The sequence below is a fragment of the Salvelinus fontinalis genome, chromosome 5 (genome assembly GCF_029448725.1).
Source record: "Salvelinus fontinalis isolate EN_2023a chromosome 5, ASM2944872v1, whole genome shotgun sequence".
NCBI lineage: Eukaryota > Metazoa > Chordata > Actinopteri > Salmoniformes > Salmonidae > Salvelinus > Salvelinus fontinalis.
Window position 1 is genome coordinate 54,453,436 of NC_074669.1, and position 71,760 is coordinate 54,525,195.

Genomic DNA, 71,760 nt, shown 5'->3' on the forward strand with positions numbered 1-71,760 from the left:
TAGTCATCGAGTTCTGATGAATATTACTTATAAATGCCTCATGAGCGCAGTTCAACTGTCTTACCCCAACAAAGCCCAAATAGGCTTGTTTAAGTTTGAAAACAAACACTGTATAGCTTTATAGCATAATTCTGATCTCATGGATGGTCGGTTCTTGCCTTCATAGTTCTGTCTATGAAATAGAACTACAGACCCATATGCCAGTTTATAGGTTACATAAAGATAAAATACCAAGATGTCAGCATTTTGACGGTTTCTAATCATAACATGTTGGAAATGATGACAGTCAAACAGAAAACCCATACACAATAATATAAAAAACACTTTCAACTGTTCAGTTTATAGGTATAATAAAACGTTATAGTCCAACCTGAATGTTTGAAGACCTGAATTATTTAACAGTGATCTGGTATTCCTGTCTGCATTCCTCTCAAGGTAAGCTATGCTGGTAGGCACATAGTTGTGGTTCCAATAATTGCTGGCTGGCAGTGTCCCTGTTCTGCCTTTGGCATCTGCCCGAACCTGATTTTACTTCCTCAATCCTCTCAGATCATTACACTTGGGGCCAATGGCGTAGGCAGAAATCCCTTGATGGGCACTCAAATCCTCATAAAATTATCATAAAATCATAGCTTACCCAATACCCTGTAATCGATCACACACAACAAACCATGTAACGTGATTTCGCATTACAGACCAAATAGCCTTTTAGGCCTACGTAAATCCATGACTCTTGCATTTAACATTTGACTCAAATAGGCCCGCACATAATAAATCATAGGCCTACAATTAATAGGCTATGAGACTAGAACATAATGCCCTGATGTAACAGTAATTATCACAATAGGCTTGGCGACATCTAACTGGCTCAGCGACAAGGAGCTAGTTGGCTAGGCTAGGATCAGTGTCCTGGAGATAGTAGGCTAGGCTCAGCGACCAGGAGATAGTAGGCGAGGCTAGGATCGGCGACCAGGAGATATTAAGCTAGGCGTAGCGATCAAGAAATAGTAGGCCAGGCTAGAAGGCCACAAATGTAACTATTTAACACTAAGAGAGCCGAGAGAATCAAATCGATGACTCCTGGTGTATGTGAACTTCCGACTTGAACTGTAGCGTAGAGACTGTTATATTTCGAAACATGAGTCTCAAGCTATTTATATGATTACACTGGTAATAGGACAGTTGTTTTTGCCTATTACTTGCAAGGCACATCAGAGTATAAATGTGTATGACTTGGAGAGGTTCTGGAATTGGCTATTCCAGTTTTCCAGGATTCTAAATAACAGATTTTCAAACTTTCTTCCCTGATCGTAATGGATTTTTGATACAAAGCCCATCTTTGGTAAAAAAAAAAAAAAAGTCATACAAAAAAAATTTGGCTGCAGTTTTCCCTGACATTTCTGTTGAGGTAGGCTTGTGCACATTTTGTAAAGTTATCTAAAAAAACTCAAATGTACTAGTAGCCCCCTCTGCTTTCCTCCAAATGCACATTGTCAATTGAAATCATCTGGAAAGGAGCTGTAGACTGTACATGTTGCATTGGGGACCTAGTCATTACACTGGATTTTATTTGTTTGATTCACTTACACACTTTAGGGATGAAGTGTTCAATGTCATGCTGCATGCGCTGCCCAAAAAAGTGTTCTCGCTCTAAATTCAACACTCTTTCTGTTCCTAGATGGGCCATTTCAGTGTGTAAGTACTTGTAAATCAGTGTTCTGTACTGACTTGGTACCACAACTATTGTCCTTTTTGTTGTTTCTGTTTTCCTTTGTAAAAAAATACCTGTCTTAGGTCAGTTAGGATCACCAGTTTATTTTAAGAATGTGAAATGTCAGAATAATAGTATAGAGAATGATTTATTTCAGCTTGTATTTCTTTCATCACATTCCCAGTGGGTCAGAAGTTTACATACACTCAATTAGTATTTGGTAGCATTGCCTTTAAATTGTTTAACTTGGGTCAAACGTTTCACAATAAGTTGGGTGAATTTTGGCCCATTCCTCCTGACAGAGCTGGTGTAACTGAGTCAGTTTTTAGGCCTCCTTGCTCGCACATGCTTTGTCAGTTCTGCCCACAAATTTTCAATAGGATTGAGGTCAGGGCTTTGTGATGGCCACTCCAATACCTTGACTTTGTTGTCATTAAGCCATTTTGCCACAATGCTTGGGGTCATTATCCATTTGGAAGACCCATTTGCGACCAAGCTCTAAATTCCTTACTGATGTCTTAATGTTGCTTCAATATATCCACAAAATTGTGTGTGTAAACTTCTGACTTCAACTGTACATAAGTATTCAGACCCTTTACTAGGTACGTTGATGAAGTACCTTTGGCAGCGATTACAGCCTCGAGTCTTCTTGGGTTTGAAGCTACAAGCTTGGCACACTTGTATTTGGGGAGTATCTCCCATTCTCAGCAGATCCTCTCAAGCTCTGTCAGGTTGGATGGGCAGCAAGTCGTTTGATTGGGTTCAAGTCTGGGCTCTGGCTGGGCCACTCAAGGACATTCAGAGACTTGTCCCAAAGCCACTCATGCGTTGTCTTGGCTGTGTGCTTAGAGTCTTTTCCCTGTTGGAAGGTGAACCTTCGCCCCAGTCTGAGGTCACGGGGAAGATTTTCATCAAGGATCTCTCTGTACTTTTCTCTGTTCATCTTTCCCTCAATCCTGACTTGTCTCCCAGTCCATTCCGCAGAAAAACATCCCCACAGCATGATGCTGCCACCACCATCACCGAAGGGATGGTGCCAGGTCTCCTCCAGACGTGACGCAAGGCATTCAAATCAAATCAAATCAAATGTTATTTGTCACATACACATGGTTAGCAGATGTTAATGCGAGTGTAGCGAAATGCTTGTGCTTCTAGTACCGACAATGCAGTAATAACCAACAAGTAATCTAACCTAACAATTCCACAACTACTACCTTATACACACAATTGTAAAGGGATAAAGAATATGTACATAAAGATATATGAATGAGTGATGGTACGGAACGGCATAGGCAAGATGCAGTAGATGGTATAGTGTACAGTCTATACATATGAGATGAGTAATGTAGGGTATGCAAACATAAAGTGGCATAGTTTAAAGTGGCTAGTGATACATGTGTTACATAAAGATGGCAAGATGCAGTGGATGATATACAGTACAGTATATACATATACATATGAGATGAGTAATGTAAGGTATGTAAACATTATATTAAGTGGCATTGTTTAAAGTGGCTAGTGATACATTTTTACATAATTTCCATCAATTCCCATTATTAAAGTGGCTGGAGATGAGTCAGTATGTTGGCAGCGGTCACTCAATGTTAGTGGTGGCTGTTTAACAGTCTGATGGTCTTGAGATAGAAGTTGTTTTTCAGTCTCTCGGCCCCTGCTTTGATGCACCTGTACTGACCTCGCCTTCTGGATGATAGCGGGGTGAACAGGCAGTGGCTCGGGTGGTTGTTGTCCTTGATGATCATTATGGCCTTCCTGTGACATCGGGTGGTGTAGGTGTCCTGGAGGGCAGGTAGTTTGCCCCCGGTGATGCGTTGTGCAGACCTCACTACCCTCTGGAGAGCCTTACGGTTGTGGGCTGAGCAGTTGCCGTACCAGGCGGTGATACAGCCCGACAGGATGCTCTCGATTGTGCATCTGTAAAAGTTTGTGAGTGCTTTTGGTGACAAGCCAAATTTCTTCAGCTTCCTGAGGTTGAAGAGGCGCTGCTGCGCCCTCTTCACCACGCTGTCTGTGTGGGTGGACCAATTAAATTTGTCAGTGATGTATACGCCGAGGAACTTAAAACTTACTACCCTCTCCACTACTGTCCTGTCGATGTGGATAGGGGGGTGCTCCCTCTAATGTTTCCTGAAGTCTACTATCATCTCCTTTGTTTTGTTGACATTGAGTGTGAGGTTATTTTCCTGACACCACACTCCGAGGGCCCTCACCTCCTTCCTGTAGGCCGTCTCGTCGTTGTTGGTAATCAAGCCAACCACGGTAGTGTCGTCTGCAAACTTGATGATAGAGTTGGAGGCGTGCATGGCCACGCAGTCGTGGGTGAACAGTCCCTGTGCCCAAGAACACAAAGGCAACTTTCCTAAATGACTACAGACCCTTAGCACTCACGTCCATAGCCATGAAGTGCTTTGAAAGGTTGGTAATGGCTCACATCAAGACCACCATCCCAGAAACCCTAGACCCACTCCAATTGGTATTCTGCCCAAACAGATCCACAGATTATGCAATCTCTATTGCACTCCACACTGCCCTTTCCCACCTGGACAAGAGGAACACTTATGTGAGAATGCTATTCATTGACTACAGCTCAGCGTTCAACACCATAGTACCCTCAAAGCTCATCACTAAGCTAAGGATCCTGGGACTAAACACCTCCTTCTGCAACTGGATCCTGGACTTCCTGACAGTCCCCTCCTTTACTCCACGTTCACCCACGACTGCATGGCCAGGCACAACACCAACACCATTAATATGTTTGCAGACGACACAACATTTGTAGGCCTGATCACCGACAACGACGAGACAGCCTATAGGGAGGAGGTTAGAGACCTGGCCAGGTGGTGCCAGAATAACAGCCTATCCCTCAACGTAACCAAGAATAAGGAGATGATTGTGTACTACAAGAAAAGGAGGACCGAGTACGCCCCCATTCTCATCGACAGGGCTGTAGTGGAGCAGGTTGAGAGCTTCAAGTTCCTTGGTGTCCACATCAACAACAAACTAGAATGGTCCAAGCTCACCAAGACAGTCGTGAAGAGGGCACGACAAAGCCTATTCCCTCTCAGGAAACTAAAAAGATTTGGCATGGGTCCTGAGATCCGCAAAAGGTTCTACAGCTGCAACATTGAGTGCATCCTGACTAGTTGCATCACTGCCTGGTCTGGCAATTGCTTGCCCTCTGACCGCAAGGCACTACAGGGGGTAGTGCGTACGGCCCAGTACATCACTGGGGATAAGCTGCCTGCTATCCAGGACCTCTACACCAGGCGGTGTCAAAAATTGTCAAAGACTCCAGCCAGCCCAGTCATAGACTGTTCTCTCTTCTACCGCATGACAAGCAGTACCGGAGTGCCAAGTCTAGGACAAAAAGGCTTCTCAACAGTTTTTACCCCCAAGCCATAAGACTCCTGAACAGGTAATCAAATGGCTATCCGGACTATTTGCATTGTGTAATCGGGCAGGCACCGTGTTATGCGGTGACGCACACGGTGTCCCCAGTGCGCACTCATAACCCGGTGCGCTACACCGCAGCTCCTCGCATCGGCCGGGCTAGAGTGGGCATCGAGCCAGGAGGGATGATGCCGGCTCAGCGCATCTGGCCTCCAGTGCGTCTCCTCGGCCCGGATTATCCTGCGCCAGCGCCACGCACGGTGTCCCCGGTTTGCCAGCACAGCCCAGTGAGGCCTGTTCCAGCTTCTTGCACTTGCCCGGGCTGCAGGGGTTATCCAGCCAGGACAAGCTGTGCTAGCTCCATGCTCCAGACCTCCGGTGCGACTCCACGTCCCAGTGTATCCGGTGCCTTGGCCAAGGACAAGGCCTCCTGCATGTCTCCCCAGTCTGGTGAGTCCTGTGCCTGTGCTAAGATCTAACCCTCCTGCATGTCTCCCCAGCCTGGTGAGTCCGGTGCCTGCTCCCAGAGCCAGGCCTCCTGTGTGTCTCTCTATTCCAGTGATGATCCATGGCACGAAGCCTCCAGTGATGATTCATGGCACGAAACCTCTACGGCATCGGTGTCCCTATATTGTTGTTCGATATTCGATAATGTGACTAGAAGACGTTGTGTACAACAGCCAACTTTCCGAAACATGGACATGTCTTATATGGGCAGAAAGCTTACATTCTTTTTAATCTAACTGCAGTGTCCAATTTACAGTAGCTATTACAGAAAAAAAGACTATGCTATTGTTTGAGGATAGTGCAAAACAACAAAACACTTGTATCAAGGCAACTTAAGAGCTTGTTCTTAACAGACTTGCCTAGTTAAACAACAAATACCCATAACATGATGCAGCCACCACTATGCTTCAAAATATGGAGAGTGATACTCGATAATGTTTTGCATTGGATTTGCCCTAAACATAACACTTTGTATTCAGAACAAAAAGTGAATTGCTTTGCCACATTTTCTGCAGAATTAATTTAGTGCCTTGTTGTTAACAGGATGCATGTTTTGGAAAACAATTATTGTGTACAGACTTCCTTCTTTTCACTCTGTCAATTAGTTTAGTATTGTGGAGTAACTACAATGTTGTTGATCCACCCAGTTTTTCTCCTATCACAGCCATTAAACACCTTAACTTTTTAATGTAACTATTGGCCTCCCCAAATCCCTGAGCGGTTTCCTTCCTCTCCGACAAATGAGTTAGGAGGGACGCCTGTATCTTTGTAGTGACTGGGTGTATTGATACACCATCCAAAGTGTAATCAATAACTTCACCATCCTCAAAGGAATTTTTACTACGAATAGGTCCCTTTGTGAGGCATTGGAAAACCTCCCTGGTCTTTGTGGTTGAGTCTGAAATTCACTGCTCGACTGAGGGACCTTACAGATGTGTGAATATGTGTGAAGTACAGAGATGAGGTAGTCATTCAAAAATCATGTTAGACACTATTGTTGCTCACAGTGTGAGTCCATGCAACTTATTATGTGACTTGTTATGCATATGTGTACTTTTGAACTAATTTGGCTTTGCCAGAATGAAGGGTTTGAATACTTGACTCAAGACATTTCAGCTTTTAATTTTTTATTAATTTGTAAAAAACTAAAAACATTATGGGGTATTGTGTGTACGCCAGTGACAACAAATCTCAATTTAATCAATTTTCAATTCAGGCTGTAACACAACAAAATGTGGAAAGAGTCAAGGATTCTGATTCGTTTCTGAAGCCAGCGTGACTCCAGAGATTGCTTTGTGCTTTTAAAGGTCAGCTGTTGGTTGTTCAGCGCGTTGTGGGGCTCAAGGAGTGGCCTATGCAGCCACACAGCTTCTGCGGGTAAAATATTTGTCTATTCAAAGAATTCAAGACAGTAGTAGCTTCCTTTGTAGCAAGTGGATGTTATTCTGGTTACTGTGGTTATTGTTACAATGATCAACCAGTAATGTTAGTTATGCAACTTTCCAGAAAATGAAAAAGACCTCTGAAAGGTCTCTCAAAAAATCAAAGTAAGGCTCTGCAAACATGACGTAGCATGTGACCTGAGAATGAAAGAACATTTTATTTGTTTTCTTATCTCGAGTGGTTACACTTGTATTGTCTGCAGTGCCACCTGCGTTGCCAAGAAGCCTAAGAGATCAACATTGATGTTTTGAATCGTTGTAGTCAAATTACATGAGAGAGAGATACATACATATGACACAAATGACCCGTGAACTGATGTCGTTCTAACAATCCCTTTAACTGATGTCGTTCTAACTCTCTCTTCAATTCTCAGTCATGTATTTATGTCACACAGTATGGGATTAGGTTAACAGACATACACAATGCAGCCCAGACCTACATCTTTGTATTTACCAAGCTCCATTTTAAAAGTAATTGTACTTCAAAGGGCCTTGCAGCCAACTCATGTCTTCTAAAAGTCTGTATCTTTTGCTTTGTGTCATTGGGCAGTCACTGTTGAAGCTTAAAATTGATACAATTTGTCACTGATCTACGCACAATAGCCAGTCATGTTAAAGTGGAATTTTGTTTGTAGAAAACATCCTACATTAATGAACATTTAAAGCTGAAATGTTTGGAGTCAACAAGTATTTATTAACCCATTTTTATATGGAAAAACTACATAAGTTCAGGAGTAAAAATGTGCATTATAAATCACATAAATCTAATGGACTGTGATACTAGTGGTTAACATGATTATTTAATGACTACGCCATCTCTGTACCCCGCACATACAATTATCTGTAAGGTCTTTCAATCAAGTAGAGAAGTTCAAGCACAGATTCAATAATTGGTTTTTCAACACCTCGCAAAGAAGGGCACCAATTGGCCTCCCGAGTGGTGCAGTGGTCTAAGGCACTAAATCCACTAGTACCACTAGAGCCCTGGGTTTGATCCCAGACGGTGTCACAGCCGGCCGTGACCTGGAGATCCATTGGGTGATGCACAATTGGCTCAGCATCGTGTGGGTTAGGGGAGGGTTTGGCCGGCTAGGATTTCGTTGTGTCATCGTGCTCTATGGCTGCTAGTGGTGGACCTGGTGCCTTCGAGCTAACTTGTTGGACAGTATTTCCTCTAGCACATTGGTGCAGCTGACTTCCGGGTTAAGCGAGTGGTGTGACAAGAAGCAGTGCGGCCTTGCAGGATTGTGTTTCGAAGGGCTGGATACCCAATCCAAAGCCTAATTAACAACTTCATCATGCTCAAAGGGATATTTTTTATTTTAAGAAGGGCAAGATGTTATGTTAGATGTTATGAAGTTATTAATTAGGCTTTGGATTGGGTATCGATAAACCCAGTCACTACAAAGACACAGGCGTCCTTTCTTACCTAGTTACCATAGATGAAGGAAACTGCTCAGGGATTTTACCATGAGGCCAATGGGGATTTTAACCTCTACGACATGGGTGTTCCTATATTGTTGCTCAATATTCGATAATGTGACTAGAAAACGTTGTGTACAACAGCCAACTTTCCGAAACATGGACATGTCTTATATGGGCAGAAAGCTTACATTCTTTATAATCTAACTGCAGTGTCCAATTTACATTAGCTATTACAGAAAAAAAAAACATACTATTGTTTGAGGATAGTGCAAAACAACAAAACACTTTTATCAAAGCAACTGGTTTGATACATTCACATCTGAAGGTAAATAACGTACTTCCATACAGTAATCTTGCTCTGATTTGTCATCCTGAGGGTCCCAGAGATAAAATGTAGGGTAGTTTTGTTTGAAAAAAATCATGTTTATATTAAAATGTAGGAACTAGGCTGTACAGTTAAACCCCACTGCTGTCTCTGGCTCCACACCCATCCCACCCGGCCATCTAGATGTGTGAAGGTTAGTGTCTTTTCTGTAGTAAAGCTAATAATTCATCATGTATGACATTCCTGGGAGTGTGGCAATTTAAAACCTTTATTACCATAGGACTTTTATATGTTCTCTATAGTTATGTACTTGCAAATGTATAAGTTGACCAATTCGGCACATTTGAGCAATCTCCTGGCAGACTTGATACAAAATATTGTGTAGTGAGGTAATACTTCAATGGATCAGTCTGAAACGTTGCACACAAACACTGCTGCCATCTTGTGGACAACATCTAAATTACACCTATATATTGAGTTTTTGGTTTTGAATAAGAGAGATCTATATCTTTAGTGCTCATGCAGTGTGTGAGCGGTGTGCTTCTCATTTCTTCCTTTGCATTTTACCATCTTGGACAAATGGATCTATCTACACACTTTCCCCTGCTGTCGTTGATATCCCCATATAGTTTTGTACTCCATATGTTGCATTACGTATTGTATAATTTGAATGACCATATTGCAATAACACCTCACACATTTTTTAAACTAACTTGGTATTATTCATATTGATGGTATCACTCAGAATATGAACTGGTATTTTTTAATGTTGAGTGCAAGTCACCATTTTCTGCTGCGTTCATAAATTGGAACACTACTTTCTCAAAGATTTTTTATTTATTAATTGTTTCATTCAAAAAGTGTATTTAATGATAGATAGATGGATAGGTATACTGAACAAACGTATAAATGCAACATATAAAGTGTTCATATGCCACACCTGTTATGGGGGGTGGATTATCTTGGCAAAGGATAAATTCTCACTAACAGAGATTAAAAACATTTGTGCACAACATTTGAGAAAAATAAGCTTTTTTGCTTATGGCACATTTCTGGGATCTTAAAATTTCAGCTCATGAAACATGGGACTAACACTTTACATGTTGTGTTTATATTTTTGTTCAGTATACATATACGATTACTGTTTATCAACATAATCTGGGGTGTAGGTTTGTAAATTGTTACTCACATGGTAACTCATACTGTAAATGTATTATTAATACATTTTTCAACCCAATTACATGACCCAAAATATAATTATATTAAAACAGTAATGAAGAAAATGTACTTCTACGAGTTTTACATATTGGATTGAATATTAACAAGATAAGAAGTTACAATGTTTTTAAAACAGTGCAGTGGTCAGCAATAGTTCCTCAGCCCCTTTGACACACTTCAGTGTTATGCCCAAAATAACTCAAAGTAAATATCAAAAAGGTATTTGGTCTTGGTGAATTTAAATAGAGATATAAAGTAGTTACAATCAGTTAAAAATTAAAAATGCAACTATGATCAAATAACACACCAAAAAAAAGTATACAATAGGATTTGGATGTCACATGATGTAGGAAAGGTTTTCTAATCTTTCAGTTATTTTCCTTATTAATCAAACAGATAAAACATGTGCAAGCTGCTGTGTGCAATATGCAAAATAAATAAGTCATGTCTTTGAGAGCCTATATGGTTCAGTATAAATACAGTTACTTGAAAGAAAAGATACATGCATGTAATATTCATAAGCAGAAAAAAACTACATGAATTCTTAAGGAATGTCACAAATATCATACTTGACATCAAAAAGTACAATTAGGTGTGTTATTGTTTGTGTATGGACTTGTACATGAAATACAACGTATTTTGCCAATTGACACAGGCACAATCCATTGTGCATTCTTCTACTAAAGCAGGTCCTTAATCTATGAGAGCTGGAAAACTATTCATTGGTCAAACCAATGCCACAGGAGCTATGACACAGGCTATTAGTTAGCCAGCAACTGTACCATTAGCAGTGCCAATGTGAGAGGCAGGAAAGCCAGACAGAAGGCAGTGGGTCGGGGAGCACTTCCTGAATTGACTGATGACTCTGAAAAAGTAGGAAAAATAGAGATATGGTTCAGTGAATGATGAAAGTGGATTGTCTTTTCATGTTTCTGTTCAAATGTTGACTTTGCTCTTACAGATGTGTAGTTGTATGGTGACGATTAATACATACCAACATTGACGCTGCCCGGTAGGATGTTCAGGGAGGTGGGACTGATGGTGAAAGTTGCCTGTGCGCTGCATGCGCTTGGAACCGAAGATTTGGTTTTGAACACGAGAGTCATGTTGGTAACTACAGATCCATTCCTAGGAAAGAAAATGGACAACCCACAGAAATCACTATCATAACTGTCATCATCAAAGTGTTTAGGTCAGTCGGTAATGAGAATTCATACTTACTTGAATGAGTTGACAATGGAACGAAGGAAGCTTGGGGTTCTAGCAAAAATCTTGTTCACCTGCATTGAAAGATTAAAATATGTTTACCAAAGCTTAACATAATTTGCATAAAAACTTAAACAGGGCCAGAACTCGGAGTCAAATTACCAAGTGTTACAAGAAGGTGCCCCAGACCCTCCTGCTAATTGGGATGCTTTTGCTTTTTTTGTCTGAGAGGGGGGATTGGTGTAAATCAAGAAGACTTGATGTGTTCTGATATATGAGATGTTGAGGATTATAATGAATAACGCTTTGATGTCATAGAACAAAGCCCAGACAGATTGCTCACGATTGACCTTGCAATTGGATGCCTGTCCATGTCGTCAAGACATCGGGAAATCCCATGATCCCATAGCAACGGATTCAAAGGTCGCATGTTCAATATCAGTTGTAGACACTAGTTTTTTATGTTTTTGTTTCAACTCTATTCCAAACATTAACCGTTAACTTAACCTTTCAGAATGAATGCCTAAACTTACTGTTTTAACCCTATCCAAAACCTTAACCATTAATGGAAAATGCGTCATGCTATACATGAATGCTGACATGCTAAACAACGTCAAATTTCGAAGTTGCTCCAAACCTCAAATTTCAAAGTTAGGAAAACACCGCTCAAAAACTGTCTTTTGGTATTTGTTTCGTTAATCCATTGTTGATATAATCCCAAAAATGTTTGCATGTCAGCAATTACATTTTCAAGATATTTAACCTTCAAAATACAGACACAGCAGGTATGATCCATTTTGCATCATAAGATGCTGTGTTTGCTTCATTTGATGCAAAATGCATCACACTGGCTGTATTTCTGCATTTAAAAGTTGTATATCTTAATGACTTGATTACTGACATGCAAAACTGTAAATGTTTCCCATGTTGTGCACATTGTACTCTCTGTTGCCCATAATAGCTGATAGGCAGGTACAAGGGTTCATTTCCACTAAGAAGACCGTAAAAAAAGTCTGGACATTGTTCTCAATGTGGAGGTCCCAGAGTACGACATCTTCGTACTGAATAATCTTCGGGTTCTATCTAACAATAGGATGCCCACTCATATCCCGTCTCATTGGTGTGGTGTGTATTGATGAAAAGGGATCTGGATACTTACCTCCAAGACCACTTTGCCAGCCAGAGTCTTGAATGCTGAAGAGGACGGGTTGGCAAGATCCAAGGTGAATATTTGATCGAGACTGAACTGGAGAAGCAGGGTTCCTTCACTAGAAGATGGAGGGTCAGTTGATGCGACAGTGGTGGTGGTGGTGGTTACTGCCGGAACAGCGGTGGTGGTGGTTTTGGCCACTGCTGGAGGGGTCGTGGTGACATCTGCCAGAGTGGTGGTGGTCACAGCTGCAGTTGGAGCAGCAGTTGTTGCAGCGGAGGTGGTTGCACTAGTCATTGTAGTAGCACCTGCAAAATTGCAACATTCAATGCAATGTTTACATATTGAAAGAAATCAAATCAAATACAATTTTATTGGTCACATACACATGTTTAGCAGATGTTACTGTGTGTGTAGAGAAATGCTTGTGCTTCTGGTTCCGACAGTGCAGCAATATCTAACAAGTAATATCTAACAATTTCACAACATATTCCGAAAACACACAAATCTAAGTAACGAATGGAATTAAGAATATATAAATATATGGGTGAGCAATGTCAGAGTGGCATAGACTAAGATACAGTAGAATATTATAGAATACCTTTATAAACATATGAGATGATGTGTCAGATCAGCTGTGTTTTGGGATCTCATGAAGGACAGAATAACAACATAACTGTTTCTTTCAACGCATATATTTCCCAGTTGTCAGGGTCGCACCCACATTTTGGGCAACTGATATGATTAAATATGAAACTATTTGTGAGAAGATGTAATGTGATGTTAGCCTTCAAAATTAGAGAATTGTTTTTCATATGACGTCTTAACCAAGTCAGTGGCCACGCCCATGTAAGCAAAGACATTACGACAAAAGGAGGGAACACCCCTTTTTCCTCGAGTGCATGAAACCCACTCGTGACAAAATGTACAATTAGTCAAGAAAACGCAGGGACGGGAGTCCCCACGTTGAAATGGCAACTACCCTATAGAACAAGCAGGCTGATGGTGTTGAACCGGACGTCGCTAATGGTTAGGAAATCTACAAAACTAAAGACTACACATTCACAGTCTGCAGCTGCATATGTGAAATAGTCTAGGAAACTCGACCGAAGACGAGAGGAGAACAGTTCACAATCAAAAAACCGAATGGTACTCTGAAAGATCCATCCTGGAGAACATTTCCCTATCGAGCAACCATTGGTACGTCTGACGTATCCATTATAACATATTTACAACTACGAAAGACTTTGATCTCTGGTGGACACAGCCACTCACTCTCCAGCAGATGGACCGTAGATTTAAACAAAGAGATAACAAGACATACAGAAGTAAATACAGTGGGGAGAAGAAGTATTTGATACACTGACGATTTTGCAGGTTTTCCTACTTACAAAGCATGTAGATTCTGTCTGTAATTTTTATCATAGGTACACTTCAACTGTGAGAGACGGAATCTAAAACCAACCAGTAAGAATTCCGTCTGTCACATACATGTTAGGTTTTCTTTAAGAAGCCCTCCTGTTCTCCACTCATTACCTGTATTAACTGCACCTGTTTGAACTCGTTACCTGTATAAAAGACACCTGTCCACACACTCAATCAAACAGACTCCAACCTCTCCACAATGGCCAAGACTAGAGAGCTGTGTAAGGACATCAGGGATGAAATTGTAGACCTGCACAAGGCTGGGATGGGTTACAGGACAATAGGCAAGCAGCTTGGTGAGAAGACAACAACGTTGGCGCAATTATTAGAAAATGGAAGAAGTTCAAGATGACGGTCAATCACCCTTGGTCTGGGGCTCCATGCAAGATCTCACCTTGTGGGGCATCAATGATCATGAGGAAAGTGAGGGATCAGCCCAGAACTACACGGCAGGACCTGGTCAATGACCTGAAGAGAGCTGTGACCACAGTCTCAAAGAAAACCATTAGTAGCACACTATGCCGTCATGGATTAAAATCCTGCAGCGCACGCAAGGTCCCCGTGCTCAAGCCAGCGCATGTCCATTCTTTGGGGATGCTTTTCTGCAAAGGGGACAGGACGACTGCACCGTATTGAGGGGAAGATGGATGGGGCCATGTATCGCGAGATCTTGGCCAACAACCTTCTTCCCTCAGGAAGAGCATTGAAGATGGGTCGTGGCTGGGTCTTCCAGCATGACAACGATCCGACACACACAACCAGGGCAACTAAGGAGTGTCTCCGTAAGAAGCATCTCAAGGTCCTGGAGTGGCCTAGCCAGTCTCCAGACCTGAACCCAATAGAAAATCTTTGGAGGGAGCTGAAAGTCCGTATTGCCCAGCGACATCCCCGAAACCTGAAGGATCTGGAGAAGGTCTGTATGGAGGAGTGGCCCAAAATCCCTGCTGCAGTGTGTGCAAACCTGGTCAAGAACTACAGGAAACGTATGATCTCTGTAATTGCAAACAAAGGTTTCTGTACCAAATATTAAGTTCTGGTTTTCTGATGTATCAAATACTTATGTCATGCAATAAAATGCAAATTAATTACTTAAAAATCATACAATGTGATTTTCTGGATTTTTGTTTTAGATTCCATCTCTCACAGTTGAAGTGTACCTATGATAACAATTACAGACCTCTACATGCTTTGTAAGTAGGAAAACCTGCAAAATCGGCAGTGTGTCAAATACTTGTTCTCCCCACTGTATATATATTGTAATTCTTTTCAAATGAGTGGCTGGTCTTACGAAAAGTATTATAATTTCAATGAGCGTAGTTATCAACTGTGTGTAGTGGGTCCCATTATGACTTTTCCACTTTTTATCTGTCCCCACCCCTTTCCATTGTCTACCAAGCCATCATATCGGTTTAGTCCACTAGGGACCCTTCATTTCATTGTTTTAGTAACCAATAATCCAGACGTCGGTGGCCGCAACGTGGCTGGTTTTCCTTTTGTTGTCCTTGTGATTGTCTCTAGACCCTGCCACATATGTCTCATGTCTGAGCCGTTGAATTGCGAATCCACTTTGTCTCTATACTGACGTTTTGTCTGTTTGATTGCCTTGTGGAGGGAATGACTACTCTGTTTGTATTCTTCCATATTCCCAGTCACCTTGCCATGTTTAAATGCGGTGGTTCGTGCTTTCTGTTTTCTGCGCATGCTGTCGTCTCTGGTTAGGGTAGGTTTTAATCGTCACAGTGGGTACAACATTCCTATACACTTCCTGATAAACACAGTTACCGTTTCAGTGAATTCGTCCATATTATTCTCGGAAGCTACCCGGAACATATCCCAGTGCACGTGAACAAAACCGTCTTGAAACGTGGATTCCGATTGGTCAGAACCAGCGTTGAATAGTCCTTAGCACGGGTACTAACAGATTGAGTTTCTGCCCATAGGAAGGGAGCAGAAAAATGGAGCTGAGGGGGAGGGCCGTGTATGCATCCCGGAAGTTGGAGTAACAGTGGTCTAGTGTTTTAGGAGCATGAGTACTACAGTCGATATGCTGATAGAATTTAGGCAGCCTTTTTCTCAAATTTGCTTTGTTCAAATCTCCAGCTAAAACAAATGCAGCCTCAGGATATATGGTTTCCAGTTTGCATAAAGTCCAGTGAAGTTCCTTGATGACCGTCGTGCTATCGGCTTGAGGGGGGATTTGATTGTGAGGTATTCTAGGTCGGGTGAACAAAAGGACTTGAGTTCCTATATGTTATCACAATTACATAATTTGGCGTTAATCATGAAACATACATCCCCATCCTTCTTCTTCCCGGAGAGATGTTTATTCCTGTCGGCGCGATGAACTGATAATGCAGATGGCTGGACCGACTCTGACAGTATATCCCGAGAGAGCCATGCTTCCGTAAAACAGAGTATGTTACAATCCCTGACGTCTCTTTGGAAAGAAACCCTTGCCCTGATCTCGTCAACTTTGTTATCCAGGGACTGAACATTAGCAAAAGAACTAGAAGCGAGGCAGCCCTCTCTTCGCTGCCATCTAGTGTGTTGAGTGTGTGAGAATAAGTAAAGTGATGTGTTGGTGAGTTGTCTTACGTGTGACCACAATGGAGGATGAATTGATAGGTAAGGTCAGGCCAGACGTGTTGGAAGTAATGGCAGTTTGTAAAGTTTGTGCTACCAGACTATTGTTAGGCACTGAGCTGATGTTGTTGAATATCAACGTAGACTCCACCACAATTGACCCTGACCTGAAAATAATATGAGAAAAACGTTAAGATCTTTTGCAAGCGTTACTTCAGTAACATCCCACTCCCAAGGCATACTAAATAACAATACTCGAAGAAATGTTATTTTTCTCCATCATCCACACTGTTTCAAAGCCATTCAGATGATAATTATGTACCTACCGGAAACTATTGACCACAGTTCGATTGAATCTGGCTCCAAATTGAGTCTTGAAAAATGTATCTAGCTGTAGAAAATGGACACCGAATAATAAGTTATATTCTATTAACAATTCAACAATGTAAGGCTGGTATCAAGATGCCATATGATGAATTCTGATGAAGATGACCCTGACGATGATCATGATCATGATTATGATTTTGTGAAACTCCTTTCAAACAGCTAACGACACTGTATTAAATTGAATTAAAGTTACCTGTGTAGTCACATGATTTGCCAATGCCAGGAACTCTGGTGAACTGCTGTTGCTCAGAGAGCTATTGAAGGTAGATGTCAGGCTGAACCGCAGTGACAGTTGTGGGCTGGTCAGTGGCGCCTCTGTTGCAGGGGATGCCATTGTAGTTGGCACTTGGATAGTTGGTAATCGGGCAGTTGGAGATAAAGATGTATTTACTACTGCACTTGTTGGAGGAACTGTTGCATTGACTACTGGGGAAGTTGACAATGATGGGGTTGCAGTTGTATTGCTTTGTGTTACATGATCCGATGTTGCATTGACAACCATGGTTGTAGTTGACCTGTTTGAGGGGGCCGAAGTTGCGTTCATGACCGTATATGGTGTTGGAGTTGGAGCTGAGGCTGAAACAACTCCTGCAAGACAGTAAATCATCAGATATCATTATGTGTGTATAACAAAAAGATGTATTGATCTTAAAGAAAAAATGAACATTAAGCATTGCACACAGCTTCGACAACAACTGATCACTGTTAACTATCAGATTTGTGTTGTGACATGACAAGATAGAATAGATTACTTAATGTCCAATCAATAATCATTTCTAGGAATTTGTTTCAGTTGTTATAATATTCTTAGAATGTTAAACAGTTAAGTAATATAGAGACCAGATTAATATAAATAATTGAATATACTCAAACTTAGGACAGTAAAATGCAGACATATAAAGAAGTGCAGCTGTATGAATACTTGGTCTAACACATGAGGTGGAGAGAGTGTAGGGAAATACTAAGTAATTTAGAATGTACAATATTAAGGTGTCGTACTTGTTGCCACGATAGAAGTTGTGTTCACTGGGAGAGAGAAATTAGAGCTGTTGCTTGAGACATTCTCTATCAAGGTTGCAACCACTGCACTAGACTCAGGGACTGAGCTGGCATTGTTAAATATCAGGACAGCGTTTACCTCAATCGAACCTTTCCTGGAAAACAACAAAATGAAAAACAATTAATTTGATATCAGTAAAGCAGAATCATATTTAAATGCTATGACAATTATGAATACTTACACAAAATAGTGAGTTCCCTTTAAAATAATTGATGAATACAATTATCTTTAAATTAATTCCAATAATGGCCCAAAATAAAAACTCAAGAATAACTACGTACCTGAAACCTAGAACCTCTGTGCGATTAAAACTGGATCCATATTTGTTTCGATAAACTGTGTCCAGCTGTAAAAGTAATTTAAGCAAATTTAGCAATTTATCTTGGGAACTGAAACATTGACATAAACAATTAGAGGGAATGTGTCCGACATAATGACAAATATGAAAACCTATTTGGGGGATGAAATGCCCGTTTAACCTCTCAGTAACAAGAACCTGACAACTGTAAAACTGAAGATGAACAGTATTAAAAGACGGGAAAGTAAAACAGTATTTACCGCTGTAGCCACAGTACTTGCTAATTCTTTAAATGCTGGTGAAGAAACATTTTTCAAATCTTCTTTGAAGTTTTGATCCAATTTGAAGTCCATCTTAACCTTTGGTGGTGGAAGGGCAGGTGTTGTGGTAGTGGTTGAAGAACCAGTTGTAACTGTGATCAGAGCAGCTGTGGTTGTTGTTGGAGTAGCTGTGGTTGTTGTGGGAGCAGCTATGGTTGTTGTTGGAGTATCTGTGGTTGTTGTAGCCCCAATTGTAGTTGTCTTTGGAACTGCTGTGGTTGTTGTGTGAGCAGCTGTGGTTGTTGTAGGAGCAGTTGTGGTTGTTTGTGGAACAGCTGTGGTTGTTGTGGAAGAAGCTGTCGTTGTTGGAGCAGCTGTGGTTGTTGTTGGAGCAACTGTGGTTGTTGAGGGAGCAGATGTGCTTGTTGTGGGAGCATCTCTGGTTGTTGTGGGTGCAACTGTGGTTGTTGTGGGAGTGGTTGTTGTTGGAGAAGTTGTGGTTGTTGTGAGAGCGGCTGTTGTTGTCGTAGCAGCAGCTGTGGTTGTTATGAGGGAACCTATGGTTGTTCTGGGAGCAGCTGTGGTTGTTTTGGAAGCAGCTGTGGTTGTTGTTGGAGTATCTGTGGTTGTTGTAGCCCCAATTGTAGTTGGAATTGCTGTGGTTGTTGTTTGAGCAACTGTTGTTGGTGTGGGAGCAGTTGTGGTTGTTTGTTGAACAGCTGTGTTGGTTGTGGGAGAAGCTGTGACTGTTGTTAGAACAGGTGTGGTTGTTGTGGTAGAAAGGGTGGTTGTTGTTGGAGAAGCTGTGGTGTTTGTGAGAGAAGATGTGGTTGTTGTTAGAGCAGCCGTGGTTGTTGTTAGAGCAGCTGTGGTGATTGTTAGAGCAGTGGTGATTTTTGTGGGAGCAGCTGTGGTTGTTGTTGGAACAGCTGTGGTTGTTGTGGAAGTAGCTGTGGTTGTTGTTGGAGCAGCTGTGGTTGTTGTTGGAGCAACTGTGGTTGTTGTTGGAGCAACTGTGGTTGTTGTGGGTGCAGCTGTTGTTGTTGTGGGGACAGCTGTTGTTGTTGTGGAAGTAGATGTCGTTGTTGTTGGAGCAGCTGTGGTTGTTGTGGGAGCAACTGTGGTTGTTGTGGGTGCAGCTGTTGTTGTTGTGGGGACAGCTGTTGTTGTTGTGGAAGTAGCTGTCGTTGTTGTTGGAGCAGCTGTGGTTGTTGTTAGAGCAGTGGTGATTGTTGTGGGAGCAGCTGTGGTTGTTGTGGGAGCAGCTGTGGTTGTTGTGGGAGCAGCTGTGGTTGTTGTGGGAGAATCTGTGGTTGTTGTTGGAGCAGCTGTTGTTGTTGTGGGAGCAGCTGTGGTTGTTGTGGGAGCAGCTCTGGTTGTTGTGGGAGCAGCTGTGGTTGTTGTGGGAGAATCTATGGTTGTTGTTGGAGCAGCTGTGGTTGTTGTTGGAGCAACTGTGGTTGTTGTTAGAGCAGTGGTGATTGTTGTGGGAGCAGCTGTCGTTGTTGTGGGAGCAGGTGTGGTTGTTGTGGGAGCATCTGTGGTTGTTGTGGGAACAGCTGTGGTTGTTGTGGGAGCAGCTGTGGTTGTTGTTGGAGCAACTGTGGTTGTTGTGGGAGCAGCTGTGGTTGTTGTGGGAGAAGCTTTGGTTGTTGTGGGAGCAGCTGTGGTTGTTGTGGGAGCATCTGTGGTTGTTGTGAGAACAGCTGTGGTTGTTGTGGGAGAAGCTGTGGTTGTTGTTGGAGCAACTGTGGTTGTTGTGGGAGCAGCTGTGGTTGTTGTGGGGAGAGCAGTGGTGGTTGTTGTGGGAGCAACTGTGGTTGTTGTGGGAGCAACTGTGGTTGTTGTGGGGAGAGCAGTGGTGGTTGTTGTGGAAGTAGCTGTCGTTGTTGTTGGAGCAGCTGTGGTTGTTGTTGGAGCATCTTTGGATATTGAGGAAGCAGCTGTGGTTGTTGTGGAAGTAGCTGTGGTTGTTGTGGGAGCAGCTGTGGTTGTTGTGGAAGTAGGTGTCGTAGTTGTTGTAGCAGCTGTGGTTGTTGTTGGAGCAACTGTGGTTGTTGTTAGAGCAGTGGTGGTTGTTGTTAGAGCAGTGGTGGTTGTTGTTGGAGCAGCTGTGGTTGTTGTTGGAGCAGCTGTGGTTGTTGTTGGAACAGCTGTGGTTGTTGTTGGAACAGCTGTGGTTGTTGTTGGAACAGCTGTGGTTGTTGTGGAAGTAGCTGTGGTTGTTGTTGGAGCAGCTGTGGTTGTTGTTGGAGCAACTGTGGTTGTTGTGGGAGCAGCTGTGGTTGTTGTGGGTGCAGCTGTGGTTGTTGTGGGAGCAGCTGTGGTTGTTGTGGGAGCAGCTGTGGTTGTTGTGGGAGCAGCAGTGGTAGTTGTGGGAGCAGCTGTGGTTGTTTTGGGAGCAGCAGTGGTTGTTGTGGAAGTAGCTGTCGTTGTTGTTGGAGCAGCTGTGGTTGTTGTTAGAGCAGTGGTGATTGTTGTGGGAGCAGCTGTGGTTGTTGTGGGAGCAGCTGTGGTTGTTGTGGGAGCAGCTGTGGTTGTTGTGGGAGAATCTGTGGTTGTTGTTGGAGCAGCTGTTGTTGTTGTGGGAGCAGCTGTGGTTGTTGTGGGAGCAGCTCTGGTTGTTGTGGGAGCAGCTGTGGTTGTTGTGGGAGAATCTATGGTTGTTGTTGGAGCAGCTGTGGTTGTTGTTGGAGCAACTGTGGTTGTTGTTAGAGCAGTGGTGATTGTTGTGGGAGCAGCTGTCGTTGTTGTGGGAGCAGGTGTGGTTGTTGTGGGAGCATCTGTGGTTGTTGTGGGAACAGCTGTGGTTGTTGTGGGAGCAGCTGTGGTTGTTGTTGGAGCAACTGTGGTTGTTGTGGGAGCAGCTGTGGTTGTTGTGGGAGAAGCTTTGGTTGTTGTGGGAGCAGCTGTGGTTGTTGTGGGAGCATCTGTGGTTGTTGTGAGAACAGCTGTGGTTGTTGTGGGAGAAGCTGTGGTTGTTGTTGGAGCAACTGTGGTTGTTGTGGGAGCAGCTGTGGTTGTTGTGGGGAGAGCAGTGGTGGTTGTTGTGGGAGCAACTGTGGTTGTTGTGGGAGCAACTGTGGTTGTTGTGGGGAGAGCAGTGGTGGTTGTTGTGGAAGTAGCTGTCGTTGTTGTTGGAGCAGCTGTGGTTGTTGTTGGAGCATCTTTGGATATTGAGGAAGCAGCTGTGGTTGTTGTGGAAGTAGCTGTGGTTGTTGTGGGAGCAGCTGTGGTTGTTGTGGAAGTAGGTGTCGTAGTTGTTGTAGCAGCTGTGGTTGTTGTTGGAGCAACTGTGGTTGTTGTTAGAGCAGTGGTGGTTGTTGTTAGAGCAGTGGTGGTTGTTGTTGGAGCAGCTGTGGTTGTTGTTGGAGCAGCTGTGGTTGTTGTTGGAACAGCTGTGGTTGTTGTTGGAACAGCTGTGGTTGTTGTTGGAACAGCTGTGGTTGTTGTGGAAGTAGCTGTGGTTGTTGTTGGAGCAGCTGTGGTTGTTGTTGGAGCAACTGTGGTTGTTGTGGGAGCAGCTGTGGTTGTTGTGGGTGCAGCTGTGGTTGTTGTGGGAGCAGCTGTGGTTGTTGTGGGAGCAGCTGTGGTTGTTGTGGGAGCAGCAGTGGTAGTTGTGGGAGCAGCTGTGGTTGTTTTGGGAGCAGCAGTGGTTGTTGTGGGAGCAGCTGTGGTTTTTGTGGGAGCAGCTGTGGTTGTTGTGGGAGCAGCTGTGGTTGTTGTGGGAGCAGCTGCGGTTGTTGTGGGAGCAGCTGCGGTTGTTGTGGGAGCAGCTGTGGTTGTTGTGGGAGCAGCTGTGGTTGTTGTTGGAGCAACTGTGGTTGTTGTTGGAGCAGCTGTGGCTGTTGTGGGAGCAGCTGTGGATGTTGTGGGAGCAGCTGTGGTTGTTGTGGGAGCAGCTGTGGTTATTGTTGGAGCAGCTGTGGTTGTTGTTTGAGCAGCTGTGGTTGTTGTTGGAGCAGCTGTGGCTGTTGTGGGAGCAGCTGTGGATGTTGTGGGAGCAGCTTTGGTTGTTGTTAGAGCAGCTGTGGTTGTTGTGGGAGCAGCTGTGGTTGTTGTGGGAGCAGCTGTGGTTGTTGTGGGTGCAGCTGTGGTTGTTGTGGGAGCAGCTGTGGTTGTTGTGGGAGCAGCTGTGGTTGTTGTTGGAGCAGCTGTGGTTGTTGTGGGAGCAGCTGTGGTTGTTGTGGGAGCAGCTGTGGTTGTTGGTAGAGCAGTGGTGGTTGTTGTGGGAGAAGCTGTGGTTGTTGTGGGAGCAGCTGTGGATGTTGTGGAAGTAGCTGTCGTTGTTGTTGGAGCAACGGTGGTGGTTGTTAGAGCAGTGATGGTTGCTGTGGGAGCAGCTGTGGTTGTTGTGGGAGCAGCTGTGATTGTTGTGGGAGCAGCTGTGGTTGTTGTTGTTGTGGCAGCAGCTGTGGTTGTTGTTGTTGTGGGAGAAGCTGTGGTTGTTGTAGGAGCAGCTGTGGTTGTTGTTGGAACAGCTGTGGTTGTTGTGGAAGTAGCTGTGGTTGTTGTTGGAGCAGCTGTGGTTGTTGTTGGAGTAACTGTGGTTGTTGTGGGTGCAGCTGTTGTTGTTGTGGGGACAACTGTTGTTGTTGTGGAAGTAGATGTGGTTGTTGTGGGTGCAGCTGTTGTTGTTGTGGGGACTGCTGTTGTTGTTGTGGAAGTAGCTGTCGTTGTTGTTGGAGCAGCTGTGGTTGTTGTTAGAGCAGTGGTGATTGTTGTGGGAGCAGCTGTGGTTGTTGTGGGAGCAGCTGTGGTTGTTGTGGGAGAATCTGTGGTTGTTGTGGAAGTAGCTGTCGTTGTTGTTGGAGCAGCTGTGGTTGTTGTTGGAGCAACTGTGGTTGTTGTGGGAGCAGTGGTGGTTGTTGTGGGAGCAGCTGTGGTTGTTGTTAGAGCAGTGGTGATTGTTGTGGGAGCAGCTGTGGTTGTTGTGGGAGCAGCTGTGGTTGTTGTGGGAGAATCTGTGGTTGTTGTGGAAGTAGCTGTGGTGGTTGCTGGAGCAGCTGTGGTTGTTGTTGGAGCAACTGTGGTTGTTGTGGGAGCAGCTGTGGCTGTTGTTGTTGTGGGAGCAGCTGTGGTTGATGTGGGAGCAGCAGTGGTTGTTTTGGGATCAACTGTGGTTGCTGTGGGAGCAACTGTGGTTGTTGTGGGGACAGCTGTTGTTGTTGTGGAATTAGCTGTCGTTGTTGTTGGAGCAGCTGTGGTTGTTGTTGGAGCAGCTGTTGTTATTAAGGAAGCAGCTGTGGTTGTTGTGGAAGCAGCGGAGGTTGTTGTGGGAGCAGCTGTGGTTGTTGTGGGAGCAGCTATGGTTGTTGTGGAAGTAGCTGTCGTTGTTGTTGTAGCAGCTGTGGTTGTTGTTGGAGCAACTGTGGTTGTTGTTAGAGCAGTGGTGGTTGTTGTTAGAGCAGTGGTGGTTGCTGTTGTGGGAGCAGCTGTGGTTGTTGTGGGAGCAGCAGTCGTTGTTGTGGGAGCAGCTGTGGTTGATGTGGGAGCAGCTGTGGTTGTTGTAGGAGCAACTGTGGTTGTTGTGGGAGCAGCTGTTGTTGTTGTGGGAGCAGCTGTGGTTGTTGTTGGAACAGCTGTGGTTGTTGTTGGAACAGCTGTGGTTGTTGTTGGAGCAGCTGTGAGTGTTGTTGGAGCAGCTGTGGTTGTTGTTGGAGCAGCTGTGGTTGTTGTTGGTGCAGCTGTGGTTGTTGTGGGAGCAGCTGTGGTTGTTGTGGGAGCAGCTGTGGTTGTTGTGGGAGCAGCTGTGGTTGTTGTGGGAGCAGCAGTGGTTGTTGTGGGAGCAGCTGTGGTTGTTGTGGGAGCAGCTGTGGTTGTTGTAGGAGCAACTGTGGTTGTTGTTGGAGCAGCTGTGGTTGTTTTGGGAGCAGCTGTGGTTGTTGTTAGAGCAGCTGTGGTTGTTGTTGGAGCAGCTGTGGTTGTTGTGGGAGCAGCTGTGGTTGTTGTGGGAGCAGCTGTGGTTGTTGTAGGAGCAGCTGTGGTTGTTGTGGGAGCAGCTGTGGTTGTTGTGGGAGCAACTGTGGTTGTTGTGGGAGCAACTGTGGTTGTTGTGGGAGCAGCTGTGGTTGTTGTTAGAGCAGCTGTGGTTGTTGGAGCAGCTGTCGTTGTTGTGGGAGCAGCTGTGGTTGTTGTGGGAGCAGCTGTGGTTGTTGTGGGAGCAGCTGTCGTTGTTGTGGGAGCAGATGTCGTTGTTGTGGGAGCAGCTGTGGTTGTTGTGGGAGCAGCTGTGGTTGTTGTGGAAGTAGCTGTCGTTGTTGTTGGAGCAACGGTGGTTGTTGTTAGAGCAGTGGTGGTTGCTGTGGGAGCAGCTGTGGTTGTTTTGGGAGCAGCTGTGGTTGTTGTTGGTACAGCTGTGGTTGTTGTGGAAGTAGCTGTGGTTGTTGTTGGAGCAGCTGTGGTTGTTGTGGGAGCAGCTGTTGTTGTTGTGGGTGCAGCTGTGTATGTTGTGTGTGCAGCTGTGTATGTTGTGGGAGCAGCTGTGGTTGTTGTGGGAGCAGCTGTGGTTGTTATGGGAGCAGCTGTGGTTGTTGTGGGAGCAGCTGTGGTTGTTGTGGGAGCAGCTGTGGTTGTTGTAGGAGCAACTGTGGTTGTTGTGGGAGCAGCTGTGGTTGTTTTTAGAGCAGCTGTGGTTGTTGTTGGAGCAGCTGTGGTTGTTGTGGGAGCAGCTGTGGTTGTTGTGGGAGCAGCTGTGGTTGTTGTGGGAGCAGCTGTGGTTGTTGTGGGAGAAACTGTGGTTGTTGTGGGAGCAGCTGCGGTTGTTGTGGGAGCAGCTGTGGTTGTTGTGGGAGCAGCTGTGGTTGTTGTCAGAGCAGTGGTGGTTGTTGTGGGAGAAGCTGTGGTTGTTGTGGGAGCAGCTGTGGTTGTTGTGGAAGTAGATGCCATTGTTGTTGGAGCAACGGTGGTGGTTGTTAGAGCAGTGGTGGTTGCTGTGTGAGCAGCTGTGGTTGTTGTGGGAGCAGCTGTGGTTGTTGTGGGAGCAACTGTGGTTATTGTGGGAGCAGCTGTGGTTGTTGTAGGAGCAACTGTGGTGGTTGTGGCAGCAGCTGTGGTTGTTGTGGCAGCAGCTGTGGATGTTGTTGTTGTGGCAGCAGCTGTGGTTGTTGTGGGAGCAACTGTAGTTGTTGTTGGTGCAGCTGTTGTTGTGGGGACAGCTGTTGTTGTTGTGGGAGCAGCTGTGGTTGTTATGGATGCAGCTGTGGTTGTTGTGGGAGCAGCTGTGGATGTTGTGGGAGCAGCTGTGGTTGTTGAGGAAGCAGCTGTGGTTGTTGTTGTTATGGGAGCAGCTGTGGTTGTTGTAGGAGCAGCTGTGGTTGTTGTGGGAGCAACTGTGGTTGTTGTGGGGACAGCTGTTGTTGTTGTGGAAGTAGCTGTCGTTGTTGTTGGAGCAGCTGTGGTTGTTGTTGGAGCAACTTTGGTTGTTGAGGAAGCAGCTGTGTTTGTTGGTAGAGCAGCTGTGATTGTTGTTAGAGCAGTGGTGGTTGTTGTGGGAGCAGCTTTGGTTGTTGTGGGAGCAGCTGTGGTTGTAGTGGGAGAAGCTGTGGTTGTTGTGGATGCAGCTGTGGTTGTTGTGTGAGCAGCTGTGGTTGTTGTGGGAGCAGCTGTGGTTGTTGAGGAAGCAGCTGTGGTTGTTGAGGAAGCAGCTGTGGTTGTTGTTGTTGTGGGAGCAGATGTTGGTGTTGTAGGAGCAGCTGTGGTTGTTGTGGGAGCAACTGTGGTTGTTGTGGGGACAGCTGTTGTTGTGGAAGTAGCTGTCATTGTTGTTGGAGCAGCTGTGGTTGTTGTTGGAGCAACTTTGGTAGTTGAGGAAGCAGCTGTGGTTGTTGGTAGAGCAGCTGTGATTGTTGTTAGAGCATTGGTGGTTGTTGTGGGAGCAGCTGTGGTTGTTGTGGGAGCAGTTGTGGTTGTTGTGGGAGCAGCTGTGGTTGTTGTGGGAGAAGCTGTGGTTGTTGTGGGAGCAGCTGTGGTTGTTGTGGGAGCAGCTGTGGTTGTTGTTGGAGCAGCTGTGGTTGTTGTTGGAGCAACTGTGGTTGTTGTTAGAGCAGTGGTGGTTGTTGTGGGAGCAGCTGTGGTTGTTGTGGGAGCAACTGTTGTTGTTGTGGGAGCAGCTGTGGTTGTTGTAGGAGCAGCTGTGGTTGTTGTGGATGCAGTTGTGGTTGTTGTGGGAGCAGCTGTGGTTGTTGTGGGAGCAGCTGTGGTTGTTGTGGGAGCAGCTGTGGTTGTTAGAGCAGTGGTGGTTGTTTTGGGAGCAGCTGTGGTTGTTGTGGGAGAAGCTAAGGTTGTTGTGGGAGAAGCTGTGGTTGTTGTGGGAGAAGCTGTGGTTGTTGTGGGAGAAGCTGTGGTTGTTGTGGATGTAGCTGTCATTGTTGTTGGAGCAACTGTGGTTGTTGTTAGAGCAGCTGTGGTTGTTGTTGGAGCAGCTGCCGTTGTTGTGGGAGCAGCTGTGGTTGTTGTGGGAGAAGCTGTGGTTGTTGTGGGAGCAGCTTTGGTTGTTGTTAGAGCAGCTGTGGTTGTTGTTGGAGCAGCTGCCGTTGTTTTGGGAGCAGTAGTGGTTGTTGTGGGAGAAGCTGTGTTTGTTGTGGGAGCAGCTGTGGTTGTTGTGGAAGTAGATGTCGTTGTTGTTGGAACAACGGAGGTGGTTGTTAGAGCAGTGGTGGTTGCTGTGTGAGCAGCTGTGGTTGTTGTGGGAGCAGCTGTGGTTGTTGTGGGAGCAACTGTGGTTATTGTGGGAGCAGCTGTGGTTGTTGTGGCAGCAGCTGTGGATGTTGTGGCAGCAGCTGTGGATGTTGTTGTTGTGGCAGCAGCTGTGGTTGTTGTGGGAGCAACTGTAGTTGTTGTGGGTGCAGCTGTTGTTTTGGGGACAGCTGTTGTTGTTGTGGGAGCAGCTGTGGTTGTTGTTGATGCAGCTGTGGTTGTTGTGGGAGCAGCTGTGGTTGTTGTGGGAGCAGCTGTGGTTGTTGAGGAAGCAGCTGTGGTTGTTGAGGAAGCAGCTGTGGTTGTTGTAGGAGCAGCTGTGGTTGTTGTGGGAGCAACTGTGGTTGTTGTGGGGACAGCTGTTGTTGTTGTGGAAGTAGCTGTCGTTGTTGTTGGAGCAGCTGTGGTTGTTGTTGGAGCAACTTTGGTTGTTGAGGAAGCAGCTGTGGTTGTTGGTAGAGCAGTTGTGATTGTTGTTAGAGCAGTGGTGGTTGTTGTGGGAGCAGCTGTGGTTGTTGTGGGAGCAGCTGTGGTTGTTGTGGGAGAAGCTGTGGTTGTTGTGGATGCAGCTGTGGTTGTTGTGGGAGCAGCTGTGGTTGTTGTGGCAGCAGCTGTGGATGTTGTGGCAGCAGCTGTGGATGTTGTTGTTGTGGCAGCAGCTGTGGTTGTTGTGGGAGCAACTGTAGTTGTTGTGGGTGCAGCTGTTGTTTTGGGGACAGCTGTTGTTGTTGTGGGAGCAGCTGTGGTTGTTGTTGATGCAGCTGTGGTTGTTGTGGGAGCAGCTGTGGTTGTTGTGGGAGCAGCTGTGGTTGTTGAGGAAGCAGCTGTGGTTGTTGAGGAAGCAGCTGTGGTTGTTGTAGGAGCAGCTGTGGTTGTTGTGGGAGCAACTGTGGTTGTTGTGGGGACAGCTGTTGTTGTTGTGGAAGTAGCTGTCGTTGTTGTTGGAGCAGCTGTGGTTGTTGTTGGAGCAACTTTGGTTGTTGAGGAAGCAGCTGTGGTTGTTGGTAGAGCAGTTGTGATTGTTGTTAGAGCAGTGGTGGTTGTTGTGGGAGCAGCTGTGGTTGTTGTGGGAGCAGCTGTGGTTGTTGTGGGAGAAGCTGTGGTTGTTGTGGATGCAGCTGTGGTTGTTGTGGGAGCAGCTGTGGTTGTTGTGGGATCAGCTGTGGTTCTTGAGGAAGCAGATGTGGTTGTTGTTGTTGTGGGAGCAGCTGTGGTTGCTGTAGGAGCAGCTGTGGTTGTTGTGGGAGCAACTGTGGTTGTTGTGGGGACAGCTGTTGTTGTGGAAGTAGCTGTCGTTGTTGTTGGAGCAGCTGTGGTTGTTGTTGGAGCAACTTTGGTTGTTGAGGAAGCAGCTGTGGTTGTTGGTAGAGCAGCTGTGATTGTTGTTAGAGTAGTGGTGGTTGTTGTGGGAGCAGCTAGGGTTGTTGTGGGAGCAGTTGTGGTTGTTGTGGGAGCAGCTGTGGTTGTTGTGGGAGAAGCTGTTGTTGTTGTGGGAGCAGCTGTGGTTGTTGTGGGAGCAGCTGTCGTTGTTGTTGGAGTAGCTGTGGTTGTTGTTGGAGCAACTGTGGTTGTTGTTAGAGCAGTGGTGGTTGTTGTGGGAGCAGCTGTGGTTGTTATGGGAGCAACTGTTGTTGTTGTGGGAGCAGCTGTGGTTGTTGTAGGAGCAACTGTGGTTGTTGTGGATGCAGCTGTGGTTGTTGTGGATGCAGCTGTGGTTGTTGTGGATGCAGCTGTGGTTGTTGTGGGAGCAGATGTGGTTGTTGTGGGAGCAACTGTGGTTGTTGTGGGAGCAGCTGTGGTTGTTGTGGGAGAAGCTGTGGTTGTTGTGGGAGAAGCTGTGGTTGTTGTGGAAGTAGCTGTCATTGTTGTTGGAGCAACTGTGGTTGTTGTTAGAGCAGCTGTGGTTGCTGTGGGAGTAGCTGTGGTTGTTGTGGGAGCAGTGGTGGTTATTGTGGGAGCAGTGGTGGTTGTTGTGGGAGCAGCTGTGGTTGTTGTGGGAGCACCTGTGGTTGTTGTGGAAGTAGCTGTCGTTGTTGTTGGAGCAGCTGTGGTTGTTGTGGGAACAGCTGTAGTTGTTGTGGGAGCAGCTGTGGTTGTTGTGGGAGCACCTGTGGTTGTTGTGGAAGTAGCTGTCGTTGTTGTTGGAGCAGCTGTGGTTGTTGTGGGAACAGCTGTAGTTGTTGTGGGAGCAGCTGCGGTTGTTGTGGGAGCAGCTTTGGTTGTTGTGGGAGCAGCTGGGGTTGTTGTGGGGACAGCTGTTGTTGTTGTGGAAGTAGCTGTTGTTGTTGTTGGAGAAGTAGTGGTTGTTGTTGGAGCAACTGTGGTCGTTGTTAGAGCAGTGGCTGTGGTTGTTGTGGGAGCAGCTGTGGTTGTTGTGGGAGCAGCTGTGGTTGTTGTGGGAGCAGGTGTGGTTGTTGTGGGAGCAGCTGTGGTTGTTGTGGAAGTTGCTGTCGTTGTTGTTGGAGAAACTGTGGTTGTTGTGGGTGCAGCCGTTGTTGTTGTGGGGACAGCTGTTGTCGTTGTGGGAACAGCTTTGGTTGTTGTGGGAGCAGTGGTGGTTGTTGTGGGAGCAGCTGTGGTTGTTGTGGGAGGAACTGTGGTTGTTGTGGGTGCAGCAATGGTTGTTGTGGGAGCAGCTTTGGCTGTTGTTGGAGCAGCTGTGGTTGTTGTGGGAGCAGCTGTGGTTGTTGTTGGAGAAGTTGTGGTTGTTGTGAGAGTGGCTGTTGTTGTCGTAGCAGCAGCTGTGGTTGTTGATGGAGCAACTGTGGTTGTCGTGGGAGCAGCTGTGGTTGTTGTGGGAGCAGCTGTGGTTGTTGTGGGAGAAGCTGTGGTTGTTGTGGGAGAAACTGTGTTTGTTTTCGGTGCAGCTGTTGTTGTTGTGGGGACAGCTGTTGTTGTTGTGGGAGCAGCTGTGGTTGTTGTGGGAGCAGTGGTGGTTGTTGTGGGAGCAGCTGTGGTTGTTGTTAAAGCAGCTGTGGTTGTTGTTAGAGCAGTGGTGGTTGTTGTTAGAGCAGTGGTGGTTGTTGTTAGAGCAGTGGTGGTTGTTGTGGGAGCACCTGTGGTTGTTGTGGAAGTAGCTGTCGTTGTTGTTGGAGCAGCTGTGGTTGTTGTTGGAGCAACTGTGGTTGTTGTTAGAGCAGTGGTGGTTGTTGTGGGAGCAGCTGTGGTTGTTGTGGGAGCAGCTGTGGTTGTTGTGGGAGCAGCTGTGGTTGTTGTGGGAGCAACTGTGGTTGTTGTGGGAGCAACTGTGGTTGTTGTGGGAGCAACTGTGGTTGTTGTGGGGACCGCTGTTGTTGTTGTGGAAGTAGCTGTCGTTGTTGTTGGAGCAGCTGTGGTTGTTGTTGGAGCAGCTGTGGTTGTTGTTGTGTGAGCAGCTGTGGTTGTTGTGTGAGCAGCTGTGGTTGTTGTGGGAGCAGCTGTGGTTGTTGTTGGAGCAGCTGTGGTTGTTGTGGGAACAGCTGTGGTTGTTGTGGGAACAGCTGTGGTTGTTGTGGAAGTAGCTGTCGTTGTTGTTGGAGCAACTGTGGTTGTTGTTGGAGCAACTGTGGTTGTTGTGGGAGCAGCTGTGGTTGTTGTGGGAGCAGCTGTGGTTGTTGTGGGAGCAGCTGTGGTTGTTGTGGGAGCAACAGTGGTTGTTGTGGGAGCAACTGTTGTTGTTGTGGGGACAGCTGTTGTTGTGGAAGTAGCTGTCGTTGTTGTTGGAGCAGCTGTGGTTGTTGTTAGAGCAGTGGTGGTTGTTGTGGGAGCAGCTGTGGTTGTTGTGGGAGCAGCTGTGGTTGTTGTGGGAGCACCTGTGGTTGTTGTGGGTGCAGCTGTTGTTGTTGTGGGGACAGCTGTGGTTGTTGTGGGTGCAACTGTGGTTGTTGTTAGAGCAGCTGTGTTTGTTGTGGGAGCAACTGTGGTTGTTGTTAGAGCAGCTGTGGTTGTTGTTAGAGCAGTGGTGGTAGTTGTTAGAGCAGTGGTGGTTGTTGTTAGAGCAGTGGTGGTTGTTGTGGGAAGCTCTGTGGTTGTTGTGGGAGCAGCTGTGGTTGTTGTGGAAGTAGCTGTCGTTGTTGGTGGAGCAGCTGTGGTTGTTGTTGGAGCAACTGTGGTTGTTGTTAGAGCAGTGGTGGTTGTTGTGGGAGCAGCTGTGGTTGTTGTGGGAGCAGCTGTGGTTGTTATGGGAGCAGCTGTTGTTGTTGTGGGAGCAGCTGTGGTTGTTGTGGGAGCAGCTGTGGTTGTTGTGGAAGTAGCTGTAGTTGTTGTGGAAGTAGCTGTCGTTGTTGTTGGAGCAGCTGTGGTTGTTGTGGGAGCAACTGTGGTTGTTGTTAGAGCAGTGGTGGTTGTTGTGGGAGCAGCTGTGGTTGTTGTGGCTGCAACTGTGGTTGTTATGGGTTTGGCTGTTGTTGTTGTGGGAGCAACTGTGGTTGTTGTGGGTGCAGCTGTTGTTGTTGTTGTGGGGACAGCTGTGGTTGTTGTGGAAGTTGCTGTGGTTGTTGTTGGAGCAGCTGTGGTTGTTGTTGGAGCAACTGTGGTTGTTGAGGAAGCAGCTGTGGTTGTTGTTAGAGCAACTGTGGTTGTTGAGGAAGCAGCTGTTGTTGTTGTTAGAGCAGCTGTGGTTGGAGTTGTGGTTGCTGGGGGTTGTGTTGGTACGATGACCTCTGTAATTATAAAATGGATTTCTAGGTATTCTATTCTGATTGATCAAAGGGTGTTCTATAGGATTTAATTATACCTAATGTTTATTAACTGTACAGTGGCTAAATATTGTGTACATCTCTAAACAAATTCTGACATAAAATCCAGTCAAGAAAGTTACAGACGTTTCATCAACAATGTTGAGGACGTAGGGTTACTCAGTTTAGCATAAGATAAGAAGGTAATGTGTTTTCTCTTCAGAACACATTTTTTTTACAACCACATTTGTTACTTTGTTTTCTATGTGACGTAGCACACATAAAAGACAGATAATCAACTCTGGCATGCATAGTTAAATGGAAATGACCTTCTTCACCTGTTTGGGACCGTATCACACCCCCTACGTTGTGATTTATTTTAATAGAATTGCACAGTCTTGAATTGACCATTCCTTGCATATGCAAGTTATAATTAACTGATATGTTATAACAAATTAGTAACAGTAAATCTGTGATGAACAACTAGTGCAAATAATATGTGAGTCTTACTTGTTGCCACAATAGAGGCTGTGTTCACTGGGAGAGAGAAATTAGAGCTGTTGCTTGAAACTGCCTCTGTCATCGCGGCAGCCACGTCACTGGTCGCAGGGACTACGCTGATATTGGCAAATACCAGCTTAGTGATTACCACAACTGAACCTTGACTGGAAAACAACCACAATTATTCGATTAAATTATGATTTCATCAACAGATCAGATTCATGTTTAAATTCTACGATAATTATGAACAATTTAACAAATTACTTCTTTATAACCCCAAACACGATGTCAGACAAAAATGCTTAGAATTACTTCTTACCTGAAACCTATAACTTCTATGCGAAGGAAACTGGATCCATATTGACTTTTGTACACATTTTCCAGCTGTAAAAAGAATATGAATATATCATGTTTTATACATGAATGTCCTGAGACATTGCGATGGTTTTACATTGATATATACTTTACAACACACACTAACCCTAATTTCAAGGTTTGCTTATCATTCTGAAATGTTTTCTTCATTACTTGTAAACTACTTCTAAATCAATATATCAATCAATCATTTCAATTCTGTCGAAGCAATCATTGAGCAGAAAACCTTTAGATTTTATTCCCTGATTTAATAACATGATATTTTGATTACTGAATTGACTAGACTAAGCCTTTTTTATTAGGGAATCTAAAAGTATGATATTAGAAAGGTTGAAAATGAAAGTAAAACAGTATTTACCGCTGAAGCCACAGTATTTGCTAATTCTTTGAACGCTGGTGAAGAAACATTACTCAAATCTGCTGTGAAGTTTTGCTCCAATTTGAACTCCAACTTAACCTCTGGTGGTGGAGGGGCTGGTGTTGTGGTAGTGGTTGAAGAACCAGTTGTAACTGTGGTCAAAGCAGCTGTGGTTGTTGTTGGAGTAGCTGTGGTTGTTGTGGGAGCAGAAGTGGTTGTTGTGGGAGCAGAAGTGGTTGTTGTGGGAGCAGAAGTGGTTGTTGTGGGTGCAGAAGTGGTTGTTGTGGGAGCAGAAGTGGTTGTTGTGGGAGCAGCTGTGGTTGTTGTGGGAGCAGAAGTGGTTGTTGTGGGAGCAGAAGTGGTTGTTGTGGGAGCAGCTGTGGTTGTTGTGGGAGCAGAAGTGGTTGTTGTGGGAGCAGAAGTGGTTGTTGTGGGTGCAGAAGTGGTTGTTGTGGGAGCGGAAGTGGTTGTTGTGGGAGCAGCTGTGGTTGTTGTGGGAGCAGAAGTGGTTGTTGTGGGAGCAGCTGTGTTATTGTTGAACTGTAGCACAGTATATACCACAACCGAACCTTCACTGGAAAACAAAACAAAACCTTTTTTTATTAGTACATCAGCAAATCATGTTCATATTGTTATTATTTTTGGAATTATATACAATTAAATACATGACTTATTAACCTCTAAATTAATTGATGAATATAATGTGAATCTACAAAAGAAACCCAAGAATGTCCCAATGTCAATAACTACCTACCTGAAACCAAGAACCACTGTGTGATTGAAACTGGATCCATATTTGTGTTTGTAATCACTGTCCAGCTGTAAATATAAGTGTTATATATCATATTTAGTCATGAATACATCCTAAAACATTGAACATCTATCAGAAGGTACAGCTGAAGATAAATAGTATAACATTAAAAAAGGCAGAATTAATCATAGTTAAAATCATTGACTTTATTTGAAGGTCTGCTTATTAACTGCTTATCATGATAAAATATTAAATAGTTTCCTCAAACTATTTCTAAATCAAATAGAATATGTTCACATATTTGTTCACAGAAAGTAGTACCTTCAAATAAAGAGTCGCCTTTTATTCATTGAATTAATACAATTTGAAATATTTCACTTAATTTAATTAACTGAAAGTGACATAAAGGACCAATCAGCAGTTGAAACAATAACAAAGCGACTTCCCGCCACTGTTTCAAGCTGAGGGATGGGGCTGGAGAAATGTTGTCATGCTCAAGTTCATAGACCAAAGCTAAGGATGTAATATTAAACAGAACTTACCACTGTAGCAACACTTGCTGCTAATGCTTGAAAATGTGGTGATGATGCATTAGTCAAGTCTGCAGTGAAGTTTTTCTCCAATTTGTACTCCAGCTTAACCTCTGGTGGTGGAGGGGCGGGTGTTGTAGAAGTAGAGTTGTTGCCTGGTTGTGGAGAAAGCGTTGCTTTTATTGTCAATGTAGCATTGGTATATGATGTCATTGCAATGATATGTGTTGTTGAAGGTAGACGTCTGTGCGGGACTGATTTATTCATCCCACTACCGCCCACACAGGTAGGTTTTCATACCACACTCCACCAGCACCTGCTTTCTTTCAGCCCGACTCCCACCCGCTATCACAAGATCTGGTCCCAAACCCAACTGCAGTCCCACAATATTATTTTAGGCATATGTGATGCAGCTCACTTGTCAGCTATGGTCCTAGCAATTTTTCACCCTATAGGCAGGGGCGCATCTTTCACTGGGGACAGGGGGGGACATGATCCCCCCCACACACACACATTCTGAAATAGCATTTTTGTGTCCCGCCCCAGTTTTATCATTGCACTGTAATACAACAACATGCCCTGTGTGCTTTAGGACTATGCGGATGCATCCAAGCGGTCGGGTAGGCTGTTTAGCGGTGTCTGCCGACTAGATTTAGGACCATGTGGACACCACAAAGCGTGCCGACAGACTGTGTGAAAGAAAAGCTTCACGGGAGAGATGAAGAGAGGGAACTGCTGGGAGACGGCAGTGCAGCTTGCAAATAGTCCTAGCTTCTCTAGGTTTTGTAGCTGATGAGGAAGAAGATGGCGGACAAGGAAAAAAGGAAGAAAGTGGAAAATATTATTAATATAGTAGATATGAAGTGGGGGGTTATGGTTGTGTTTCAGATAATTCTGGACACAATAGAAATTAATGGAAAATAATGTATTGTGTCATTTTGGAGTCACTTTTACTGTAAATAAGAATACAATATGTTTCTAAACACTTCTACGTTAATGTGGTTGCTAAATAATCCTAAATGAATCTTGAATAATGATGAGTGATAAAGTTACAGACGCACAAATATCATACCCCCCAGGACATTCTAACCTCTCACCATTTGAATAACAGGAGAGGTTAGCATTTGTTTTGTTTTTTTTTGGGGGGGGGGGGTAATATTAGTGCCTCTATAACTTTCTCACTCATCATCACTAAAAATCCGAGTTGTGCCCCTGCCAATTGGCAATATCAAATGTGCAAAAAAATACTTAAGAAATGGGTTAAATTGCCAGATTCTCACATGGTCCATTATTTAGGTTATCGGGATTTAGGAAGTACATTTCTTTGGAAAGATATTTGTCCTGTTCTTCTCCGCCCATGCTACAGCCTACTCTATTTAACTGAGAAGCGCACGTATGGCTACTGAACTTCAAGCAGCAAGAATGATGAAATTAACACTTGCTACGTTTTGCATATACTGTAGGATACAACCTACGTTTTAGGAGTACATTTTACAGGCGGAGAGAAATGGGTAACCTCTGTCAGGTCCCGCAGGCACCCTGCGGGAATGCAGCCCTCTAGTTGGAATTGTTATCACATTTGAGAAATTGAAGTTGTATTTAAGACTGATTGCAAAGTAGTTGTCATATTAGTAGGTTGTGGAGTTGTATTGGTGTGTGGTTGTGGGGAAAAAGTTACATTCGGTGGTAATGTAGTATTCATATCTGTTGTCAGTGTAGTCATATGATGGATCCAAAGTGATGTTGCTAATTGGTTGTTGTGTTGTCACATTTAAAGACACTGAAGCTGTGTTGGCATCTGGGTGTGGTGGTGTGCAGTGCTTCATTTGAGCCTGCTGGAACAGGATCCGGCACCTCTCACTTTTGTTTTGTTTCGTTCCGGAACCTGTTTGCCACGATCCAGTACCTCTTGTGGCATGAAAAATAATTGTCACTCTGCAGTGTAAAAACTATAAGTTAATTCAAGTTGCCTCCTCTAATTATCCCACCCTCTAAAAAGAAATGTAATTTAAAAATGTTCCTGATATTCTAAGAATTTCTTTGTTTTGGTCCGGCCCTGGTTTATGGTTTGTGCAACATTCTAGCCTATACCAATGCTTGGCCATTGCTGTGGTGAGAGAGAAGTGTATCTCTCACAGAACCAGAATGATCTCTCTTTCTATGACCTCTCTCTCCTTGCTCTGATAGACATGAGCCTGCAACTCTCATCTGTCCAGCATTGAAATTAATTTATTTCCTCATAGAATCATAGCTGCTGGAAGGGTGCTGAAAGTGCTGAACACCCCTGATGAATAAAAATGTATTTGCCGTAGTTATAGAATTACTGCTGTCCAGAAAGAAAATGAATTACTCAGAATACTACACCAGGAGTAGACCTATAATTAGCCACAGAGGATCAATAGCTTATTTAGCTAAAGTTGGGAACACGTGCTAAATCTGTCAGTGAACAATATGCAGCCAAAACAGGCCTTTCACAATATTTCAAATACAATAGCGGGAAAACACAGGTTGGAAAGCAAATGGCTCCTGCTGAAAAGAGAAGACTAATCTGTCTGTAGGCTACCAAATATGTAATCAACTTCCAATAAGCCAATTGTCACGATCGTGTGGCGGATTAATGGACCAAAATGCAGCATTTGGAAAATATGCCATCTTCTTTTATTAAACACGAACGAAGATGAACACGACACGAAACACTTTAACAAAACTATACAAAATAACAAAACGACCGTGAAGCTACAAACGTTGTGCATATACAGACAGGCTACAAACGTTCTGACATAGACAATTACCCACAATTAATGAGAGCCTATGGCTACCCTAAATAAGGATCCCAATCAGAGACAACCGACATCAGCTGTCTCTAATTGGGAACTCATTCAGGTAACCATAGACTCTTCTAGATCACTCACCAACATAGACAACGCTAGAACTCTACACTAAACACAAAACCATATCTTACACCCCATAACCCCTTTACCAAATAAACACCCAACACCAACAAAACATAAACATTACCCATGTCACACCCTGACCTAACTACAATAATAAAGAAAACCAATAATACTAAGGCCAGGGTGTGACATAACCCCCCCCTTGAGGCGCGAACTCCGGGCGCACCATACACAGTCTAGGGGAGAGTCTGGGTGGGCTTCCTTCCACGGTGGCGGCTCCGGCTCTGGTCGCGGTCCCCTCGTCACCACAGTACCTAACCACCTCCTAGGCTTTCTCCAAACGACCCCCCTCCACATTAACCCCATTGCATTCAGGGGCAGTTCCAGACTAAGGGGCAGTACCAGGGTAAGAGGCAGTACCAGGGTCAGGGGCAGTACCAGGGTCAGGGGCAGTACTAGGGTCAGAGACAGTACCAGGGTAAGGGGCAGCACTAGGGTAAGGGGCAGCACCAGGGTAAGGGGCAGCACCAGGGGAAGGGGCAGCTCCAGGGTAAGGGGCAGCTCCGGACTGAGGGACTGCAGCTCCGGACTGAGGGACTGCAGCTCCGGACTGAGGGACAGCCCATGGCTGGCTGACAGATCTGGCTGCTCATGGCTGGCTAACTGATCTGGCTGCTCATGGCTGGCTGACGGATCTGGCTGCTCATGGCTGGCTGACGGATCTGGCTGCTCATGGCTGGCTGACGGATCTGGCTGCTCATGGCTAGCTGACGGATCTGGCTGCTCATGGCTAGCTGACGGATCTGGCTGCTCATGGCTAGCTGACGGATCTGGCTGCTCATGGCTAGCTGACGGATCTGGCTGCTCATGGCTAGCTGACGGATCTGGCTGCTCATGGCTAGCTGACGGATCTGGCTGCTCATGGCTAGCTGACGGATCTGGCTGCTCATGGCTAGCTGACGGATCTGGCTGCTCATGGCTAGCTGACGGATCTGGCTGCTCATGGCTGGCTGACGGATCTGGCTGCTCATGGCTGGCTGACGGATCTGGCTGCTCATGGCTAGCTGACGGATCTGGCTGCTCATGGCTGGCTGACTGATCTGGCTGCTCCTGTCTGGTTGGCGGCTCTGGCAGATCCTGTCTGGTTGGCGGCTCTGGCAGATCCTGTCTGGTTGGCGGCTCTGGCAGATCCTGTCTGGTTGGCGGCTCTGGCAGATCCTGTCTGGTTGGCGGCTCTGGCAGATCCTGTCTGACGGACGGCTCTAGCGGCTCCTGTCTGGCTGGCGTCTCTAGCGGCTCCTGTCTGGCGGACGGCTCAGTAGGCTCATGGCAGACGGGCGGCTTTGCAGGCTCATGGCAGAAGGGCGGCTTTGCAGGCTCATTGCAGACGGATGGCTCAGTTGGCGCTGGGGAGACGGATGGCTCAGATGGCGCTGGGGAGACGGATGGCTCAGATGGCGCTGGGGAGACGGATGGCTCAGATGGCGCTGGGGAGACGGATGGCTCAGATGGCGCTTGGCAGACGGGCAGTTCAGTCATCGCTGTGCAGATGGCAGACTCCTGCCGGCTGAGGCGCACTGTAGGCCTGGTGCGTGGTGCCGGGACTGGTGGCACCGGGCTGGGGACACGCATCTCAGGGCTAGTGCGGGGAGCAGGAACAGGGCATACTGGACCCTGGGGACGCACATTAGGCCTAGTGCGTGGGGCCGGAACTGGTGGTACCGGACTGGGGACACGCATCTCAGGGCTAATGCGGGGAGCAGCAACAGGATGCACAGGACTCTGGAGACGCAGAAAAGGCTTAGTGCGTGGTGCCGGAATTGGTGATACCGGGCTGGAGACACGCACCATAGGACGAGTGCGTGGAGGAGGAACAGGGCTCTGGAGACACACTGGAAGCCTGTTACGTGGTGTAGGCACTGGTGGCACTGAACTGGGGCGGGGAGGTGGCGCCGGAAATACCGGACCGTGCAGGCGTATTGGCTCCCTTGAGCATTGAGCCTGACCAACCTTACCTGGTTGAATGCTCCCCGTTGCCCGACCAGTGCGGGGAGGTGGAATAACCCGCACCGGGCTATGTAGGCGAACCGGGGACACCATGCGTAAGGCTGGTGCCATGTAAACCGGCCCGAGGAGATGCACTGGTGGCCAGATATGTAGGGCCGGCTTCATGACATCCGGCTCAATACTCAATCTAGCCCTGCCAGTGCGGGGAGGTGGAATAACCCGCACCGGGCTATGCACACGTACAGGAGACACCGTGCGCTCTACTGCGTAACACGGTGTCTGCCCGTACTCTCGCTCTCCACGGTAATTACAGGGAGTAGGCGCAGGTTTCCTACCTGACTTCGCCACTCTCCCTTTAAGCCCCCCCCAAAGAAATGTTTTGGGTTTTCCCACAGGCTTCCTACCGCTTCGTCGTGCTGCCTCCATTCGCCGGTATCCCTCCTCGCACTGCGCCAGAGAATCCCAGGCGGGCTCCGGCACTCTCCCTGGGTTGATCGCCCACCTGTCGATCTCCTCCCACGTAGTGTAACCCAGATCCTTTGTAGGTTCCTTTTCCTGCCTCCGAGCTAGCTCCTCATATCGCCGCCTCTCTGCTTTCGCTGCCTCCAGCTCAGCTTTGGGGCGGTTATATTCTCCTGGTACCTCCCGGTCTAAAATTTCCTCCCATGTCCATAAATCCTTGTATTGCTCCTGTTGCCGCTGGTCATGCCGCTTGGTCCTATGGTGGGTAATTCTGTCACGATCGTGTGGCGGATTAATGGACCAAAATGCAGCATTTGGAAAATATGCCATCTTCTTTTATTAAACACGAACGAAGATGAACACGACACGAAACACTTTAACAAAACTATACAAAATAACAAAACGACCGTGAAGCTACAAACGTTGTGCATATACAGACAGGCTACAAACGTTCTGACATAGACAATTACCCACAATTAATGAGAGCCTATGGCTACCCTAAATAAGGCTCCCAATCAGAGACAACCGACATCAGCTGTCTCTAATTGGGAACTCATTCAGGTAACCATAGACTCTTCTAGATCACTCACCAACATAGACAACGCTAGAACTCTACACTAAACACAAAACCATATCTTACACCCCATAACCCCTTTACCAAATAAACACCCAACACCAACAAAACATAAACATTACCCATGTCACACCCTGACCTAACTACAATAATAAAGAAAACCAATAATACTAAGGCCAGGGTGTGACACCAATTGAGCGAAGAAGAACATTGTTTTAGAAAGTAAAAGAAGAGAGGTAGGCTTTTGTTTCACCAGCGCATTGGTCATCGCAAGTGAGTGAGCTGCACATCATTTGGTGAGTCAGTGAAACTGGAAAGCTTTTTGAGGACTATAATTTGATCTTAATGTTGTACAATATGTGTTTTCACACACCTAGGCTATTGACGGATTCAAAACAGGGTAATTTTTATTGATCTCAGATGCTCAGTTTGTCAGTGTCAAAGTCGCCTGTATATCTGACATATAGAATAGATTTTGTTTTGTAAGTTTACCCTAACCACTTGGTAGCATCTGTTTGTGGCATTGTTCAGTAGCTGTGTTGATAACTGCACATTGCCATTCTAAATGTTATGAGGCAGTGATTTTGACTGCATCTAGTGTGGTCTCAATGAACATTGAATCTGTTTCCCAATTGGGTTTTGATTCAATGGGTTGTGTTGAAGTAGTTGTAATGTTGATTCATATGAAGGTACATTACCCGTTGCTATTGTGTTTGTCGCTGATGTCTTCCCTACTAGTCCTGTTAGAAAAACAATTTATACAAATGTAAGACAAGCCTATACATTCCAGTCCAATATATCCATCCCCCTTATACACTGTACAAGAAACACCAAGTAGGCTAATAAAGTCATAGTTATTATTTCCAACTATAGTGGTAAAGGTTGGCTGTGCAACCCCTGAGGAACCTGTCAGGTTAACCCGAGGAACACACCCACACACAACCATCCCCCCCACACACAAAACACACACAGATACACACACACACACACACACACACACACACACACACACATAACTACCCACACATACACACAAAACACACACATCAAGTGTTTTACCTGCTAGCAGAAGGAGAATGATCAGAGGCTCCATATCCGCAACGTCCCTGTAGAGGTATACAACATCAATCCATGCACATCAAACCTTAAATTAAGCCCATTACATCTCACATTAACCCACATTGAAATACTTATGATATAGACCAAGGTTCCCCAACTGGTGATTTTTTTGGCCCCACTAAGTTTTCTGATAAAAAAAAATGTAATTATTGTTGGACATAAAAGACTGTTAAAACACCAGAATATCAGCTTAAATAGATTTTTATTTAGCAAATTTATTCCAAAGTATTCCCTAACATTGTCACGCCCTGACCATAGAGAGCTTTTTATTCTCTATGTTGGTTAGGTCGGGGTGGGTTATCTAGGTGAATTACATTTCTATGTTGGCCTGGTATGGTTCCCAATCAGAGGCAGCTGTTTATCGTTGTATCTGATTGGGGATCATATTTAGGTAGCCATTTCCCCATTGTGCTTTGTGGGATCTTGACTATGTATAGTTGCCTGTGTTCACTATTATTAGCTTCACGTTTCGTTTGTTTGCGTTATTGTTTTTGTTCTTTGAGTTTTTTCTCTTCCTATTAAAAGATGGAAACATACCACGCTGCATCTTGGTCCACTCTTTTCGACTATCGTGACAAACATAATATAGAGATATATGTGATCGTATACAAATGTAAACAAGGTTTAAATACAAGGTTGTTTTTCAACTATTATATCTTGACCATCCGCTCAAGAAAAAATCGTCCCGCAGCTGAATCTAGTTGATTATCCATGATATAGACTAAAATTATTTAGTCCATCATATGTTAATCTATGTCAATCATCAATGAACCCATTTAGATCTTACATTAACCAATGTTGAAGAAATGATCATATCATATAGACTAACATTAATTAGTCCACAATATGTGAGATCAGTCAATATTCCAAATATAACATATTTGATTTATTTATTTTTATTTTACCTTTATTTAACTAGGCAAGTCACTTAAGAACAAATTATTATTTACAATGAAGGCCAACCAAAAGGCAAAAGGCCTCCTGCAGGGACGGGAGCCTGGGATTAAAAATATTAAATAAATACAATATAAATATAGGACAAAATACACATCACAACAAGAGAGACAACACAACACTACATAAAGAGAGACCTAAGAAAACAACATAGCAAGGCAGCAACACATGACAACAGCATGGTAGCAACACAACATGGTAGCAGCATAAAACATGGTACTAACATTTTTGGGCACAGACAACAGCACAAAGGGCAAGAAGGTAGAGACAACAATATATCACGCAAAGCAGCCACAACTGTCAGTAAGAGTCCATGATTGAGTCTTTGAATGAAGAGATTGAAATAAAACTGTGTAATGTTAATTTATATTCAAAAAATGTATATTCCGTATCCCTATGCATTAACTAGTAGGCCCATGTCTCATAAGCTTGATAAATGCATTCAACCCTGTTCTCTACTTTCAGTCAGTGGAGGATCCTCAGAGGAGGAAGGGAAAACATAAAAAACTTTATCATTTTTAGATAAAACTATACTAAATATATTCATATGTCACCAAACAATTGGATAAAATATACTGTTTTGCAATGAAGGTCTACAGTATCTTCAACAGCACTGTCTGGGCTAACACCATGCTGTAGCCGGAGGACAGCTAGCTTCAGTCCTCCTCTGGCTACATTGACTTCAATACAAAACCTAGGAGGCTGGTAGGCCCCACCATCCTCCAACCAATCAAAGCTATTGCACTATGAACTGACATGTCCATCCAATCATAGATGTAGGATCAGAGAACGAACCTAGTGTGTTGTATTGGGATTATGCCACAGAGCATTATGGGGGTTCTATGTTGAAGAACCCCTTTCATTCTCTGGGGTACACGGAAAAGGTGTGAAATAAAAGCGATGGTCGACCTCTGCCTGAGATCAGTTTCATGAAGAAGGATGAAAAGGTGAGAGCGTTCAATATCAACAGGGAGCCTATAATCAGGCCGCCTGTAATTGCAGGTCACGATCATTTACACGCTGATCATCTTTTCTGTCGAAAACAATTCCGAATGATTTGAAAGCTTCCATTGCATCATCCATTAAAAGTTAGATTAAAGAGAGAGGTTGACGCAACAAATTTTTTCACGTGCGCTCAAGTAGGCTTTGCACTTTCCTCCGGTATTTATTGAGCAAAGATGAAAACACATAATCACTCCGAACAGACACAAGCAAAAACTCATGACACAAATGTTGCAGCAGCCTAGGGCTACACCTAAATATTAGAAATCTGACATGATGTATGGGTTGAAAACGAGACAATTTCTCAGTCTGATCAACTGTAGGCTACTAATAAGAGCAGCTGCATACAGCCTATCGTCCGGGTAAACTAATTGGTAACTTTATGTATTTGTAGTCCATTTGTGTGTCAGGAGAAAATGTGAATGTGATCACATTTAGATTATATACAAAATTGGGCTGGTTTTTAAATCCAAAATTATTACCTGGAATTAATAAATCGATATAATAGTGATGGAAGATGTGAGTATTTTTTTAATAATACAGTCACATAGACCTGCATGATGCAAACATGTATAAAGCAAGCTGAGCCCTCTGAGTTATACTGTCTATCAGTTGTTGTCTATGTGTCTAGAGGAAATCCCCCTCCTAATCTGGTCTAAATATAATGTATATGAACAAATATCAGGCAGCTGCAGTTTGACAGGGTTTTCATCCCCCCCCAGGGCCAGGAGTTTTTCTCAGGAGTTTTTTAAAACCATGTGACTTGATTAGGGAAAAAACTAGTCCCATCATAGGTCATATAAAAGCCCTTTACAACTGATTAATCACTGTCATACCTTATAGGGTCCAGAGTTTTCCTAGTTAGGTTAACATATAAGGAAAACAATGCAGGTGCTAAGAGGTAAACAATGCCCCACCGCTCTGGGACCTATGGTGGCACCAGTCTGCTTGCAGTTGTCCGTTATCATCAGGTATGTGGATGATCAGGGCTTTACTCAGGAACGTTTCTTGGGCAACTTTGATGTGTCAAGTGGGCGAGATGCGCAGTCTGTTTGACTTTATGAATTTTGAGATGTCTGAGTTTAACTTCATAGAGAAACTTGTTGTCCTAACCTGTCCAAACCAAGGTTGGTATTTCACTGACATTACATACTGTAATGTACAGACACAGTGATGAGTTTATCCAACCAGATCAGAACTTCAAAACATAACATCCAAACCTGCACATCCCCTTTCTATGTTACTGTGTAATCTTTGTAGATCCTATCTTAGCGAGTGCTCCGAAGGCTGTTACAACTCCTATATTTAATTGACTCTAAAACAGATGAGAGAGATAGACCAAAACCATTACTGTTTTATCTCCGCTCAACATCGGCCTACTTTGCATTTCTAGGTCATCTGCCCCAGTCATCTATATCTGGACTTTCAAACACCCAGTGCTGCTGAAACATGAGAACCATTTATAGCCACACATTAAAACCTGTTGGGGGGAAATGTGTGGCAATCAAACAAAGCTCACAGAACCAGTCTTGGAGAGGATGAGTGATAATGCCAACTCTCTCTCTCTCGCTCTCTCTCTAATGACACGATGGTTCATTTGATATCAAAGCAACTCAACTATGTATCAACTATTGCCTGTCTTGTCTGTGCTATTAACCTATCAACTTTAAACCTTGATAGATACAGTCAGGTCAAACTATTGGCACCAGTGACAGCAAAAAATACTTTATCAAATAAATAATACAAACACTGAGCTAATTCTGAACAACTGAAGTAAAAACTCAATGAACAAGTTGAGAACTTCCTGAATGACTCACATTACTCAACAAATGACCTCATTAGTGTAGGTGTCTGTTTAAGGTGTCTGTTTCTTCACTTTGGAGCAGCAAACTGTCAAGTCACTAGCTGTGTCAAACCTGGGGGCAGGTTATTTGAGGCAGGCTTTGTACAAATTATTTGTGAAACTACTTCTTGCTAAGGTGATGAGCGTCATCCTTCTCTGTACTAGAATAAGCCCCCATATTGACAAACTTGCTGGCTAGTACACGTTGCGCTGCTGAATGACATGTTATTGTATAAATGGTGTCTCTAACGCTCCCAGTCTATCAGGAAGTAAATTGACATTCTTACAGAATAATAAGATTTACTGCTCACAAAATGTGCCTTTACGGTTTCAGCTGACATCTTTGGAAATGCAGCCCAAGTTGTATAATCTTTAAAGACTTTAAAACCCACCTCCTCCACAGAACACGATGTGTATTTAACCACAATAGAACTCATCATTGTGTCTCTCTGTATTCTCAGATAGTTTTCAATGTCAGAATAGAACTGCAGATATTCGGAGCCTTTTAATGTTGGATCCTTCATTATCCTTCAATAATATTTTATCCAGACAGTGCAATTTTCAGAACAGGTATCAATCAATGATGCATATAAACCCGTGATTGCTGGTTGCTATGTATTGGCCATTGAGAGGCTTTGAAGCCACCGTTCGGCCATAATATTGCACTCCCCGTAGGACCAGTCCTCCATAGGAATGAATGGGATTCTTCAGTATTTCAATTAAATGTTTTCGAGGTGAAAATTACATGTATTTAAGTATTATTATTTTTCTAGTGGGGTGAGTAACATTAGACATCTCCAAAAATTATACTTTAAGAAAAATGTTCTATAATGTAATTTAAAAGTATGCATTAAGGTGTCTGTAATTTGATAAACATGGAAAAAACTAATTCATAAATGCATTTCTAAAGCTTCCAAAATATTTTCTACAATGGTGATGGAGTGCCAAGAAGGAGACACAGTGGCTCCAACACAGCACTCCCTATCAGTCATCCAGTCTATATATAAGTCATTGGTATCAATGTGGAAGATCAGATTTTTATCAATTTTCAAAGCCTGCACACTTTCAGAGTAGAATATTTTACATGCATCATAAAGTCCATAAAACACAGAACCCTTTATCAATGACAACGTCAATCAAAGTAGAACGTCTAGTCTTGCAGTGGGATAAATTATATTTCTTTGTAGGGTAGCATGTTTGGCAGCCCCGTCGTCAATGGCTACCATATAGCAATTTAGTTGATAGGACAATCATTCATATCGAGTCATTCATATACTTATGGAGATTATTCAGAGAATTTAAGGTAGAGATATGCATTCTGAGAAGATGCTCAAGTCTGACATTACTTGAAGTGAGCACCGTTGCATGCACACAATAATACAATTATTTTGGAAGGTCAGATTAATATAAAAGTTTGTTTTAAACGTTTATATGATTTGAAAGTAAAACGATGTCCCTAATAATCCTGCTAACATGGAAATCAGACATCAGGCTACCTGGTGGGACTTTTGAGGACTGCAGAAAATCGGCAACCAAATAAACATTCTACCACAGCGACCATGTTATTTCTGTGAAGCCTTTTTGATTCTGAGATCGTACTTATAAAGTGGGTATGTGAAAACTACTTCTAAGATGCACAGGAGGTTGTTGAGGTGGAAGGGTGGCTCATAATAATGGAAGCTCGCTATAGTTTCCAGCTCCTACTGGGTTGGCTGTTGATACTTAGCACAACCTAACCTGCTTGATAGCTTGCTAGCACCAACATGAAGGCAAAGCAAGGTTGGCTATCCGTATTTACATGTTAAAAAGATCTCGGCTGGAAGAACGATGCTTGCTCTATCGGTGCTAGCACATGCGCAGATCAAATTAACCGCTGCCCAATTAGGCTGTTTACACGTCCTAATAATTCAAAAGATTGCTCAGAAAACCAGGCGTTTTATTCAGCGTATGCTTACTTCGATTAAAGAACTGTAACCAACAGATGCATATCTGTATTCTCTGTCATGTGAAATCCATAGATTAGGACCTAATGAATGTATTTCAATTGACTGATTTCCTCATATGTACTGTAACCCAGTCAAATCGTTAATTGTAGCATGTTGCGTTTATGTTTGTTCAGTATATTTCCATAATTAGTTTAATATTAGTCTAATTATTAATGTGCAGGTACATCTACTTTTATGACTAGGTTTCTTAATCCATTAACCCAATTAAGGACATTTTCTGAAAATATGTTAGGAAATAGGAAATACAATAGGAAATACATAAAAATGACTGCAGACATTATTCCAAATATCAATAAAATCACAAATATTCCATAGCCTATAAGTCTCCTATCCTTTCTGTGTTTAACTTATTCCAAAGCTTGTACACTTGATTCAAATTGTCAACTAATCACCAAACCAGTTCAGGCGTCCCTGAGGAGAGGTTTGAGAAACAATGGCTACATCAACACCTCGGCCACATCAACAACTGTGTGCACCGCTATACAAATATCCTGTCAAGCAATTACTCAACAGTTGTACGTCCATCGGTTTACCCTATAGATGCACCACGCCTTTAATTGCCACCAAAACAGTTCTAAAAAAAAACTCTGAATTAATTGGCTATATTGTCTTTGGAAGAAGTTCCGTTAGTAGTAGATGTGCCAGCTTTCAGTTGCATAGGTAGGCCTACAATGTCTTGAAATATGAAGAAAAATTGCTGTGAAATTTGATCAAGCAATCAGGCCATCAAATTCACTACAGCTACATTTTACCTGAGAATAAATCGTCCTAAATCTGAGATGATGTCAGCTAGGACCTGCGGATTGTAGCCTTCTCAAATGAGAAATGATGCACGAATACCTTCTCCTCCTCGCTTTCTGAGAACTAAAGATGCACAACTTCTGGGCAGATGTGTTTTGTAAGATGGAAAAGAATGTGACTTGAAAATTGGCCAACCAGTGTGGTTCTAACCCATTTAAAGGCTAGGTGGTTCAGACTTGTGGGACTTGTTTGGCAGCTGACATTGTTGAGCATCATTCATGCCTGTCAAAAAGTGTATCCACTGTGTAGCCTACTATAATCCAGGTAGGGGCAAAGATGCATTGGCAACGATGATACGAGGAACTTCCTCATTCCTCCTCCTCAGACCTCAACTCTTCCTGTAAAGTATCAAAAGGGCTGTAATGGGCCGCGCCCCTCTTTCCTCAGTTATGGTTCCAGGAACTGACACGGCCACTCATTTTTACACATTTCAACAACATGCTGGTTATCGTGGTTTAAATGTTCAATAGCAATAAAAATCTCTGGTGTGAACCATTATTTTAAAAGATTAGAAATCACTTAAAAAAAACGTTGATCTATGAAGAAAAAAAGCGAAGAGTACAACGCTGTGTACGTACCAGAGTTAGGAGGCTAACAACCTACTCATTCCATACAACATTGCAGTCTGTGTCATCAAATTAGAGAGCAGATACAAGTCACGTGATCTGTTAGCAATCACGATGGCACTCGATAGCAGCAGTATCGTCCAATCATAGAGCAGATACAAGTCACGTGATCTTTTAGCGAACACGTGATGGCCCATCATGTGTGATTGGATGATACAGACTGCGAGGATTATGGTTTTATTGCTTTTCTCAACACAGATGTTGAAACATTCATTGCCGATGGGCACTACATTAATATACGAATAGTTTTACTGTCTCAGTAGAAAATAGAACGTCTACGCTGCACAGTAATATCGCTATCGCTAATATTCGAAATCACTACATGTTACAAGGGTTGAGAATCCAATTTCAGAACCCCTCATTGCAGCTCTATCCTGCACAAGTCAACCCTCAACACTTCCCTAGTCAAGTATCAACCCTGTAGTAGTCAAATGTTACCCCTCCTCCTCAACCCTCACCCCTGCCTTAGTCAGTTATCACCCTTGCTCTAGTCAAGCTTCACTTCTCCTCACCCTTGCGTTAACGATCGTCTGTGGTGGTAGAAGGATCGGACCAAAGCGCAGCGTGGTAAGTGTTCATGATGGTGTTTAATTCAAACTCAGAACACTAAACAAAACAATTAACGATGAACAAACGAAACAGTACTGTGTGGCGACAAACACTGACACGGAAGACACACATCCACAAACCAAAAGACAAAACAGGCTACCTAAATATGGTTCCCAATCAGAGACAATTACAAACACCTGCCTCTGATTGAGAACCATATCAGGCCAAACGACAAACCCAACATAGAAACACAAAACATAGATAACCCACCCAACTCACGCCCTGACCACACTAAAACAAAGAGAATACAAAAGAACTATGGTCAGAACATGACAGTACCCCCCCCCCCCCCCCCCCCCCCAAGGTGCGGACTCCAGCCGCAAAACCTGAACCTATAGGGGAAGGTCAGGGTGGGCATCAGTCCGCGATGGCGGCTCTGGCGAAGGACGTGGACCCCACTCCACCATTGTCTTTGCCCACTTTCTTAGCGTCCTTTGAGCGGCGACCCTCGCCGCCGACCTTGGCCTGGGAACCCTAATAAAGGGCCCCACTGGACTGAGGAGCACCTCTGGACTAAGGAGCACCTCTGGACTGAGGGGCGCCTCTGGACTGAGGAAACTACTACGGACTGAGGGGCAGCTCAGGACTGAGGGGTAGCTCAGGATTGAGAGGTAGCTCATGACTGAGAGGTAGCTCATGACTGAGAGGTAGCTCATGACTGAGGGGTAGCTCAGGACTGAGGGGCAGCTCAGGACTGAGGGGCAGCTCTGGACTGAGGGGCAGCTCCGGACTGAGGGGCAGCTCAGGACTGAGGGGTAGCTCAGGACTGAGGGGCAGCTCCGGACTGAAAGGCAGCTCTTGACTGGCGGGCGGCTCCTGACTGACGGGCGGCTCTGGCGGCTCCTGACTGACGGACGGCTCTGGCGGCTCCTGACTGACGGACGGCTCTGGCGGCTCAGGACAGACGGGTGCCTCTGACGGCTCAGGACAGACGGGCGGCTCAGACGGCTCAAGCCAGACGGGCGGCTCAGACGGCTCAGGACAGACGGGCGGCTCAGACGGCTCAGGACAGACGGGCGGCTCAGACGGCGCTGGACAGACGGGCGGCTCAGACGGCGCTGGACAGACGGGCGGCTCAGATGGCGCTGGACAGACGGGCGGCTCAGGTGGCGCTGGACAGACGGGCGGCTCAGGTGGCGCTGGACAGACGGGCGGCTCAGGCGGCGCTGGACAGACGGGCAGCTCAGGCGGCGCTGGACAGACGGGCAGCTCAGGCGGCGCTGGACAGACGGGCAGCTCAGGCGCTGGACAGACGGACAGCTCTGGCCTGCTGAGGCGCACAGTAGGCCTGGTGCGTGGTGCCGGAACTGGTGGTACCTGGCTGGGGACACGCACCTCTGGGCGAGTGCGGGGAGCAGGGACAGTGCATACTGGACCCTGGAGACGCACAGTAGGCTTGGTGCGTGGTGCCGGAACTGGTGTAACCGGACTGGGGACCCGCACCACAGGGCGAGTGCGGGGAGGAGGAAAAGGGCATACTGGACTCTGGAGACGCACAGGAAGCCTGGTGCGTGGTGTTGGCACTGGTGGTACTGAGCTGGTGCGAGGAGGTGGCACCGGATAGACCGGACCGTGAAGGCGCACAGGAGGTCTCGAGCACCGAGCCTGCCCAACCTTACCTGGTTGAATGCTCCCCGTAGCCAGGCCAGTGCGGCGAGGTGGAATAGCCCGCACTGGGCTGTGCTGGCGAACTGGGGACACCATGTGTAAGGCTGGTACCATGTACACCGGCCCAAGGAGACGCACTGGAGATCAGATGCTTGAGCCGGCTTCTTGGCACCTGGCTCGATGCCCACTCTAGCCCGGCCAATACGAGGAGCTGGAATGTACCGCACCGGGCTATGCACACGCACCGGGGACACAGTGCGCTCCACCGCATAACACGGTGCCTGCCCGGTACGACCCTCTCCACGGTAAGCACGGGGAGTTGGCTCAGGTCTCCTACCTGGCTTAACACCACTCCCCGTGTGCCACCCCCCAAGACATTTTGGGGCTGCCTCTCGGGCTTCCTTGCCAGCCGTGTTCCCTCGTAACGCAGGTTCCCTTTAGCTGCTGCCTCCGCTCTCGTGGCTGCCTCCACCCGTTCCCATGGCAGGCGATCCCTTCCAGACAGGATCTCCTCCCATGTGTAACATCCCTTGCCGTTTAGAATGTCCTCCCATGTCCATTCCTCCTCAGATTTCGCCCGCTGCTGTCGCTGCTGCTGCCCGTTACCACGCTGCTGGGTTCTTTTTTTTGGTGGGTGTTTCTGTAACGATCGTCTGTGGTGGTACAAGGATCGGATAAAAGCGCAGCGTGGTAAGTGTTCTCGATGGCGTTTAATTCAAACTCAGAACACTAAACAAAACAATAAACGATGAACAAACGAAACAGTACCGTGTGGCGAAAAACACTGACACGGAAGACACACAACCACAAACCAAAAGACAAAACAGGCTATCTAAATATGGCTCCCAATCAGAGACAATGACAAACACCTGACTCTGATTGAAAACCATATCAGGCCAAACGACAAACCCAACATAGAAACACAAAACATAGATAACCCACCCAACTTACGCCCTGACCACACTAAAACAAAGAAAATACAAAATAACTATGGTCAGAACGTGACACTTGCACTCTTTTATTCACAATAATTAGGTTTTCCATTGGCTGAATTAGAGATCTAAAAAAATGGATGATTGCAGAGGCAGTTGGATAACTTATTAATGTAAGTAAATACATTGAGGCCACTGTGTACGAGCTGCTAGCTAGTTAACTTTACTATATCCTGTAGCTAAGGGAATCTAGCTATCCTTATGTGTATTACTTTCAATCACAATCTTAAAAAGACACACGCTCCAAAAAGGGAGAGAGTAGGCTACTGGATATTTTATTTTATTTGACCTTTATTTAAACAGGAGGTCACCATTGAGACCACTGAGACCCAAGTGGCATTAGAGCAACCAATTGCATTTTGCAGTTGGCTCCAGCAATAAAGTACATTAAAAATAGGACCTAATTCGGTGAGCGGGTTTAGTATCTCATCTTTTTATACTTTAACAACAAAGTTAGGTAAGTTGGAAGCTTGTGTAGTAGGGTTTTGTAAACAAAAAGGGAATAATGAATTGATCTACGTGACTTTAATGAGGACCAGCTAAACTTTTGATATAGGATGCAGTGGTATTAAGTATTGAAACTGTCACCAGTGATAAAACAAATGGCATTATGGTAGACTGCATCCAAAGATTTAAAAGTAGTGACTGCTGCAATCTGGTAAATGGTGTCACCATAATCAAGAACTGTCAGGAAGTTGACTGTACAATCTGCTTCCTGCTATTAGGGAGAGGTAAGAAGATCTATTTCTAAAAAAGAAGCCTCTTTAAGTCTTAGCTTTTTAACTAGCTCAACCATGTTTTTTAAATGTTAAGTCTTTGTTATCCAAATGCCCAGATAGTTGTAGGCGGGACCCCGATGGGAGACCCATCCAATGAATAACTATGTAGTCCATCTGAAAAAAATGTGTGAGAACTTAAGAAGAATATGTTTTTTTTCGTGCCCACATTAAATACAAGTTTTAAACCAACCAGAACTTTCTGTAAGGTAACAAGGTCAGATTTCAGCTCTAACATAGCCTGGTAAAAATTTGGGTAAATCTGCATACAGATTAATATTGCACGTTTTAACAGATATATATATATATATATATATAGTAAGAGAACAGGTCCTAGTACCGTCCCCTGCGGTACACCTTTTGTAATATCCAGGAAACTAGATTTAACACCATCAGAGATCACACATTGAGTCCTGTCTGACAGATAATTGTCAAGTCACTTACAAGAAGCCTGATCCAGGCCGATTTTAGTCAACCGTTGATTAAGAATGTGATGGTCAACGGTATCAAAGGCGTTGGAAAGGTTTATAAATAAGGCAGCACAATTATTTTTACCACATAAAAATGTAGCACATTAAGCTGCGGTAAGAAGGATCGTGTGAATCAGCCCTTATGTTGTTTTTTTTACCTCAATCTTTAGCAAAGCACTTTGTACAAAATAGACATCAAAGGGTTAAAATGAAAATAAAGTATGTGAGAATGTTAGTGCATCATTCTCTACAATCTGTTCTGAGGTGACTAAAGGACTCTTGTCTAGTGGGATGAGAGGAATTTTCTCAGATTATCCTTTCAAACATGTTGTTGATCTATCCTCAGTTGTCTCCTAGCACAGCCATTAATCTCTGCAACTGTTTTAAAGTCACCATTGGCCTCATGCTGAAATCCCTGAGTGGTTTCCTTCCTTCTACAGCAACTGAGTTAGGAAGGACGTCTGTATCTTTGTAGTGACTGGGTGCATGGATACACCATCCAAAGTGTAATTAATAACTTCACCATGCTCAAAGGAATGTTCAATGTTGGCTTTTTTTATTTCTACCAATAGATGCCCTTCTTTGCAAGGCATTGAAAAATCTCCCTGGTCTTTGTGGTTGAATCTGTGTTATAAATTCACTGCTCGGTTTAGGGACCTTATAGATAATTGTATGTGTGGGGTACAGAGATTAGTTATTTTTACTCCTGAACTTGAGCATTGCCATAACAAAGGGGTTGGACAATGTTGTTGAAAAAATGTATTCCAGTTTGTCATTATGGGCTATTGTGTGTCAGCCAGAGACAGAAAATCTCAATGTAATCTATTTTAAAATCAGGCTGTAACACAATACATTTTTGAAAAAGTCAAGGGGTGTGAACACTGTCAAAGGCACTGGATTTCTCAAATCTCTGAAGGACTGCCAATCAGATGTAGAATCAGTCCGTCTAGTCATAGCCCAAGCTACATATATTTCCTGTAATTTCTCAGACAATTCATGTGTAAACCATTGCATCAGTCTTTTACCCTTAGTCTTTTGTATGGTACATGTTTATCTGCATCAGAGCTAAACAGGGAACTTAATTAAGGGACTGATCCGAGTCAGGATAAGACAGGTAATTTTGTGGGAGGACATCATGAAAACATTCTCCAGTTCCAGTCCCTAGTAAGGAAAACTTCTAGGACAGGGACATAATAGTAACATATTCAATGCTGTCAAATTTTTGTATAATGAAGCCAGTTTTTTTATGTTTTCTGTCCTCAGATACAGAGAGCTGTGAAAACCTGTCCGCAGATGAAGCGGTCCCAATGAATGTCCCAAGAGACTAGGGGTATATCCTTGTATCTATTAGCAAAGGTTGTATACAGTTAAAAGTCATACACAATAGCCCTATTTTATAGTCTGCTGGGTGTGCAGGCTTCTGTTCCAGCCCAGCACTAACACACCTGATTCAACTGCTCAAACCTAATGAGTTGATAATAAACGGTGCTATTGCTGGTCTGCTCACCCAGTAGATCAGGAATCAGTGGAACAAGGTTTAACTATTTTTGTTCATCTGAAGTTATGTTTTATTAATAATAGCCTGCATGTTGCTCAATAATCTATTGCTGATTGGACTAATATGTCAAACCTTTACTTTGGACAGTGTCCCCTGACCCCCCCCCCCCCCCCCCCCCCCCCCCATCTCAGTCTCCAGTATCTATGCATCAAAAGTCTATGTGCCGTTCGCCTAGGGTCAGTCTGTCCTAACTGGTGTCCTGTGATCTTAAGTATGCTCTCTCTCTCTCTCATTATATTTCTCTTCTTCCTCCCGTAGGACCTGAGCCCTAGGACCATGCCTCAGGACTACCTGGCCTGTATCTATGGAACCCTGACCTAATCACCGGACGTGCTACCTCATCTCCCTCTCTCTTTCTGTCTCTCTCTCTCTGCCTCACCGCTGTCTCAACCTCTGAATGCTCGGCAATATGAAGCCAACTGTGGTCTGAATTGTTATTGTTGATCATTTCTAACAAATAAAACATTGAAATATCACATTTACATAAGTGTTCAGACCCTTTACTCAGTACTTTGTTGAAGCACCTTTGGCAGCGATTGGCTGTCATGTGCCTTTTACTAAGGAGTGGCTTCCGTCTGGCCCCTCTACCATAAAGGCCTGGTTGGTAGAGGCCTGGTTGGTAAAGGCCTGGTTGGTAGAGTTATGTAGAGATGGTTGTCCTTGTGGAAGGTTCTCCCATCTCCACAGAGGAACACTAGAGCTCTGTAAGAGTGACCATCAGGTTCTTGGTCACCTCTCTGACCAAGGCCCCTCTCCCCCGATTGCTGAGTTTGGCCTGGCGGCCAGCTCTAGGAAGAGTCTTGGTGGTTCCAACTTCTACCATTTAAGAATGATGGAGGCCACTGTGTTTTTGGGGACCTTCAATGCTGCCAAAATGTTTTGGTACCCTTTCCCAGATCTGTGCTTTGACAAAATCGTGTCTCGGAGCTCTACGGACAATTCCTGCAACCTCATGGCTAGGTTTTTGCTCTGACATGCATTGTCAACTGTGGGACCTTGTATAGACAGGTGTGTGCCTTTCCAAATCATGTCCATTGAATTGAATATACCACAGGTGGACTCCAATCAAGTTGTAGAAACATCGCAAGGACGATCAATGGAAACAAGATGTATCTGAACTCAAATTTGAGTCTCATAGCAAAGGGTCTGAATCCTTATGTAAATAAGGCATTTCTGTTTTTTTATATTCAATAATTTTGCAAAATGTTATTAACACTGAGAGGCTGCTCTCTGATTTCATGTACCATCTCCTACCATTGTGCCCTTGAGCACGGCACTTAACTTCACTGTATAAAACATGTGGTCAACCCTCCATCTGGAGAGCTACTGGGAACGCAGGCTTTTGATCCAGCCCTGAAACACACCCTAGTCTGCTTATCAAGGTCCTGTTGAGCAGCTGATTTTTAGAATATGCTGTGTCAGAGGAATGAATCTAATTTTGGACTCAAGTGTCTATTGACTGCCACCTGTGATGAGTGATTGCTTTTGTTCTTGGGTCCTCTCTGTCCCTTTCAGACAGCCCTACCTACCCTGGTCTTTCTGTCAATCAGTGGGAGGTTTGTTGGGGAATGTGCACTTTGTGACTTCAGGGCAACACATGGGTGTCATTCAAAAGAGCTCATGTACTGAGATGATCGGTCAGATTACTAGGGCTGTTTACACCAGTTTGTTGGCAAAGTGGAGTCTTGTGCGTTCCAAATATTTTAAAGGTGTAAACGTCATGGAACTACTGATGCTGTTGGTCGAGCTATCATTGGTGGTGATACTGTATTTGCATGACAGTACAAAACTATGACGTCTCCCGGTGGGAATTTCTGTAACCTGAAACCATATGCCAAGTCTTCTGAGAAGGAAATTTATGCCATTTGTGCTGAGAAGGGGAATAGCCAAAATTGTCTGGATCGGGACAATGTCTTTCACTTTGAAAATGTGGAGTAGGATGTGTAGATCAGTGAAAAAGCCCAATCTAGGAACTGTACATAGATGTTCTGTCTGTACTATATTATCCACATCATATATTATACTGTATTGAATACATACATATTTCATAAAATAAAACTGTATCTGTCACATGCGCCGAATAGTAGACGTTACCGTGAAATGCTTACTTACAAGCCCTTAACCAACAGTGCAGTTCAAGAAAGAGTTAAGAAAATCTTTACCAAATAAAATAAAGTAAAAACTTTTTTTATTAAGTAACCAAATAAAATAACAATAACGAGGCTATATACAGCAGGTACCGGTACCGAGTCAATATGCGGGGGTACGGGTTAGTCAAGGTTATTTGTACATGTAGGTAGGGGTAGATAGATAATAAATAATAGATAATAAACAGCAAGTTCTTATTTTTTTAGATATTAAGCTTTTAATTAATAAATCAGCATTCAAGTGTTTACAATTCCACCTCCAGTGCTCAGTAGGCCTCTGCAAAGAACTACGAGCAACTACAAGGGGTGTACTGTTGAGTTAGGTTAGATAGAACCCGTAGAGAAAAAAACACCAGTGTTGTGTGCACGCACTTAAGGTCTGACACTAATGACCTGTAAGTATGTCAACAAATAATGTAGACTGAGCTTTTCTTTATTCAGTTAGACAAATATGTGTTTGCAGTGTATAATATCACTGTTATTGCCAGTTATTGATAGCACAGTATGATATTAGTTTATGCTCTTTCGTTGAATTGGGGTAAGAGGGGAGGAGTTGTGAAAATACTTCTTACTGTCGCTAAATTGCTTACTGGGTTAGACAGTTGCTAATGACGATAGAGCATGCACCTCATAATTTAATTGAAAAGGATTCATGAATATAGAGTCAAATAATCAATGTTTCTTCCATTATTGAGAACTCTGTCATGGAACGTCTAAACTATTGTCAAGGGACTTCTAAATTATTGTCATGGAACTTCTAAATTATTGTCATGGGACTTGTAAATTATTGGCATGGGACTTCTGAGTTTGTCTGATCACACCAGCATTGTCAATAAGTATCTACATTATAATTAATAAACTCAATAATCAATCATATATTATTATCAATATCCATCTATATCTATATTCAGCATCTAAAATGAACTGTGAGATGACGTAACCAGTGATTAACTGAAAACTTGAGCAAGTATTCATCAAAGTTGTGTTAGGGTTTTTTCATGACTTAGCTTTATAGTTTTGGATCATTTGGAACACACATTGTGCAATTTGACAACTTAATCATTTCTCATAAGTCATATGACTTCTCAGAAACATCCAGAACTATCCCTTTAAGATGCACTCAATGAACCGAGAGTGAAAAATCCTGTTTTATACATGTCCATGTCATCACGTTTCACTTTGATCGTATGCATCCTTCCTTAAAGTGATTAGCACATCGATTTTCTATTTATCTATATAGTATCAGAGTATTTTATTAATATAGTCATCGAGTTCTGATGAATATAACTTATAAATGCCTCGTGAGCGCAGTTCAACTGTCTTACCCCAACAAAGCCCAAATAGGCTTGTTTAAGTTTGAAAACAAACACTGTATAGCTTTATAGCATAATTCTGATCTCATGGGTGGTCGGTTCTTGCCTTCATAGTTCTGTCTATGAAATAGAACTACAGACCCATATGCCAGTTTATAGGTTACATAAAGATAAAATACCAAGATGTCAGCATTTTGACGGTTTCTAATCATAACATGTTGCAAATGATGACAGTCAAACAGAAAACCCATACACAATAATATAAAAAACACTTTCAACTGTTCAGTTTATAGGTATAATAAAACGTTATAGTCCAACCTGAATGTTTTAAGACCTGAATTATTTAACAGTGATCTGGTATTTCTGTCTGCATTCCTCTCAAGGTAAGCTATGCTGGTAGGTACATAGTTGTGGTTCCAATAATTGCTGGCTGGCAGTGTCTCTGTTCTGCCTTTGGCATCTGCCCGAACCTGATTTTACTTCCTCAATCCTCTCAGATCATTAAACTTGGGAACAATGGCGTAGGCAGAAATCCCTTGATGGGCACTCAAATCATCATAAAATTATCATAAAATCATAGCTTACCCAATACCCTACTGTAATCGATCACACACAACAAACCATGTAACGTGATTTCGCATTACAGACCAAATAGCCTTTTAGGCCTACGTAAATCCATGACTCTTGCATTTAACATTTGACTCAAATAGACCCACACATAATAAATCATACCAGGAGATTTTTTATTTTTTTATTTCACCTTTATTTAACCAGGTAAACTAGTTGAGAATAAGTTCTCATTTACAACTGCGACCTGGCCAAGATAAAGAAAAGCAGTGCGACAGAAACAACAACACAGAGTTACACATGGAATAAACAAGCGTACAGTCAATAACACAATAGACAAAAAGAAAGTCTATATACAGTGTGTGCAAAAGGCAATGAATAGGCCATAGCAGCAAAGTAACTACAATTTAGCAGATTAAACTGGAGTGATGAGCAGATGATGATGATCAGATGATGCTGTGTAAGTAGTGATACTGGTGTGCAAAAAAGCAGCAAAGTAAATAAAAACAATATGGGGATGAGGTAGGTAGATTGGGTGGGCTATTTACAGATGGACTATGTACAGCTGCAGCGATTGGTTAGCTGCTCAGATAGCTGATGTGATTTTTGCAATTCGTTCCAGTCACTGCCAGCAGAGAACTGGAAGGACAGGCGGCCAAAGGAGGTGTTGGCTTTGGGGATGACCAGTGAGATATACCTGCTGGAGCGCGTGCTACGGGTGGGTGTTGTTATCGTGACCAGTGAGCTGAGTTAACCTTCTCTCAATAGGGGGTGCTGTTGGGACTTTGTAATATTTACGTTCCCATATTAAACTGCCTCGTACTCAATTCTTGCTCTTACAATATGCATATTATTATTACTATTGGATAGAAAACACTCTCTAGTTTCTAAAACCGTTTGAATTATTTATCTGAGTGAAACAGAACTCATTCTGCAGCACATTTCTTGTCAGGGAGTGAGATTTCAGAAATCGAGGTCCCTGTTCAGAGGTCAGTTTATAAGTCCCCATGTAAGCCATTGGGCTACATGCACTGCATATGCCTTCCTCTAGATGTCAGTAAGAGGGGAGAATTTGAATAGAGTGGATTGCACAATCTGGGCCACTATAAAGGATCATGGAACGGAAGTACCGTTCTTTACAACGGGGCATCTGGCGCAAGGGGACATCACAATGGCGTCCTGCAAAAGCTTTCGTTTTAGCAGTTCTATATCTCCGGTCATGTTTTTATTCGTTATAGGTGTTAAAGACATCATAAGGTAGTTAATTTAAACCGACTTATAGCAGTTTATATCAGTTTATTGCGATTTTCTGGGATTTCTTTGTGACGCGCTTTCACGAGTTGGACACCTCTCCAGTGGGTGGCTATCGTTAGCTGCTATTTCTACAGGAAAAGAGGACATCTTTCAACCAAAAGACGATTGTTCTGGAGAAAGGACACCTTGCCCAAGATTCTGATGGAAGCTCGGCAAATAGTAAGCAATCTTTATGTTGTTAATTCGTATTTATGTTGACAAATGTCAAAGAATAATTCCGCCATGAATTTCGGTGCGGTCTGGCTTTAGCGCACGCTGTATGCTGAAGTAACGTTACTTTTTAAAATGTAACACAGTGATTGCATTAAGAACTAATTTGTCTTTCATTTGCTGTCCAACTTGAATTTTTTAGTCAAGTTTATGAATAGTTTTCGATTAGATTTAGGTGCCTCTCCAAGATGGCGCCGGACAGATTGCTTGAAGTTTTGGCCACTAATCACATTGTATAACCACGATTTGTGCCGCTAAATATGCACATTTTCGAACAAACTCTATATGCATTGTGTAATATGATGTTATAGGACTGTCATCTGAAGAATTCTGAGAAGGTTAGTGAAAAAATTAATATATTTTGGTGGTTTATACGTTATCGCTATTTTTGGCTTGAATAAATGCTGTTGTGATGTTTGCTATTGTGGTAAGCTAATATAACGCTATATTGTGTTTTTGCTGTAAAACACTTAGAAAATCTGAAATATTGGCTGGATTCAGAAGATCTGTGTCTTTAATTTGCTGTACGCTGTGTATTTTTCATAAATGTTTTATGATGAGTAATTAGGTAATACACGATGGTCTCTGTAGTTATTCTAGTTGCTTTGGTGAGAGTTGTGATGGTGGCTGCAATGGTAAACTATGATTTATACCTGAAATATGCACATTTTTCTAACAAAACATATGCTATACAATAAATATGTTATCAGACTGTCATCTGAGGAAGTTGTTTCTTGGTTAGTGGCTATTTATATCTTTATTTGGTCGAAATTGTGATAGCTACCTATGCAGGAAAAAAATGGTGGACAAAAAAAGTTATGTCTTTTGCTATCGTGGTTAGCTAATAGATTCACATATTGTGTCTTCCCTTTAAAACATTTTAAAAATCAGAAATGATGGCTGGATCCACAAGATGTGTATCTTTCATCTGGTGTCTTGGACTTGTGATTTAATGATATTTAGATGCTAGTATTTACTTGTGACGCTATGCTAGGCTATGCTAGTCAGCTTTTTTACTGGTGGGAGTGCTCCCGGACCCGGGATTGGGAGGAAGTAGAAGATAAGGCGGAGCTTTACCTAGCATAGACTTATAGATGACCTGGAGCCAGTGGGTCTGGCAACGAATATGTAGCGAGGGCCAGCCGGCTAGAGCATACAGGTCGCAGTGGTGGTTGGTATAAGGCGCGTTAGTAACAAAATGGATGGCACTGTGATAGACTACATCCAATTTGCTGAGTAGTGTATTGGAAGCTATTTTGTAGAAGACATCGCAAAGTCGAGGATCGGTAGGATAGTCAGTTTTACTAGGGTAAGTTTGGCGGCGTGAGTGAAGGAGGCTTTGTTGCAAAATAGAAAGCCGATTCTAGATTTGATTTTGGATTGGAGATGTTTGATAAGAAGAGGTTACAGTCTGGCCAGACACCTAGGTATTTGTAGTTGTCCTCGTATTCTATGTCAGAACCGTCCAGAGTAGTGATGCTAGTCAGGCGTGTGGGTGCAGGCAGCGAATGGTTGAAAAGCATCCATTTGGTTTTGCTAGTGTTTAGGAGCAGTTGTAGGCCACAGAAGGAGTGTTGAAGCTCGTTTGGAGGTTAGTTAACAGTGTCCAAAGAAGGGCCAGATGTATACAGAATTGTGTTGTCTGCGTAGAGGTGGATCAGGGAATCACCCGCAGCAAGAGCAACATCGTTGATATATACAAAGAAAAGAGTCGGCCCGAGAATTGAACCCTGTGGTACCCCCATAGAGACTGTCAGAGGTCCGAACAACAGGCCCTCCTACGGCTGCACAGTACTGTCTTTTATCGATGGCGGTTATGATGGTTCCTGACTTCCCTGAACAGTTGCATATCACGGGGACTATTCGATGCAATTGCAGTCCGCCACAGGATGTTTTTGTGCTAGTCAAGGGCAGTCAGGTCTGGAGTGAACCAAGGGCTATATCTGTTCTTAGTTCTACATTTTTTAAAGGGGCATGCTTATTTAAGATGGTGAGGAAATTACTTTTAAAGAACGACCAGGCATCCTCAACTGACGGGATGAGGTCAATATCCTTCCAGGATACCTGGGCCAGGTCGATTAGAAAGGCCTGCTGGCAGAAGTGTTTTAGGGAGCGTTTGACAGTGATGAGGGGTGGTCGTTTCACAGCGGACCCATAGCAGATGCAAGCAATGAGGGAGTGATTGCTGAGATCCTGATTGAATACAGCACAGGTGTATTTGGAGGTCAAATTGGTCAGGATAATATCTATGAGGGTGCACATGTTTACAGATTTAGGGTTGTACCTGGTGGTTTCCTTGATAATTTGTGTGAGATTGATGGCATCTAGCTTTAGTTTGTAGGAATGCTGGGGTGTTAAGCATATCCCAGTTTAGGTCACTTAACAGAATGAACTCTTAAGATAGATGGCGGACAATCAATTCACATTTTGTGTCCATGGCACAGCTGGGAGCTGAGGGGGGTCTATAACAGGCGGCAACAGTGAGAGACTTATTTCTGGAGAGAATCATTTTTAAAATTAGAAGCTCGAACTGTTTGGGCATAGACCTGGAAAGTATGACAGAACATTGCCAGCTATCTCTACAGTAGATTGCAACTCCTCCCCCTTTGGCAGTTCTATCTTGACGCAAAATGTTGTTTTTGGTGGCCTTCCTAAGCCAGGATTCAGACACGGCTAGGACATCAGGGTTGGTGGAGTGTGCTAAAGCAGTGAGTAAAACAAACTTAGGGAAGAGGCTTCTGATGTTAACATGCATGAAACCAAGGCTTTTTTTGATTACAGAAGTCAACAAATGAGAGTGCCTGGGGGCACTCAGGGCCTGGGTTAGCTTCCACATCACCCGAGGAACAAAGGAGGAGTAGGATGAGGGTACGGCTAAAGGCTAGCAAAACTGGTTGTCTAGTTCGTTGGGGACAGAGAATATAAGGAGCAGATTTCTGGGCGTGGTAGAATAGATTCAGGGCATAATGTGCAGACAGGGGTATGGTGGGGTGCGGGTACAGTGGAGGTAAGCCATGGCACTGAGTGATGATAACAGAGGTTGCTTCTCTGGACACGCTGGTTATACCGGGTGAAATCACCGCATGTGTGGGAGGTGGGACAAAGGAGGTATAAAAGGCATGTACAGTGGGACTAGGGGCTCCGCAGTAAACTAAAACAATGATAATTATCCTAAACAACAGTATACAAAGCATATTGACATTTGAGAGAGACATAAAGCGAGGCATAAAGCAATCACAGGTGTTGATTGGGAGAGCTAGCTAAGTCAACAACGGGTAAGACAACAACAGCTAATCAGCTAAAGACAACAACAACAGGTAAAATGGCAATGAATGGGCAGAGAGGGTTGGTTAACTACACACAGGGCCTGAGTTCTGGGCTAGGGCCAACACATAAACAAAGGTTAACAAAGTAGAGTACCGTGATAAATTAACAGTCCAGCAGGCATCAGCTATGTAGCCAAGTGATCATAGGGTCCAGTGTACAGCAATAGATGGAACAGGGACACCACGGGGTAGTCGTTGCTACGCTAGCACACGGGAGACACAGCGTTTAAAGATAGCAGTCCGGGGTAAGTAGAAGCTTCTGCTCCGTTGTCCAGCAAAGGCCGGTTGAAGGCACAGCTGATGGAACTACGTTTGTGGACCAGTTGTGGTGGTATGGCGGAGCGCCGTGTCGACGAAGGGACCGGGCCAGATGGCGAAAGAGGTATGTAGTTGTGGTAATTTTGTTTGCTAGCCGGGAGATGCGCCTGGCTCAGGGCTAGCTTCGGGGCTGGGTCACTCAGTGGCAGCTAGCTAGATGGGATGATCAATGGTCCAAGGTTTACGGCAGGAATCTGGCATTGTAGTGGAGAAAAACAGTCCGAGGCTGGCAGGTATTATCCAAAAAAACGGCTGGTGCCTGAGCAGAGGGTAAAGGCCGCTAGCAGTGGCTAACAATGACTAAATATCTAGTCATTTCAGCCAATTAGCTGGCTACCTTCTGATGAGAGTTTTGGCTATAGGGTCTAAAGAAAAATAGGAAAAAAATAGCGTATCCGTGTCACATTGAGTGAGGCGGGTTACCGTAAGGTATATTTAATTTAAAAATGGAAAAAGAGATTGAAAAATAAATTGGAATATATACAAAAAAGACGAAAAATACAAAAAGTAAACAAGAGGAAAAGAAACCACATGTGCACTGCTATGCCATCTTGGATTGTAGGCTAGGCTAGGATACCACAAATATAACTATTTAACGCTAAGAGAGCCTAGAGCATCATATTGACTCTAAACAAATTAACTTTTTTAACTACAGAATTTGTGTTATAAGCAGTTTTAAGAGAACATGTCCATGGCCTTGGGAAGTAGGAGTGCTGATAAATCCTTCAGCAAAAATTATCCACAGCATAATTGACACAGAGGGTGTGTTGGTAAATTCAATCTGAAGTACAAGACTGCGCTCAGGGTGTTCGTAAATTGGAGCGTTCAGGAGTAGGGTTGATCTGAGAGTTCTGACCTCACAACGGCAGTCAAGTTCCCAAGTTAACTGGCTAACGTTGGCAAGCTTACAAGCTACTTCCAGACACAAATGAAAGAACCCCTCACTCTGACCATTTTACTCCCCCTAGCAGAGCTGGTTAGGCTGTTTTCATGTTATCTAGAGGGTTGGTGACTGTAACTGTGCTGTTGGCAAAATTTTATTACGCTTTTTTGCCAACGTTTACTGACACCGTCAATATTCAAATGGTGTTGAGCGTTCGTAAATTCATCACTTATTCTGCGCTCTGTATAGTAGGTAGTCAGAGCAAGTGTACGAACGCACCCAGACACAGAGAAACGAAGCGGAGTGCCAAAAAGCGACTTTTGCAAATTGCCAAACTCTTAAAAATTACCCTTTGAGCTCTATTCCAAAATATAATATTTTTTGAGGCTGCATTACTGCTATCACATGTGCTCCCCGCTTGAGCTAGCAACACTTTGAGATTGAAGTCAGACAGCTCTACCATCCAGCGATGACTGGTTGCATTCAGTCTCTCTGTAGTTATAACATAGTGGAATTGGGAAGCATTCAGACCCCTTGAATTTTTACAGCCTTATTCTAAAATGTATAAAATATATTTTTTTCCTCATCAATATACACACAATACCCCACAATGACAAAGCACTAACCAGTTTTTTTTATTTTTTTGCTAATTTATTAATAATATCGTTATTAATATCGGCCAGGCTAGAGTGGCCGGGCTCGTATCGGCCGGGCTCGTATCGGCCAGGCTAGAGTGGTTATCGAGCCAGGTGCCATGAAGCTTGCTCAACGCATCTTGTCTTCAGTGCGTCTCCTCGGGCCGATGTACATGGCACCAGCCTTACGCATGGTGTCCCCGGTTCGCCAGCACAGCCCAGTGGCTACGGGGAGCATTCAACCAGGTAAGGTTGGGCAGGCTCGGTGCTCAAGAGCTCCAGTACGCCTTCACGGTCCGGTATATCCGGTGCCACCTCCTCGCACCAGCCCAGTACCACCAGTGCCAACACCAATCACCAGGCTTCCTGTGCGTCTTCAGAGCCATGTTCCTCCTCCACGCACTCGCCCTGAGGTGCGTGTCTCCAGCCCGGTACCACCAGTTCCGGCACCACGCACCAAGCCTCCTGTGCGTCTCCAGAGCCCTGTACTCCCCGCACTAGCCTTGAGGTGCATGTCCTTAGCCCGGTACCACCAGTTCCGGCACCACGCACCAGGCCTACTGTGCGCCTCAGCAAGTCAGAGTCTGCCGTCTGCCCAGCGCCGCCTGCGCTGCCCGTCTGCCCAGCGCCGTCTGAGCTGCCCGTCTGCCCAGCTCCATCTGAGCTGTCCGTCTGCCCAGCGCCATCTGAGCTGTCCGTCTGCCCAGCGCCATCTGAGCTGCCCGTCTGCCCAGCGCCATCTGAGCCGCCCGTCTGCCCAGCGCCATCTGAGCCGCCCGTCTGTCCAGCGCCATCTGAGCCGCCCGTCTGTCCTGAGCCGCTAGAGCCGTCCGTCAGTCAGGAGCCGCCAGAGCCGTCCGCCAGTCAGGAGCCGCCAGAGCCGCCCGCCACTCAGGAGCTGCCAGAGCTGCCCGCCAGTCATGAGCAGCCAGAGCCACCCGCCAGTCAGGAGCCGCCAGAGCCGCCTGCCAGTCAGGAGCCGCCAGAGCTGCCCGCCAGTCAGGAGCTGCCAGAGCCGCCCGCCAGTCAGGAGCTGCATGAGCTGCCCTCCAGTCATGAGCTGCCCTCCAGTCATGAGCTGCCCTCCAGTCATGAGCTGCCATTCAGTCCGGAGCTGCCATTCAGTCCGGAGCTGCCATTCAGTCCGGAGCTGCCATACAGTCCGGAGCTGCCATTCAGTCCGGAGCTCTCCTTAGTCCGGAGCTACCTCTCTGTCATGAGCTACCTCTCAGTCCTGAGCTACCTCTCGGTCATGAGCTACCCCTCGGTCATGAACTACCCCTCGGTCATGAGTTACCTCTCAGTCATGAGCTACCCCTCAGTCCTGAGCTACCTCTCAGTCATGAGCTGCCCTTCAGTCCGGAGCTGCCCCTCAGTCTGGAGGAGTTTCCTCAGTTATGAGGCGCCCCTCAGTCCAGAGGCGTTCCTCAGTCCAGTGGGGCCCTTTGTTAGGGTTCGTAGGCCAAGGTCGGCGGCGAGGGTCGCCACTCAAAGGACGCTAAGGAGGTGGACAAAGACAATGGTGGAGTGGGGTCCACGTCCAGCGCCAGAGCCGCCACCGCGGACAGATGCACACCCAGACCCTCCCCTGTAGGTTTAGGTTGTGCGGTCAGAGTCCGCACCTTGGGGGGGGGGGGGGGGGGTACTGTCACGTTCTGACCATAGTTCTTTTGTGTTTTCTTTGTTTTAGTGTTGGTCAGGACGTGAGCTGGGTGGACATTCTATGTTGTGTGTCTAGTTTGTCCGTTTCTATGTATGGCCTGATATGGTTCTCAATCAGAGGCAGGTGTTAGTCATTGTCTCTGATTGGGAACCATATTTAGGTAGCTTGTTTTGTGTTGGGGTTTGTGGGTGGTTGTCTTCTGTCTTTGTGTTCTCTGCACTAGATAGGACTGTTTCGGTTTTTGCCACGTTTGTTATTTTGTATTGTGTAGTGTTCACGTTTATCGTCTTTTATTAAACATGTTGAACACGAACTACGCTGCGTCTTGGTCCGATCCCTGCTACACCTCCTCTTCAGACGAAGATTAGGAAGGCTGCCGTTACACATACACAATGGCACACGATGGTGCATGATGGTGCACGTGCGCAGCCGGTTTGGGTTCCGTGTTACAGTTTCTATGTGAAGGAAGACGTATGAGATCGCGTGTTACACAACTTTTTAATAGATGCCAGGGATCAAATATCGCAGATTCCTTATGATGATAAATTGGCTGAATTTGCCACAGGAAAAAATATTTTGGGTTGAAGAATCTAGGCGAAATGCCAGGGGGATGGATTTTAAAGAGGTAACAAATGTATCTGGCCAAACACTCCTGGTAACTCAGAGAATCTTGGTGGGTTTTTAATCTCAAGAGACATTTTATGTCGTCTTATTCTAAAATACATTTTTAGAATGGACGAAAGGGTGTAGGGGTCAAAAGGAATTAGCATAGGGGTTACCAAACCAAAAATGAACTTTACATTCTTTTAGTTCATGAATATGGTTATGGAGAATCACGGAGAAAAGAGACCAGTGTATCATTGGACTTGGTGGTGAGATAAAGTCACCGTGTCTAAGAGTAGTACATGCTAAATAAAAGATACATAAACGTTGGGGTGGATTAAAACAAACGTTTAATGATTGTAGTAAGGACAGTGGATTTACCATTATCATGTTTGGTTTATAATTAATACTTTTGGATTGCTGATTAAGATGTAGCATAGTGAATGCTAACGGAATGTACACTTTCTTTTCCAGAAGACGAGGGGGTTTCATTATCTCTCGTTGGAATGTCCCTGGAGACTGTGGTCTTGTGGAGAGCAGTTAGTGATATTCGGCGATTTTAAATTGGGTATGTTTCTGACGGACAGGGAAAGAAAGGGTAGAGGAAATATTTAATTGTGTCGAATGCCCTGTATCCTGAATTTCTGGTGAGGCCTGATCAATCTCACGAGAAATGATCGAAACAGGTGGGATTTAATTTTAAAATGAATGAGAAACATCCGTCTCTATTCTATTTTTCCATTACTTTATGAGATACTATTATTTCCTTATGGAGTTATCAAGAGTTGTAATTCTAAGGTGATTAGTTATTCAAATTTGTTTATTTTGATGTAACATGTTGTTTTTGAATCACGATGTGAATCATGTGTTAGAAAGGGAAATTACCAGTTCCCTGGGGCCCTGGTCTTTGGGTAAATACACAAAGTATTTTGTTCAGTCTGCATATAGAAGGAAAAATATGTTAATAAGGGTTGACAGTTACTCCAAATGGATTGTGATATGTCTATTGCTGATTTCATTTTTGCCTTTGTTTCGATACAAATTTCACCAGATTGGGTCTGCTGGATTGTTGGTATACCCCCATGGGTTAGGGTGCTACCTCCCTGATCTGGTAACTCTTCCGAGAGGTTGCCAGTAAAATAAGGAAGTATGAACTAATTTTGAAAATGGTTTCAACAGTAACAATATGTTGTTATGCTCTTTGACATTTGTCACAGAGATAATGTTATTAAGACAATTGGGAATGTAATAGTTGTCATACAGTTGAAGTTGGATGTTTTAATACATACCAAATACATTTAAACTCAGTTTTCACAATTCCTGACATTTAATCCTAGTCTTAGGTCAGTTAGGATCACCACTTTATTTTAAAAATGTGAAATGTCATAATAATATTAGAGAGAATGATTTATTTAATATTTTATTTCTTTCATCACATTCCCACTCAATTAGTATTTGGTAGCATTGCCTTTAAATTGTTTAACTTGGGCCAAACATTTCGGGTAGCCTTCCACAAGCTTCCCACAATAAGTTGGGTGAATTTGGGCCCATTCCTCCTGACAGAGTTGGTGTAACTGAGTCAAGTTCGTAGGCCTCTTTGCTCGCACACGCTTTTTCACTTCTGCCCACAAATTTTCTGTAAGATTGAGGTCAGGGCTTTGTGATGGCCACTCCAATACCTTGACTTTGTTGTCCTTAAGCCATTTTGACACAACTTTGGAAGTATGCTTGGGGTCATTGTCCATTTGGAAGACCTATTTGCAAACAAGCTTTAACTTCCTGACTGAAGTCTTGAGATGTTGCTTCAATATATCCACACAACTTTCCATTCTCATGATGCCATCTATTTTGATAAGTGCACCAGTCTCTCCTGCAGTGAAGTACCCCCACAACATGATGCTGAAACCCCCGTGCTTCACGGATGGGATACAAGCCTCCCCCTTTTTCTTCCAAACATAATGATGGTCTTTATGGCCAAACATTTGAATTTTTGTTTCATCAGACCAGAGGACATTTCTCCAAAAAGTACGATCTTTGTCCCCATGTGCAGTTGCAAACCGTAGTTTGTATATCGGGCTCGTTGTCCTGTGGATATACAGTGGGGAGAACAAGTATTTGATACACTGCCGATTTTGCAGGTTTTCCTACTTACAAAGCATGTAGAGGTCTGCAATTTTTTAACATGGGTACACTTCAACTGTGAGAGACGGAATCTAAAACAAAAATCCAGAAAATCACATTCTATGATTTTTAAGTAATTCATTTCCATTTTATTGCATGACATAAGTATTTGATACATCAGAAAAGCAGAACTTAATATTTGGTAGAGAAACCTTTGTTTGCAATTACAGAGATCATACGTTTCCTGTAGTTTTTGACCAGGTTTGCACACACTGCAGCAGGGATTTTGGCCCACTCCTCCATACAGACCCTCTCCAGATCCTTCAGGTTTCAGGGCTGTCGCTGGGCAATACGGACTTTCAGCTCCCTCCAAAGATTTCCTATTGGGTTCAGGTCTGGAGACTGGCTAGGCCACTCCAGGACCTTGAGATGCTTCTTACGGAGCCACTCCTTAGTTGCCCTGGCTGTGTGTTTCGGGTCGTTGTCATGCTGGAAGACCCAGCCACGACCCATCTTCAATGCTCTTACTGAGGGAAGGAGGTTGTTGGCCAAGATCTCGCAATGCATGGCCCCATCCATCCTCCCCTCAATACGGTGCAGTCGTCCTGTCCCCTTGGCAGAAAAGCATCCCCAAAGAATGATGTTTCCACCTCCATGCTTCACAGTTGGGATGGTGTTCTTGGGGTTGTACTCATCCTTCTTCTTCCTCCAAACACGGCGAGTGGAGTTTAGACCAAAAAGCTCTATTTTTGTCTCATCAGACCACATGACCTTCTCCCATTCCTCCTCTGGATCATCCAGATGGTCATTGGCAAACTTTATACGGGCCTGGACATGCGCTGGCTTGAGCAGGGGGACCTTGCGTGCGCTGCAGGATTTTAATCCATGACGGCGTAGTGTGTTACTAATGGTTTTCTTTGAGACTGTGGTCCCAGCTCTCTTCAGGTCATTGACCAGGTCCTGCCGTGTAGTTCTGGGCTGATCCCTCACCTTCCTCATGATCATTGATGCCCCACGAGGTGAGATCTTGCATGGAGCCCCAGACCGAGGGTGATTGACCGTCATCTTGAACTTCTTCCATTTTCTAATAATTGGGCCAACAGTTGTTGCCTTCTTACCATGCTGCTTGCCTATTGTCCTGTAGCCCATCCCAGCCTTGTGCAGGTCTACAATTTTATCCCTGATGTCCTTACACAGCTCTCTGGTCTTGGCCATTGTGGAGAGGTTGGAGTCTGTTTGATTGAGTGTGTGGACAGGTGTCTTTTATACAGGTAACGAGTTCAAACAGGTGCAGTTAATACAGGTAATGAGTGGAGAACAGGAGGGGTTCTTACAGAAAAAGTAACAGGTCTGTGAGAGCCGGAATTCTTACTGGTTGGTAGGTGTTCAAAAACTTATGTCATGCAAAAAAATGTGAATTAATTACTTAAAAATCATACAATGGGATTTTTTGGATTTTGTTTTAGATTCCGTCTCTCACAGTCGAAGTGTACCTATGATACAAATTGCAGACCTCTTCATGCTTTGTAAGTAGGAAAACCTGCAAAATCGGCAGTGTATCAAATACTTGTTCTCCCCACTGAAGATACTTTTGCACCTGTTTCCTCCAGCATCTTCACAAGGTCCTTTGCTGTTGTTCTGGGATTGATTTGCACTTTTCGCACCAAAGTACGTTCATCTCTAGGAGACAGAATGCGTCTCCTCCTGAGCGGTATGAAGGCTGCGTGGTCCCATGGTGTTTATACTGGAGTACTATTGTTTGTACAGATGAACGTGGTACCTTCAGGCATCTGGAAATTGCTCACAAGGATGAACCAGACTTGTTGAGGTGTACAATAGTTTTTCTGAGATCTTGGCTGATTTCTTTTGATTTTCCCCATGATGTCAAGCAAAAAGGCACTGAGTTTGAAGGTAGGCTTTAAAATACTGTCACGTTCCTGACCGGTTTTCTGTTATTTTGTATGTGTTTGACGGTCAGGGCGTGAGTTTGGGTGGGTAGTCTATGTTATGTGTTTCTATGTTGGTAATAGGGTGACCTGATATGGCTCTCAATTAGAGGCAGGTGGTTTTCATTTCCTCTGATTGAG

General features: G+C 44.4%; 1 protein-coding gene and 1 long non-coding RNA gene across 2 annotated transcripts; both read right to left on the reverse strand.

Moving 5' to 3' along the window:
• Positions 1-9,310: 9,310 nt before the first annotated feature.
• On the reverse strand, positions 9,311-16,789 carry LOC129854802 (uncharacterized). The gene is made up of 6 exons (XM_055921947.1): positions 16,727-16,789; positions 16,413-16,567; positions 12,402-12,700; positions 11,258-11,316; positions 11,031-11,164; positions 9,311-10,901 (listed from the first exon to the last, which is right to left on the reverse strand). Exons 3-6 carry the CDS (start codon positions 12,687-12,689, stop codon positions 10,798-10,800), a joined length of 585 nt encoding a protein of 194 aa, XP_055777922.1. The 5' UTR covers positions 12,690-12,700; positions 16,413-16,567; positions 16,727-16,789; the 3' UTR covers positions 9,311-10,797.
• Positions 16,790-17,080: 291 nt separating this feature from the next.
• On the reverse strand, positions 17,081-18,194 carry LOC129854803 (uncharacterized). The gene is made up of 3 exons (XR_008759383.1): positions 18,129-18,194; positions 17,787-17,941; positions 17,081-17,375 (listed from the first exon to the last, which is right to left on the reverse strand). It is a non-coding gene; the product is annotated as an uncharacterized LOC129854803 (long non-coding RNA).
• Between the last annotated feature and the right edge of the window lie 53,566 nt (positions 18,195-71,760).

Bases quoted from the DNA above. Each gene is read 5' to 3' on its own strand.
- LOC129854802 (XM_055921947.1), bottom strand. From the start codon at position 12,689: ATGACTAGTGCAACCACCTCCGCTGCAACAACTGCTGCTCCAACTGCA. The intron at 11,317-12,401 runs GTAAGTATCCAG...CTTTCAATGCAG, and splicing joins CTGGCAAAGTGGTCTTGGAG to GTGAACAAGATTTTTGCTAG. The intron at 10,902-11,030 runs GTATGTATTAAT...CTACTTTTTCAG, and splicing joins ACCGGGCAGCGTCAATGTTG to AGTCATCAGTCAATTCAGGA.